The 60948-nt window shown below is 41.6% G+C and overlaps 1 protein-coding gene across 1 annotated transcript; it reads right to left on the bottom strand.

The window, feature by feature from the left end:
* Positions 1 to 2391: 2391 nt before the first annotated feature.
* Positions 2392 to 32802, bottom strand: map1b (microtubule-associated protein 1B). Its single transcript, XM_057819724.1, has 6 exons — positions 32475 to 32802; positions 27883 to 27984; positions 17616 to 17698; positions 17362 to 17502; positions 11974 to 17277; positions 2392 to 7883 (listed from the first exon to the last, which is right to left on the bottom strand). The coding sequence occupies exons 1-6, from the start codon at positions 32674 to 32676 to the stop codon at positions 7728 to 7730; spliced, it is 5988 nt and encodes a 1995-aa protein (XP_057675707.1). The 5' UTR covers positions 32677 to 32802; the 3' UTR covers positions 2392 to 7727.
* Between the last annotated feature and the right edge of the window lie 28146 nt (positions 32803 to 60948).

Below are 60948 nucleotides of genomic sequence, written 5' to 3'. Positions count from 1 at the left end.
CCCACCATTTGTTCTGGACTGTCTGGGAGAACTGAATGCGAGAGTTGGTGCGTCAATCTTGCTCAGTCAGTTGTATGACCCACGCGCTGGGCTTCCGTGATAAGAAGGCGTTGTTTATCTCTTATGCCCTATATTCTGCTTGTTTTCCTTAAGCTATGGTATAAGTGCTATTTATTTTATATTGGATGCGTCAGAGTAATACAAACAGTCAAACAGGGTTAAATACGAGAAACGATTGATTGATTATATTAAGTGTGTTAGAGTAATGAAAGCCATTAGACAGTGCCTACGAAAAAAGGTACTACAGTGGGGCAAATAAGTATAAGTATGAGTATAAGTTCTCCTACTTGAAAAGATTAGAGAGGCCTGTAATTGTCAACATGGGTAAACCTCAACCATGAGAGACAAAATGTGGGAAAAAAACAGAAAATCACATTGTTTGATTTTTAAAGAATTTATTTCCAAATTAGAGTGGAAAATAAGTATTTGGTCACCTACAAACAAGCAAGATTTCTGGCTCTTAAATAGGTCTAATTTCTTCTAACGAGGTCTAACGAGGTCTTACGAGGCTCCACTCGTTACCTGTATTAATGGCACGTTTTAAGTCATTATCGGTATAAAAGACACCTGTCCACAACCTCATTCAGTCACACTCCAAACTCCACTATGCCCAAGACCAAAGAGCTGTCGAAGGACACCAGAGACAAAATTGTAGACTTGCACCAGGATGGGAAGGCTGAATCTGCAATAGGTCAAACACTTGGTGTAAAAAAATCAACTGTGGGAGCAATTATTAGAAAATGGAAGACATACAAGACCACTGATAATCTCCCTCGATCTGGGGCTCCATGCAAGATCTCACCCCGTGGCGTCAAAATGATAACAAGAACGGTGAGCAAAAATCCCAGAACCACACGGGGGGACCTAGTGAATGACCTACAGAGAGCTGGGACCACAGTAACACAATGCGCCGCTACGGACTCAAATCCTGCACTGCCAGATGTGTCCCCCTGCTGAAGCTAGTACACATCCAGGCCCGTCTGTGTTTCACTGGAGAGCATTTGGATAATCCAGAAGAGGTCTGGGAGAATATGTTATGGTCAGAGGAAACCAAAATAGAACTTTTGGTTAGAAACACAGGTTCTCGTGTTTGGAGGAGAAAGAATACTGAATTACATCCGAAGAACACCATACCTACTGTGAAGCATGGGGGTGGAAATATCATGCTTTGAGGCTGTTTTTCTGCAAAGGGACCAGGACGACTGATCTGTGTAAAGGAAAGAATGAATGGGGCCATGTATCGAGAGATTTTGATTGAAAATCTCCTTCCATCAGCAAGGGCATTGAAGATGAGACGTGGCTGGATCTTTCAGCATGACGATGATCCCATACACACAGCCAGGGCAACAAAGGAGTGGCTTCGTAAGAAGCATTTCAAGGTCCTGGAGTGGCCTAGCCAGTCTCCGGATCTCAACCCCATAGAAAATCTGTGGAGGGAGTTGAAAGTCCGTGTTGCCCAATGACAGCCAGCCCCAAAACATCACTGCTCTAGAGGAGATCTGCATGGAGGAATGGGCCAAAATACCAGCAACAGTGTGTGAAAAGCTTGTGAAGAGTTACAGAAAACGTTTGGCCTCCGTTCTTGCCAACAAAGGGTACATAACAAAGTATTGAGATGAACTTTTGGTATTGACCAAATACTTATTTTCCACCATGATTTGCAAATAAATTCTTTAAAAATGAAACAATGTGATTTTCTGTTTTTTTCCCCACATTCTGTCTCTCATGGTTGAGGTTTACCCATGTTGACAATTACAGGCCTCTCTAATATTTTCAAGTGGGAGAACTTGCACAATTAGTGGTTGACTAAATACTTATTTGCCCCACTGTATCTCCTTCAATCCCATATGGCTATGTGGAGGTGAATGATTATCTTGCTTTCACATACACGGGCTACCCGTTTAAATCCCAGGATTTAAACAGTGTTCAGGTGTATGTGAAAGGGGCTTTTCAGTGCCATTGACGGCGACTGACGTCCAATCCATTTGAACTGGGCGGGGCTGGCAGCGCAACCAACGAGCTAGGTCGCCATTTGTCGAACTGCTAATCTTCATAATAACAAAAAACACCCACGCTTTAATTTCCCGAGACAAGCAGCCACATGTTGCCTTATTACATGTTCCCTTTGATTTTATTCCACTGTGAACTTCTCCTTTTTGAAAATGCCCGAGGTGTCCCACAGAGACAAAGCTTCCATTCATCAGCCTGTGTACCACACGCTGAATTTAGCACGTTTGACAAAAGATTAAACGATAAGCGTGCGTGCCAAACCTTTTGAAGTCGACTGCCAACTGAAAAATGACAACAGTGAACACCCGTTTGTGTTTTTCTTTCATTTTTATTCTGGTGTTTTGCATTTGGAATCATTCAGCAGTGGTGGCACACAAACATAAAAGCGCCGACGGATACTTTCACTTGGAGCAAACGGCAAGGGCTCAACTAGGCCTTAAATGTGAGTTTGGAGAGCACAAGACGCATACAGTATACACAAAATGGCCGCTGCGGATTAAATTTGTCGACAGGATGTAAAAGGCAGATTATTAGAATAGAAGAATTTTTGCTGTAATGTCATTCCAAATCGGATTTAAGACATATCAGGTGAGTTTGAATTAGTGCTGGGTGATATGACAATATATATCGGCAAAATAATAATAAATCATGTATCGTCATGAGCCTTCTACTGTCAATTTTTTAATAATAAATCATTGAAATACACTATAAACAAGTACAGTGCTGAAACTTCTGAAATCAATATGCGGAACGGCCACAAGATGTCCCTATGTGTCCCTGATAAATCACCACATAACACAAACATATGGCGCAAAAATAGATACACAGTCATTGACCCCAATAAACGTCACTCCCAGGTGACTTCCTGTTAATTTTCAGTCATTTCCTGTAGTTTCAGGTCAGATTTAATGCCGGTTCAAATTAACTTTTTCTATATCGCCCAGCACTAGTCAGGATAGTCCAGAACAGTCAAACATTTGTAATACAGGTAGTCCCAGGGTTACGAGCGAGTTTCGTTACTACGCTGGCGACATCACCCGAATTTCCACTTAAGTCTTAATTAACCCTTTAAAATTTCAAAATAACTTTGCAAAAAAGTCCAAAAGTATTGCATTTTGTTTAATGGTAAAGGATACATTGCCCTCTGGTGGCAGCGTTGGGACTGGCTGGACTGTTGTACAATAATGCTTCCATAAAGGAGCACTCTGACGTCTCACATGGATAAAGAATAGCTGTAGGGCTGGAATAATTAATTGATTAACTCGAGTAATTTGATTAGAAAAAAACGATTCAAATGAAATTTTGCTGCTTCGAGTTTACGTTAAATTAAAGTGGCGTTGTAATGGTTTGTTTTGAACGTGTTTGCATTTAGTTTTATTGATTTGGGTGGATACACTGCCCTCTAGTGGCAACAGTGAATATGACATAACTCATTTCACATGGCTGAATCCTGCTTCTCCCTGTTAAGACCAACATAAGCTTTTGTTTGAGCTAATGTGTTTAATGCATTCTTAATTTAGTTAATCGGTGTATTTAGCCATTTTTTATGGGAATATGTGTTTGGACAAAAAAAAATAAAAATGTTAGCATTGTATGGCATTTAAGCTAGCGGACCTTTGCTATTTAAGTTAGCCAATTTTTCTTTTGATGTAATTACATAGATCCTCATTTTTTTATACCGTTTGAGGCTCAGCTCAGGTGTTTAAAATTTTTATTTGCCTTATCTGATTGCTTGATTATTCGAACTAACTAGTTCATCGATTAATCGACTAATTGAATAATCAATAGCTACAGCCCTCGATAGCTGCGCTCTGGTTTGGCCTACATAAAGCTGTAAGTTGCTTCAGCTAATATATGTTTGTTCATGTATTTGTAATTAATGTTCGAGCAATTTGTGGAGTTATGTGTGAGCTATTTGCCATGAGAATTGCAAATACGTTAGCATTCCTGGCATTTAAGCTAGCGGACTTTTCATTCGTTAGGCAAATTAGGCTAATTTAATATTCTGAATTTACATATTGATCAGACTAGATGGACGTTGAACACCAATTGTTTTGCGTCAAATGTTTTATTGTTAAAATGCGTGTCGTTTTGAACAGACGTGTACATATGTGTGTTACAGCTTTACAAATTGTCAAAAGTGAAGAAGTCAAAAGCTTAAAAAAGCACAATTGCTTTGTTTACTGTCTGTCAAGCTCAAACTTTTTACGTTTAGTGAGGACAAACCAAGTCATGTTAATAAAGTAAAGTAAAAAGTAACACACTGGGAGGTAAAATTAGGTATTTTTTGTGCGACAAAAATAAATAAATAACTGGAGACAATAGTGGACGAGACTCCATCGTTGTAAAGTCGAAATCGTGTAAGTCGAGTACGTCGTAACCCAGGGACTACTTATAACAAGCAAGTGCCATTTCAGAGTTGAACACCTTTCTAGCAGTACCATGTGCTGCCACAATATGCCAGGCAGCACTGAGCTCTACTGGAGGAAATGTAGCATCAATAACACCAAGAAGAAGAGGCAGAGCAGAACCCCAATTAAGCTTGGGTAGTATTAAATAGAGAGAGCAGTTCCGCCGAAAGCAGTCAAAATTTCGAATGGTGATGTTTGAATTCCATCTAAACATTTTTGATTTTTTTTTTCAAACTGACAACAGAATAAACCCTAACCTGGGAAACTTTCATGTCATCTAAAAAATGTAATTCTAAAGACAGGTCTTGGCATTTTTGTGGATTTTGGTTAGGTGTGTGCAGAGGTGGGTAGAGTAGCCCAAGTTTTTACTCAAGTAAGAGTAGCGTTAATTCAAAATAGTATTACTCAAGTAAAAGTAGTCATTCAAAAAATGTACTGAAGTACAAGTAAAAAATCCAGTGAAAAGAATACTGAAGCAACGAGTACCGTAATTTTCGGACTATAAGCCGCTACTTTTTTCCTTCATTTGTTCATCTGTGGCTTATAGTCCAGTGCGGCTAATTTGTTGATTTTTTTTTAGGTAACACTTTATTTGACAGCGGTATCGTAAGACTGTCTTCATCAAAATTATGACATGACACTATCATGGACATTACTGAATGCTTATGTCATTAGGTGTCATTTGGCAAATAATGTCACTAACTCAATTTTTGTCCAACTTGGATCTTTTGCATCCATTCAAAAGTGAGATCATTTGCCAGATAACGCTTAATGGCATCTGTTATCAGCATTCATGAATGCTCAGGACAGAGACATGTCATAATTATGATTGTGTAATGACAGTCTTATGGCACCACTGTCAAATAAAGTGTTAGAAAATACCATAACTAGCAATTGATGAAACAACTGGAACAGTAACTGAAGAAATATTTAGCACAGAACATGATTTTTGATTGTTATTTAAATCTGTAGCGCTGCAATGCATGCTAAGAGGCATGTTGGATGACAACAGTGTTGACAGCAGATGGCAGCAGAGGTTGATTGTCTCCCCCAGGGGAGCAGTGATGGCCAAATGAAGCTTCTTGAAACAATAAAGCTTTGCAACCAATTGGTTCAAAGCTTCATGGTGCTTCATTTGATCTTTTGATCAAATTTGGTGGGCTGCGGCTTATAGTCAGGTTCGCCTTATAGTGCGAAAATTAGGGTAACTGCTTGTTTATGTTTTGTTTATTTTTTAAACAATGGATTTTTTTTTCTCTCAGCACAAACTTACCTAAATGAACTGTTGTTACAATGATATTGTCCAATAACCCATTACATAACCGTATTAAGCCAAAGAAATACAAAAAAATAAATACAAAATCATTGAATTCTGGCGAGAGAAAAAAAAAAACTGAAATGAAGGATTTTTCTTCCCTCTAGTGGAATAAATAGTTCCTAGTTTGAATAGTGAGTAGTTCCTTAATTGTTAATATTATGAAATTAAGAGGATTATATATTTGGTTTTCCGTGGTCAATTGGCGCCAAATAAAAACTGGGAGAGAGGTTTAAATTCGCGCTTTCGAGTCGTGCTGAGGAAGGCGCTCAATGTAAAATACTTCATATTTTACGGTGCTTCAAAGACGCTACGTAATTTAACAGGCTGGCGTAATCACAGAACGGCAAGCTTGAGTCTGATTGGTGTAATGGAGTCATGTGATTATTGTTGCGATGTTTCATTGGTGAAATTGGTACAGCTACTCTTGGCATCGCTGGAAAAAAATAATGAATCTAATATGAATAAATAGGAAAAATTCTTGTGTAGCCCAAATTAGCAGAGTAAGAGTAGTGTTTTTTTTTTTCAAATCTACTCAAGTAAAAAGTATGGCTTATTAAAACTACTCTTAAAAGTAAATTTTTCTCATAAAGCTACTCAAGTAAATGTAACGGAGAACAATTAACGTGTTATTACCCACCTCTGGGTGTGTGAGACAATATATCGAAATATCACGATACCTTAAATCCTAAAAGGTTATCGATATTTTCCTTCCAAGAATTTATATATCGTTTAAAAAGGTGTCACAGTTTAAAAAAAAAAAAAAAAATCTTAGTGTCTATGTTAGCTCACTGACTGCCATTGACGTTTAGCGCTGCCTTAGCATTAGCATTAGCATTCACAGCCAGTTTTCTCGGTTTTGGGGGCATTTACAGGTCACTTCATGTTCACTTTAGGGAATTTACATGTCTTTTCCTATAGATTTTGAGTCACTGCCTATTTATTTGGGGACATATCTGGGTCACTTCCTGTTCAGTTACTCAAAACCAAATGGAAATGACACGTTAATGCTCCCAAATCAACAGAAAGTGACCCAAAAAAATCAACACAAAATGACCTGTAATGACCCAAAATTCACTCATTGGCTGCTATTGACGTCCAGAAATGTCCAATTCATTTGAAGTGGGAGGGATGGCAGCTAATGAACAATCATTCGTAGAATATCGTAGAAAGATTTCTTGGCCCAGTATCGATACCTGCTTTCTCGCCGTATCGTGAGATAATCGTTATATCGCACATCGTATCATCTTGGCCTTTTCTTGCTCTCACAGCGCTGCCAATTTTCCATTAATGTTTATAAGGAGGGATTGTTACATTTTACGATCTTGAATTTCCTCAAATATGACGGAAGGGAAAATGTGATGTCGCTAATTGAATTTCAAGTATCTTTTTAGTTTTGGAAAGCTCGCCAAAAGCTTGCTGAAAATCTCATTATCCAATTTTTATGTCTGCTTTCAGTGGAACAGCTCACATTGAATATGTTAAGCTTTGATTGTTTGTAAGCAGCAGTCAACGTTTCACACGTACCGTAAACTGCTAATTTAGCGTTTCACATTACATGTTAGCATTAAGGTAGCAGGTTTTTGTTATTATATGATTTGCTTGAAACTTGCCTCAACAGATTTGACCTTCGTGAACTTAGCTTTGTGTCCATTTCAAGACGTTTGTCCATGACGGAGTCATGAGTGTTTAGTTTTTCAGATACATTCATTACTTAACATCCCAGTAAGGCAGAGAACGTGTTTTTTTTCTTCAGCCATCCTCCAAGACTAAAACAGATTGTGTTTAACTTAAAGGATGAGTGGACAGAGTAAAAAATAATAATAATGGTTGTCTCAGAGTGAGTTGTTTGTGAAAGTAGATGTGACTGTTTAGGTTTTTTCAGGCTACATTGTAAGGCGTCAGGCCTCCAAAGTGAAGGAGCAACAGTCTTACATCTCTATCTTACACGCCGGGAAGGACTCATCCTGCATGACCACTGTGCTGCTGCTGGCCAGGACCATGATGTTGAGATCTTGCTGACTGTCGTGGGTCTCCTGGTACCATTCCCTCATCACGTCCGTGTCATGGGTCGGTATCAGGGTGACCTGATGGCAGAAGTGAGTAGAGTAGCCAAAATTTTTACTCAAGTATGAGGCGTGTAATTTCAAAATAATGTTACTCAAATGAATGTAAAAGTAGTCATTTAAAAAAATGTAATCATACTGTACATAAGTGGAAAGAGTATTAGGTAAAAAGAACAAGTAAAATAGCACTAGGGGTTAGAACTAATATAGATGTCCCAAATTAACCAGACAGAAAAAAAAGCTTCTCTTTGCTTTCTTACATGACTTCATAGTATTTTAGGTAGATTGGGAGTTAAATTGAGCGTTTAGATCTGTTTTACTCATCTTCGGTGGACATTTGTCTGCAGTATTCATCGATCCGGCTCGAAGGACCATGTAAAATAGCGCTGGGCTGGTGTGACTTGAGGAATGGAGACCACTGCAGATAGTCTGGTTAGAACGATCATGATACTTGTCTCGAATTAACCAGGCCAAAAAAAAAAATCCTCAACAATTGCTTTTTATTTTTCTTTCTATGTGAACGTAGGTCTTAGCTTTTTGGTGGCCCAAAATATGCCTGATCAGAAAAATAACAAAGTAACTCACGACCAGGGAGATCCAAAAACATATCACGCAAACCACACATATTTTTAACAGAACACTCAAGTCATGAGTGAGGTCTTTCACCTCTGTGAAGTTGCCTCCCCATCAGTCTCGATATATAAAATTATGTCAAACGTTTGTGCTACGTTTGTGCTTGTTTTTGCTGTAAAAAGTTCCATTTGTACTGCGATTATTTTTTAGATATTTACAAAATTTTTATGGGTCAATCTGAGGTCAACCAACTCCCCATTTTAATTAAAAATGGCTGACAATGGTGTCAATCGTTTGTGCTGTAAAAAAATTTCTTTTTTACTGCTATTAGTTTTTTAGATATTGAAATATTACAGGTAGTCCCCGGGTTACGAATGAGTTCCGTTCCTAGGCTGGCGATGTAACCCGAATTTCTGCATAAGTCAGAATTAACCCTTTACGTACCTCTAAATCACAGATGTCAAACCGATTCCAGAAAGGGCCTAGTGGGTGCTGGATTTTCTTCCAACCGATAACGCGCAGAGAGTTTAGCCAATTAACTTCCTGCTGAAACAAGCGGCACCTGACAAAGTTTAACTGATTACACATGTAAAAGATCTAATTGGTGAAAAGGTTTCCTCTTCATTGGTTGGAAAGCAAACCTGCACCCACTAGGCCCTTTCTGGAATCGGTTTGACACCTGTGCTCTAAAGGGTTTAGCGCTAACAGCAGCGGCAGCTTGTGAACAAGGAAGTCGGAAGTCCAAAAAAGGGAAGAACCAGAGGTTGGGGCGAGCGTCAAGCCGAAAAGGGCGCTTCCCCCGGCGGACCCATGAGAACCGCAGATGACAATGGTTGGCTGCTCGAGCCCAGTCCGAAAAAGGCACTTTATCGGCAATTGAATGACGTTCATTTATATATATGTATATATATATATATATATACATATGGATGACAGGTTTTTATGAGATTCAGCATTTCTTAGTCTTTTTTTAAATAAACAAAATAGTCACTTGCCCTACAAACTGCTAAAGACAACTGACTCATCCATGATCAGAATCAAACTTAAGCCCTACAGGTCTCTGTACATCAGTCAAACAACCCGAAAACCAAATGTTTCTTTTGAAACGGGAAATGGCCAAATGATGAGACAAAACAGCTTTCAACTTCAGAGAAAAAAGAAAGCTCTGTCTGTATAATATGTGCCGACAGACACCCAATTGAGGCAATAAAGCCTTGACGGCTCAAAAAAAAAAGCGCTGAATGCTGTGATGTCTCTCATCACAGTCCAGTGACAGCGAACCAAAAGAGATTGCAGAGTAGACTGGAGATGCATGAGACGCTTTGGGTGTCATTGTCTCCCAGAATGCCAAGGTGTGACTATCTCACTGAAGAGAATGACACATGGACCCAACTAATTGACCTTTCACCCACCCCGCCCCCAACAGTGACCAATTATACGTCCTAGCAACCATTTTTAAGTGAGCCTGATCTGTCAAAGTCAGCGTTACCAGACTGCCAACTGTCATTCAACCTTACGGAAGCACCAGAAAGGATCAATAAAGCTGGAGACTCGAACCGGTGTGCCTGTGACGCATGTAACTCGGACACAAGTTACTAAAAAAGTTTATCTAGGAGAGTGTAGTTCTTTCCCTTCCCAAAGCAAAAAAAATGATTGAACAGTCTGGATGTAATCCCTCCCACTCCCAGCTAAATTTCTCGAAAATAAACAAGCAGACATGCATGTTCTCTTAAAGCAAGACTAAGCTAACGTCCGAGGCTGACCTCTTGCAAGGATAAGAACTGTACAAGGTTCAAAATCAGAGCATTAAGCCAGACACACAAACACTATATAGTGTTCCCATAACAAAAAGTGGAGGAGAAGGAGAGAAAAAGATAAAGTGAGACATAACATGCCTTAATAATCAGCGCTGTCACAAGGACAGAACCTCAGTTGTTATACATCTGCTGACATACGCGTACGCTGTCTAGTTGTGATTAATCCTGTACCAATCTTATGCTTCATGGAACTGCTCGATTGGTCTCTAAGTAGCTTGTACAAGATCTTTTCAACAATGCGACCTTCATCGAGCCAACACCCATGTCCCGCCAACACTTTCACGTCTGGATTTACGGAGGATAGCTGGGGGAGATGGAGGCCCATATGTTTGACCCCGCTTGACACTGAGGATGTGGAAGATGTTTACGTGTTCAGCACACTGTTGGTTCTCGTTCTCCAGCTGGGTCTTGGTGCCCTTTGGATGCTCCGTTTCTCGGCGAAAGTGGTGCGACATCATAGAGAAGCAATGGAGCTTGCTCGCAATATCGGCGATGCTATCAAGGCGGGGCGCGCCAGCCTCAACAAGGCCTGTGATGACTTATCACAAGTGAAGATGGACCTAACAGCGTCTAATGCTGCCACAGCTCAAATGGTGACGAAAATCATCACAGAGATTCGGGACCAAGAGAGGCTTGTTCGCGTGAACCAAGCTACGGTTGTCGAGGAGTGAACCACCTGCGCGGGATGCGGCGGAGGAGGGCTTCCGTGTCCCCCTCGGCTGTCCTCCATCAACTGGAAGATTTCCTAACAGATAAATTCTCACTGAATCAATTAGCAAACGAATGATTGAGTAAATAACCCAAGTGCCACGTCTAATCAATGACTACTGGGAAGATAATTCATGTGTAAAAAAAAAATAAAAAATAGCACTTGTATCACAATGTGAAATGTCCACACTATCATGCAAAGATTTGCGTCCTTTGGTTTACTGGGACGGGATTTAATAAGCCCAGGCTTCTCCCGTCAGCCCTTGTCTTTTCTTTGGGTTAATTAATCTTATCACAATGCTATTTTGTAACTGTCAATGATACCGATGATGAAGACAATAAACAATAAACAAATAACTAGCGAGATGTCTTACCTGACTTGAATGTAGAGGCCAGAACATTCAATAAACTGGATATCAAAGTTGTAGTTACTGTTATCGAAATTTATATCTTACTAGGATGTCATCATTATAATATCTAAGTATAGCTATTTCATTGGCTAAAGTTAGTTATCTTCATGTCTTGGTTAACAGTCCGTCCTATGAGTGCGCTAACATTAAAGCGCTGCTTCTTTTTAGGTAAACATAGCATCCTAATAAGCACCTTGAACTTTTTTTTTTTAATGTAACATTTAGTATCTCAACCCTTTGTTGCTGTAAGTGTTGAACCAGTATGCTTTTACCTCCATAGCTTGCTACACTTTCTATACTTTCAATATAACCCTCCTCTGCACATTGTTAACCTTTTTTGCCTAATCCTGGAGGATGTTGCACTGTTATTGCTCCAAAATAAATCACTTGAAACACTACGGTATATGTCTGCCTGCAGTGGCTTGTCCTTTTGGAGTCACAAAGCTTGTTGGCTTAGCAACCATAAGTGGCCTTTACAGAAGATCAATCAGTATTACTACATTAAGTGCAATGGTGAGTTGCATTGCCTGATGTAAAACCAGTTAATAAAGGTGGGGGATGATTGCTGTGATTGAGAATGTAGATAACTTTCATTAAACATACCTGCATATTGTTTTCCCAATGGGATTTCCCTTCCAGCAGAGCATCAAGGACAGCCCTACTGGGCTCCTGAGACGTCTGGTCGTTGCCGCTGACCACGTAGTATGATGAGCGCACCCGCTGAAAGAATTCAGCATCCACGTTCTTAGCGTTGCAGTGATTGGGGATGTAAACCAAATCCAAATACACAGGAGGACAGTTAGACAACGATGCACCATTCATCGCCTTCCCACTGGTACTTCGAGAAGCTGATGTATTGGTTGCATTTTTGGCATCTTTGCCTTCTCCAAGACTCTTCTTAGGAGAGGCAGACTTGGAATCCTTCACCTTTGACAGACCTGTTTTCCGAGCTGGCGACGAGGCCTTTTTGGTCAGCTTTTTCTTCTTGGGTTTTTCTGCGGCCTCTGTGTTAGCATTGTGGCGATTTTCTTCCGCCTTGAGGGCTTCCGGATCGATCATGCAGACATCATGAGGTCCCGCAGATGGAGGTGAGTCCCTGCGCCCCACTGGGAGAGGATCAACGTGCCTGTAGGTGACAGTTCTGTCAGTGGGTAGAGTCTCCGAGTCATCTTCTGAATCAATGTTAGCATCTGCCGTGATAGAGGGGCACTCCTCGGTCCCTGGAGGTACATCAGAATCAGTCTGTGAGGGGGCGGATTCACTCATGGATGTTGGAGGCGTCTCCTCACATTGCTTGGCAGAAAGCTTACCCCCTGGAGGTGGAGGCCCTCCTCCAACAACCTCTAGAGGCTTCTCTTCCTCAAGCGCACTGTCCTCGTTGATGAAATATTCCAGTGGGTTGGGGTTGATGAAAGATGGCGAGAGCTCCGTTTTGGGATGACGGTATTCACACGATGTGACTAAACAGAGGTCGACGTCTGTCTTCGACATGTCAGATGTACTGATCTTGGAGGAATCTGGCTGCCTGAAGCAGCAGGCTGTATCCTGAGAATGTGGAGACAGAGGTAGATATGACGGGGAAGAGACATTGGGGCTCTCATGAGATTTGACTTCAAGTGTTGAACTTTCGCATAGAAATGAGTTGGTCTCCTTTTCTGGCAAAGGTTTCCCTTCATCTGAAAACCATAACGATGAAGGTGATAGGGAGCTTGTTTCGGGAGATTTGTCAGGCTTATCTTGTGTGTCAGACTTGTGCTCTGCAGATGGTGAAGTGAGGCTGATGCGTCTCTCCACGGGACCTTCTAACACTGGGGATGCCTCACTGGAATGGGGTGAATGTGGAGCAGAGTGGGTGAGTGACGCTGTTTTTGAGGTTTTGTCCAGTTCATCACATTTGTGTTCCGCAGCCAGTGAAATCGGGGTGGTATCGACTTCTATGGGACCTTCTGAAGCTGGAGAAGCTTCGCTGAAATGGGGAGAATGGGGGGCTGAATGAGTGACAGAGGCTGCCTTCGGCGTGACTGGGGATTTGTCTGTCTGCTCAACCATCAGGGGCAACTCTGTCATTTGGCATGGGGTTGTAACGGAGGGAGTGGACTGGGATGCGTCCGACGGCGTCACAGAAGTAGCGCGAGCGGAATCGGCGTCTTCAAAAAGCAAAGGCTTCTCGACTGTAGAGGTTTGCTCCTCGGACGCTCTCGCAACAGCCGATGGACTGTCATCAATCTCAGTTGGGCCATTCTCAGTGGCACGGGAGTTGCTTCCAGCCGACAGATGCTCTGGAGATTGTTTGCTAAAGTCAAGGGCTAAGGAGTGGTCAGGAGATTCCTGGCCAAACTCCATTGAGACGGTTGAATGCTCAGGTGACTTTGCGTCATGAGTCTGTGTGCCAATTTTGGTCTTTGGTGAGTTATCTGGAGAAATAGACATGGGCCGAGGGCAGTCTTCCTTGGATGGAGATGCCACTTCTGCCCCGTGGATGGTAGTAGGGGTTTGACCTACCGAAACAGACAAGGAGTCGTCTACTTCTGTCGAGTGAGGAGAGCCGACCTCAGCGTGAAGGGAAGGAGAGTCTGTGGTCGGCTCGGGTAAAGAGCTGGTGGCGAGGGAAGCAGTGGATGCCGAGGCTAGATGTGAAAACACATCCTCAGCCACCACTTCTTCCAGAGGTGTGCCGGACTTGTCTGATGTGCTACCTTCAGAAATGGACATCTTGCTCTCTTCTTTGAAAGCTGGGATGGAATGGGCATCCGATTCTTGTCTCCCATGTGCTGTTGAGGAAAAGACTGATTGGTCAATGTGATCTAGGTCCTTCTTTTTCGGGGAGTCCAGTTCAGTTGAAGTTGGGCTTTTAGGAGAGGAGGCAACATTATCAGTGGGGTAAAAACCCTCTTTATCATCAGGCTCGGGTGTATCCCTGTTGGAAGATTCCTCTTTGTCACTTGTGACCTCCACAATAATCGGGCCATGGTCTTCATTTTCCGACATGGGTGGCAGAGCTCCAGCTTTTTCTTCAACTGGTGATTGGTAATAGGGTGTGTGACCTGAGGACTGAGGAGAGCTTGGCCCTTCCAGTGTTTTGTCTTCTGGGCTGAGGGTAGGATCTGCCATTGCTCTGGTGCACCCTGCTAATGTGGTAGAAAGTTCAACAGGGGTGGCAAACGTTGATGGAGAATCAAAGTTGTATTTTTGGTCACTTGGAGGAGAATGTACAAAAGGTGATGTTGAAGTTGGCCTTGCCAAGTTTGTTTCCTGCTCTTTAAATGTTTCCTGAAATGTAGTAAATCCTTCTGCGTTCCCATTATGAGGAAATTTGTCGTCTTCTGATATCAAAGATGGAGATATTGTCGAGACTGTATGCTTGTGGTCTTGGCCCTCAGATAAAGGTAGTTTGTTCTTTTCATATTCTTCAGATTGCGACATAGCAAATCTGCTAACCTCTGGAGACGGTGACTCGGTGCCATCATCGGCCATTTCATCACTCAAACCATCCCTCGGAGTTAGCATCTTATCCATTGGAGTAGGCACGCTAGAGATCTCCACGGAGGAGTGCGTGAGGCCAGAGGTGACCGTAAACTCCTCGGGCGCTTCGTCCGAGGCAGTCGAGCTCTCGATGGCGGCGGGAATCATTTCATCGTGGATGGATGCAGCGGGAGAAACGGGGGAGGACTCTTTGGGGGACAAGGAAACACTCACTTCCTTTCCCTCTGTTATACTTTCACCCAAGTTGTGATCATCTGCAGGTTCGTGATCACTTAGATCTTCACAGCGCCCTTCTTGATCGCTTGCTGGTCTCTGTGGCTCATAAACCTCTTCGGTTTCCCCTTTCTCTTCGTAATCGGCTCCATCGGACACTTCCTCCATCACGGTTCCTTCGTCTTCAAACTTTTCACCCTTATGAGCTTGTTCATCTGGAGTTGCTCTACTTTGCACTTCAGCTTCGGTTGTGGCGATACCCTCATCGACTGATTCCTCAGGGGGTGACTCAGGGGGGCTTTTTATGGGTTCTTTATAGTGGGCTATGGCAGCAACTGCATCTTCTACCAGATCCTCTGCTCGGAGTTCTTCAAAGTCCTTTGTGAGGTCCTCTGGGGAAGACATAACAGCCCTCTCTGCATCTGGGTTTGCTGTGAAAGCAGCTGCACTTTTGGCAGCACCCGCTTTTGTCACTTTTGGACCTCCTTTGGCTTTCAGTTTTGAAGGGGTGCCTGGTTCTTTCTTTAAGAGTTCTTTTTTCATGGTTTTTGGTTTAGGGGACAGGGCTTTGTCTTCACTGGAAGCAGATACCTTTTTGGTTTCTTTTGACAGCTTTTTAATATCTTTCTTCGGATCCCTTTTTTCGTCTCTTTTCTCCTTCATGGGAGAATCTCTCCTAGCGTCCTTTTTTATGTCCCTTTTCTTTGCGTCCTCTTTTTTCACCTTTTCATCCTTCTTAAGTTCTCTTTTAGGAGTGTCCTCTTTTTTGACTATGTCTTTTTTCACATCTTTTTTCTTCTCTGAAGATATTTTGATGTCTTTCTTGGGAATCTTCTCCTTTTCCAATTTTGCTTTAATTTGAGGCGTCTTTTTTTCTGGCGTTTCTTTCTGGTCCGGTTTTACCTTTGATTCTTTCTCGGGGACCTTTGCTCGTTCTTTCTTCAGAGGGGTCTTTTCCTTTTTCTCAGTTTTTTGCGGTTTTTCATGAGACAGTTCATCGACATATGACTTGGCTTTTTCCGCCACCTCCTCTCTAGATTCCTTCTTGACACCTTTGCTTGGCGACGGCTTTGGGGTCGATCTCAGGCTCTCTTTACTGTCTGTTCGGTTTTTCATCTTGGCTTGCTTAAGTGGTGGAGTTGAAGGTACGTCGACAGACATGGCTTTTTGAGTGACGACTGCCTGTTTCAAGAAGTCCAGGTGCTTTAGCTTATCCAAACCTTCGAAGATGTGCTGCTGGGTAGCATTTCCTGGAAAGAGGACACGCACGACCTTCTCCAAAGGGTTGGCGGGATGCCACACGATCAATGAGGTGATAGAAGTCAAGTAAGATACAGGAAACTCTGACTCTTTCCCGTTTGGTAGCAGGATAGATGTGGTGTCCTTTTCGCTTCCTGTCCATTGCTTCATAAAATGCTGCATCTCCTTGCTGCTTTTTGATGGATTGAGCACATACATCTCAAGCTTCCCTACCCCCATCTTTTGGAAAAGAATAATGGGTTCAATAGTGTTTCCGACAGGTCGGTGCAACGGTTCCATTCTCAGATTCAGCTTAGCGAGGAACTGCTGAGTTGCTGCCGCCTCCTCGAGATTCCTGCGCACTCTATAGTTAGGTTCTAAGTTTTCCAAATTTTCTGGAAGATTCACAAACACGACGCCGATATCCGGTGAGATCATGTTCTTCACCCAGTCGCTGTTTGGCGAGGAATCTTGCGACTGCTCCTCCTCCAGCTCTGCCATCTTTCTTTGCAACATGCTGTTGATGCCCGGCAGGTTGTCATCGCCGATGTGGGTTAGCAGGATAGAGTCCACGCGGTCTAGGTGCCTCACCAGCTTCCAGAAGCAGGACTTTCTGTTGGATCCGCCGTTTATGAGCATGTTAAAGCCGTTCACGGCAAAGAGAGCAGAATCTCCGCGGCCACCGGGGAAGATGTAGCAGCACGGCTTCGACAGCTTGAGGAATCCACCGGAAGCTGGCGGTTCCAGCATGTCAAAAGGTGTAAGGATCTCTACCGATTCGGATAGATACTCTGTGAACTCGGAGAGGCCCTCCATTTCTGGGAGGATGAGGGCCGAGTTTAGCTTCATGTTGATGAAGTCTTGCAGGTTGTGTTTGTCCAGATTGGAGTTTTTCCAGTCGCCTTGATCGGGGCAGGAGAGTGTCAAGTTGGCTTTGTTTTCTGGGTGAATTGTGCTCAGCAGTTCACCGATCTGAGTAACGGAAAATACTTTTGTAATTTCCGGAAACAGCGCGGCATTCGGTCGTTTACAGCAAGGAAAAAACAGTCAACTCACCTCTTGGTCAGTAAATATGTCGATGAATTTGGAGAAAGAAAACGATCCGGACTGAAGTAGGAGCTCACCGGTGCTTTCAGTGCTTTGGCCCGACAGGACCAGAAGCTTGTGTCTGGCAGAGTCGGATATCATCAGTCGAACCTTAGAAAATATAAGTAGAATGAGGCTCAGTAGAATTCCTGGAGATGATAGTGATTACTTGTCAATCTGTTTTGGAATCTAACGTATAGGTGACAAGCGTAGTTTGATCTTACCTCGCTGCTGACGGTGTCATCTGAGGGGTTGATGAGCACCACTGTCTCCAGGACGTTACTTTTATGATGGAGAATTCTCTGCCCTGGAAAAAGAAAATGTGACGTTTTACCGAAATTCTACTTTTCACAATAAAATTCCGACATTTCAGATTTGACGCCTAATTCCATATTTCTTGACACATTGAAACCATGGCAATTCATTAATGCATTCCAATGTGTGTGCTAACTTTTTAAAATCCACCTCAATGACGGTGATAGACGTCCAAAAATTGACTCAACCATCAGTTGACAAGACAGCTCCCACAGAAATTCACGGCTTCCCATTAGGGGGCCGACCCAGGCAGAACGTTGAGTTAGCTTTCACTGTGTTAAACTGAAACACAAGTTGCGTTCTAACGCCGGATTTAGGTGGAAATAGGACAAAGGTTTTACTGCATACAAGCATGCAGGAGTGTCTCGAGTGATTTGGTCGAGGATTCAAGGGAATTATTTTATTAAACGTTGAAACGTTTAAAAAAAAAAAAATCAATGGATAAAATTAGTGTAACTTTGGGTTGAAATATTTATGTAAATTGAATGATAACTGCCCGTCTTTTGCTTTTAACCAATAATCTAGAGTGTCTTACGTTCATATCTAGAGAAATTCCGCGATTTAATAATTTATTTACAAGAATTTTCCACTTAAAAAGCACTTTGTTTCGTGACGGCCGCCATGTTGGATTACACAACACCGTAACTTTTGCTTTAAAGTGCGTACGACAGGAGAAAAAACGTCTTAAATAGCATTATTATGTGAATTAGAATCAGATTTTTAGACGATTCGACTACATGCAACAATTTATCAAAGCGCAGATGACGAGAAATTAGTCTTTTAATCTTCCGGTTAGCCACGCCTACCATTATAGGGCTCTAGCGTCCCCAACAGGTGGATGACGTCAGCGGAGTAACGATTTCATCTGATTTAGTATGCAGCCCATTGAGAGGGAATTATTCAGAACGAGGAAAACGCGACGAAGAGAGCCGCAAAATGTCATTGTTTCAGTCTCTCTACTCCAATATTTTTTACAGGATATTCTTTTTATCCAAGTATTTTTCCCTAATAGCTAAATAAATGGCATGGTCATGACAAATAACAGTCTTGTGCTAAATGGAATATGAATATGGTCAAAACTGCTGACTTCACCTTTACTGTCACACCTCCTGAACGATATTTTATGCCACCTAAATCGGGCTTATGTCATTTCCCTTCCCCGGCTTCGGAGAATGTAAACAAACCAAGAGGCGTGACAGCTAGCCGATAGGCTAACCCGAACCAAGTGATGTTTCAAAGTCTTCGAAGCGGAAAATCACACATAACTAGCCCAGATGATTTCACATGGGGACTGGGTTGTCGATTGTCTTTGCCGATCGGCGGAGAGCAATTTACAGCTCGTTCCCCTGTTACTACGGACAGGAGAGCTCGCCGGGGAAGCAGCTGGACAATGACCGCCGAACAAACCGGCTGACGTCAGAGGAGCGTGTAGCTGCCAAATGGTCAACACAAATATGGCAAAATAATGCTTTACTACACGGCGAAGACATAAACAGCGAGAGTCATACGGAAGCGGCTGCAGTTGTTGTGCGGCGAATGTGTATGAGGAGAGCTTTTTACATGCCATCCATGATCAAACGTACAGTGGGGCAAATAAGTATTTAGTCAACCACTAATTGTGCAAGTTCTCCTTCTTAAAAATATTAGAGAGGCCTGTAATTGTCAACATGGGTAAACCTCAACCATGTGAGACAGAATGTGGAAAAGCTCAGAAAATCACATTGTTTGATTTTTCAGTAATTTATTTGCAAATCATGGTGGAAAATGAGTATTTGGTCAATACCAAAAGTTCATCTCAATACTTTGTTATGTATACTTTGTTGGCAATAACAGAGGCCAAACGTTTTCTGCAACTCTTCACAAGCTATTCACACACTGTTGCTGGTATTTTGGCCCATTCCTCCATGCAGATCTCCTCTAGAACAGTGATGTTATGGGGCTGTCGTTGGGCAACACGGACTTTCAACTTCCTCCTCACCCCGTGGCGTCAAAATGATAACAAGAACGGGGAGCAAAAATCCCAGAACCACACAGGGGGACCTAGTGAATGACCTACAGAGAGCTGGGACCACAGTAACAAAGACTGTTATCAGTAACACAATGCGCCGCCAGGGACTCAAATCCTGCACTGACTGACGTGTCCCCTTGCTGAAGCCAGTACACGTCCAGGCCCGTCTGCGGTTCGCTAGAGAGCATTTGGATGATCCAGAAGAGGACTGGGAGAATGTGTTACGGTCAGATGAAACCAAAATAGAACTTTTTGGTAGAAACACAGGTTCTCGTGTTTGGAGGAGAAAGAATACTGAATTGCATCCGAAGAACACCATACCCACTGTGAAGCATGGGGGTGGAAACATCATGCTTTGGGGCTGTTTTTCTGCAAAGGGACCAGGACAACTGGTCTGTGTAAAGGAAAGAATGAATGGGGCCGTGTATGGAGAGATTTTGAGTGAAAATCTCCTTCCATCAGCAAGGGCATTGAAGATGAGACGTGGCTGGGTCTTTCAGCATGACAATGATCCCAAACACACAGCCAGGGCAACAAAGGAGTGGCTTCGTAAGAAGCATTTCAAGGTCCTGGACTGGCCTAGCCAGTCTCCAGGTCTCAACCCCATAGAAAATCTGTGGAGGGAGTTGAAAGTCCGTGTTGCCCAACGACAGCCCCAAAACATCACTGCTCTAGAGGAGATCTGCATGGAGGAATGGGCCAAAATACCAGCAACAGTGTGTGAAAAGCTTGTGAAGAGTTACAGAAAACATTTGGCCTCCGTTATTGCCAACAAAGGGTACATAACAAAGTATTGAGATGAACTTTTGGTATTGACCAAATACTTGTTTTCCACCATGATTTGCAAATAAATTGTTTAAGAATCAAACAATGTGATTTTCTGGGGGTTTTTCCACATTCTGTCTCTCATGGTTGAGGTTTACCCATGTCAGGGGTCGCGTTAACCGAATATTTTCCGTCGTTGACCGTTTTTTTTAAACGGTGACGGAAAAAACTGAAGTCCAGCCGTCATTTTGACAGGTTGGAATTCACACCCCAGACCACAGGGTGGCGAGTGAGCATATTAATTAGCTATTGTCTCTCTTGATGCGTGATGTCGTTGGCCTTACTCGGAAAAATGTCAAGGCAACTGAGTGTTTGCCTGGCATGGCCAGACTGTTCTCCCTGTATTTTTCAAACACTGAGTGAAAAGTCTGGGACACAGCCTCTTGAGTAGGTACAAAATCAATCGACAAATCAGATTTGTTTATTTGCGTGACGTGTTCTTCACGAGCAACGTCACTCTTGCGCGCCGAAAGTCGTCTCTACAACAACACGGATGGCGAACGGGAGAGCCGAGAATATGTTCCAATCCGCGGTAATTCAGTTTTAAATGAGCTAAAACACATTGACACGAGACATTGAGAACAGTCTGTCTCACGCTAGCCATGTTGAATAAACTCCGTTCTCCTCGTATGTTTACTTCCGCGCGCAAGTCCCTCGTCCTGCCCTCGTCGCTTTGCTAACGGCACGTCTGCTCGTCGCTGATTGGTGCACTCCGCTGTCTGTTTGCCTCTTGTTAAGCTTGTTCGGACAGAATATTAATTAAAAATGAATGAAAACTAAATACTATTGAATATGTCATTATTATCATTTTAAAAATGTAAGTGACGGGTAAAAATAGATTATGACCGGATTTTTATGACACTGTCAGTCAAAATGACAGACAACGAAAAAGTCTAGCGCAACCTCTGACCCATGTTGACAATTACAGGCCTCTCTAATCTTTTCAAGTGGGAGAACTTGCACGATTAGTGGTTGACTAAATACTTATTTGCCCCACTGTATTTGCAAGAATTTTCAACTTAAAAAGCTCTTTGTTTTGCGACGGCCGCCATGTTGAATTTTATATCTCTACACAATAGCGGAATTCAACCGAAATCAGTTGTGATTGTATATAGAAAAAGCAAATATTGCTTTTATTGAGTAATATTAAGATGATTCTGCATGCCTCCCTCAAGTATTAAGTTTCTGATGTGAAAATTGAGTGATTTATTAGCTATTGAAACCTTGAAAAAAAATGAAGTTGCTATTTTGGGCAAAAACGTATATGTTAAATATTGCTATTGATCCTGAAAATATGAAATAAACATGCTTTTTTGCTGTCATACGCACTTTAAAGCAACAGCTCCCAATTCTACGCGCTCCATTTGCTCTTCCTTTGTCTGATGTAGCGCTAAACCTCCTACACCAGCACACCAGACAGGGCTTGACCCGCGCAATTAACCATCGGAACTCCACCCCCCCTCTCAGTCACTAATTTTCACTTCCTGTTGGAGGCACGCAATGAAGCACACGGGAGGAAATCAATGTGGAAGGCACCGGACCAAAAATAGATCAGTGGAACAACTGTAGAGCAGAGCATCCCTCCTTTTGCTTGAAATAAAAAGATGAAACAGCTTATGTAATGACAATCAAATGGTGTGCCACCACATCCTCAGGTTGGTAGCACACCCCTTATTGATCTGACTAGGCACATCAAAATGCATTTCAGCAGTGAATGATTATGTTTCCGTGCCACTGACAGCTAGAGTTGTCCAATCCAATTGGACTGAGAAAGGCTGGCAGGTTTGTGTGGGAATTTGGACATTTTTGTGTGAAAACTACAGCCTATTGAAATTAGGTATGCAGGTAGTCCCCGCGTTAAGAACGAGTTCCGTTTCTACGGTAGTGACGTAACGCGAATTTCCCTTTAAAGGGACCTCGGACTTAAAGACTTGTAGTATCTAAATAAGCCACAATTGTACTCTTTGACGAAATGCCGGCGGGAACCCGGAAATCCGGCCAGAAGGACAAACTCTACGCGTTCACCTTAGTCTTAATCAGTAAATCATAATGACTTAATTTGTAAATCATAAGGTGCCGGAACGCAAAGTACCGTATTGGCCCGAATGTAAGACGGCCCTGATTATAAGACGACCCCCTCTTTTTCAAGACTCAAGTTTGAAAAAAGACTTTTTGAACACCAATTTTTATACAGAAAATAATTACAGTACATCCGAAAAATGATTATAACAATATATTTGAGAGAAAAAGCATGTTATTTTGCCTCATTCAAATCTAAATATCTGAACATTTAAATATGTAAACTAAAGTGCAATCACATTCGTAAATGAATGGGTTCTGGTTTTTGAAATGTAAATAAACCAATCTATTGTGAAAAAACAACAAAATTGCAATCAGTGTTGTTAATAACGGAGTTAGAATATAACGGCGTTACTCACGGCCTGTGTTGGGACTAACGCCGTTATAAATACCGCCGTTACGTAACGGCGTTATTTTTTCAGTAACAGGGTAATCTAACTAATTACATTTTCCGCCGTTACAACGCCGTTACCGTTACTGACGGTCAAAAGCGGTGAGTTACTTACTCTGAATAAGTTGAAGAAACTACCAGCCGTGTCGAGTCGACTCTCTGCTCTGATGATTTGTCATCCAAGACTTGGGGTGCATTCAGGTTCGAGAATAGCGCACGAACTTCTGACTCCAAGCTGTTTGTCCCTGCTCATTCAATTAGACATTGCTTTCCAAAGTTTGGTAACGTTTCTGTGTTTGCTACACCTGATGCTAGCCACGTTCCCATCTCCCACTGTCAGCCAGCAATAATTCTGCTTCCATCTTGAGGACGGCAGACGCTTTGAAGGTGACGTGAATTGTCGGGAAACGAGCCTACCTAAATGCAGCCCCTCGAGAGATGCGATGGAAGTGATTGTGATTGGCTGAGGGTTAGAGTCATGTGTCGTGGTAGGCCAATCAGAGCCGGTGATTTCACAAGCAAACCGGAACAGCGCGTGCGGCAAACACACATACGCAAAACAGATGCACAGGGTCGGGATGGCAAAGCATTCAGATGAAAAATTCTCCTTTAAGAGGTGGAGATATAGACACTATTTCAAGTTTGTCGAAATTAAAGGAAAGAACCTGCATGTAATGTGTAATTTATGTCCCGGGGCAAAGCTTTTGTCGACATCTGTGGTAAGCAACTGAAATCTGCTGAAGCACCTAACAAGTTAACTACCTGTCTGTTCTTCTCTATTCCACTGACTCGAATACTGCTCAGAAAATTTCAAATTCTTTGACATACAACAAGTTCTTTTTAAAGTAACGGAAATAGTTACTTTCCCTGGTAACTAGTTACTTTTACTATAGAGTAATTCAGTTACTAACTCAGTTACTTTTTGGAAGAAGTAATGAGTAATGTAACTAATTACTTTTTTAAAGTAACCAACACTGCTAACGGCGTTATTTTTTTCAGGAGTGAGTAATCTAATTATTTACTTTTCTCATTTTGGCAACGCCGTTACCGTTACTGAGGCAGGAAAGGCGTGCGTTACTCTGCGTTACTATGTTGGTTGACGTGAGAAAAGTCTGAGAGAGACGGACTCACAGAGACGAGAGAGCAGAGCAGGAATGGGGACGCCGTTGCAAACGCGATGCTAGGTAGCTCCAATAATGTAGCCGGTAGCCTACAAGCTACGCCCACATAATGCTACGTTAGAAATCATATATTAGGAAACTAGATGCAAATGACAGACAAGATGGCATTAGCAACATATCTAAAGAAATAGATGCGTTAGTAAACAGCCGCCATCTTAAAGCAGTAGACCTCTTAGGAAAGCTCTGTTGTAGCGAACCTAAGTAACCTTTTATCTAAAATGCTCCTAAATCGGCAAAATCTTGACTTAAATCTATCTTTAAATAAATGATGAAACAGTTTTAAAACTTACACATGTCGAAAGGAGACAGAAGGGAACTAATGCAATAACGGGAGCAATTTTAACAACTTTAACGGTTGATTCACAACATTAAATGACTTCCACACATAGCAAAGGTTACTATCTAGTTATCGCAATATCCGCAATACCCCAGTGTCTAGTTAAGTTTAGGGTAAAGAATTGGGCTCGGGCCAATTGTCCCAAAAACCCTTTAAACTTCGCATTGTGGGACCAGTTTTTTTTTTTTAAAAGTCTAACTGTAACTGTAGCCTTGAAACAAATCTGAATAAGGAAAAACATTGCAATAAAATAATGCAAACTGGTTAAACTTGAGAGTAGCTGAGAACTGTCATGACAGAACATCGCTTCAATGATATCTGGCGCCATCTAATGTAGTGAATGGGTATAATGTCTAGACAGCGAATATAAGACGACCCCCTCTTTTTCAGTGTTATTTCAACGCAAAAAACACCTTCTTATATTTGGGTCAATACGGTACATATGACAGCGAAGGGATGACGACACGGGCACAGGTCCCGGAACATACGCAGAAAATGGTGCTGAAAACAAAATGCAAATGTCCGCTTGCCATGCTGTGGGACTTTTCTTTTTTTCTTTTTCTTTGTGCTTTTCTGACTCATTTTGAACCATCTTGCTTCTTTTTGAAAAAAAAGACAGTAAATGCAGTGTCTTTTTGGCATGTTGAAATACCATTTGATCTTGGCTGTTTTATTTGAAGGCGCCTTCCTGGCACTCAAGGTCACTGTACAGTCATTTAAAAAACAATTAGACAAATTAAAGACTAAAAACTGTAAAAAAATCATTAGGAAATGGAACGTTCAAAACAATAAAAATGCTAATGTTTGAAAATAATTAGCAGAGCATTAAAACACAAAGAAATCAGGGATTATTATGGATATGCGAATCTGAACAGGTGAGTTTTGAGTTTGGATTGAAAAAGGGGGAGTCTGTGTTCCTGTGTTCCTTATGTCAGGGACGTGATTTGTTGGTCCAGCTTTTCAGTGCATCAACAAATCTCTGACTCTATCAAATGACGTTAATTTTTTATAAACAACATGCAATTATTGAGATTTGTTCTGTAAATGAATTTATGCATATTATTATTTTATCTTATACTGTAATGTCCGTAACTATGTGAAATATTCTGATATAATGTTTTCCGAGGCACCCTGAAGTGCACGCAACGTTACCGTTGTTTTGGTCACGTGATGCGGGAGTGAGATAGAGAGGCACAGCCTGCCGAGAGCCCCAAGTTGTGTTCGTGTTGTTAGCTCCATGTGTTAATAAAGAAAGTTGTCAGCACGTCATGTGTTCGATACCTTTGTCAACAAAAAGCTCGGTCCGTTTAAGAGACCCTGGGACTGGAGAGCTGTGAGTAGTAGGAAGCGAGGGGGAGACAGGCGACAAGCAAAAGTTCGCAGTCGAATGTGGCGGCAGTCCGCTGTTATTTTGTTTATTGTTTTCTTATTGTTGCCAAAATAATGTTGAGATAGCCATCTACGACTCCTCTCCTTCTTTTCCCCCAACGTTTTTATATTATTATTAGGGCTGTCAAAATTATCGCGTTAACGGGCGGTAATTATTTTTTAAAATTAATCACGTTAAAATATTTGACGCAATTAGCGCACATGCCCCGCTCAAACAGATTAAAACGACAGCACAGTGCAATGTCAACTTGTTACTTGTGTTTTTTGGAGTTTTGTCGCCCTCTGCTGGCGCTTGGGTGCGACTGATTTTATCGGCTTAAGCACCCATGAGCATTGTGTAATTATTGACATCAACAATGGCAGGCTACTAATTTATTTTTTGACTGAAAATTTTACAAATTTTATTAAAACGAAAACATTAAGAGGGGTTTTAATATAAAATTTCTATAACTTGTACTAACTTTTATCTTTTAAGAACTACAAGTCTTTCTATCCATGGATCGCTTTAACAGAATGTTAATGCCATCTTGTTGATTTATTGTTATAATAAACAAATACAGTACTTATGTACCGTATGTTGAATGTATATATCCGTCTTGTCTTATCTTTCCATTCCTACAATAATTTACAGAAAAATATGGCATATTTTATAGATGGTTTGAATTGCGATTAATTACGATTAATTCATTTTTAAGCTGTAATTAACTCGATTAAAAATTTTAATCATTTGACAGCCCTATGTTATTTCTATGCACGAGAGGTGCCGGATCTGCCCAAATAAATCCCGGAACACAGGGAGGCCAAAATCGAGAGGTGCCGGATCACGTTCCGGCAAGATCCGGCTCAAATTAACCCCTGGTCTTAACCCTTTGTACTGACTCCATTTTGAATGGTTTAAAGAAGGCTCACCAAGAACAAGTTGACAATTTATTCGGGTAGACTGCGTCCAGATTGGCTAGGTGAAACAGAAACACTCAGGCAAGGAGGCAAACTCGTTCCAAGGTCACCATATCAGAAGTCAACAAAAGGTTCTCGAGAAAAAATGACAACGATCAGGTAAACCTTCAGTCTTTTGAAGGCTCTCGCGGGGCGGGCCATGGGCAGGAAGAATGGTGTGCTTGGGATTATTATTATTGGATATCTGTTTGTAGATTGGACAGGAAGATTCGGGAGTTATTGTTGTCCGGTCAACGACAGTTGTGGATTTTGCGTCAGTGTCGAAGGAGCTCTTGTCAGCCGTCTTATCCGTTGGATATCAGGCGTTCTCCTATGTTCCTTATGTTTGAACAGACCGTCCCGCCATTTGTTCTAGACTGTCTGGGAGAACTGAACTTCAACAGAAATCCAGCGTTAGATCGCTGCATGCGTGTTTGTGAATAGCGCCTCTTGATGTGGGCGGCCCCCTACTTTAAGGCGAGGCGCAATGCATGACCGATCCGACCCGTCAATACCATTTTGAAGTTTATGATAAAGTATAAAAACAAAATACGATGAGGTACAATTTGGTACTGTTTACGCGACAAACAATTAAATAAAAAACAAAACAAAAAAAACACTGGAAACAAAATGGCGGACAAGAGTCCGGTGTCGTAATCACATAAATCGGGTACGTCATAACCTGCATATAGATAAAGATTATGACTATGTTGAGTTTATGACTGTAGGATCCCCCCCCAAAAAAGAAGTTATTTTCCCCATTCTATTCCCTAATCTCTTTCAGTTTAAAAAAATGTGACTTTAAAAAAGCAATTTTAAATTAAGTTGATGAAAATGATACTTTTGCCCTAAAGACGGTAAATATTCATTGAACAATATGCAAAAAATAATTGTCATTATTTCAAAATAACAATTTTGTTTGGTTTAAATTTTTTTTTTTAATGCTGTTTTTTTTTTTACTTCAAAATTACAGTGGGTTTTTATCATTGGGATTGTTTTTAATGTATTTTAATGTTTTTTATTTTTTTACCTTTGACGTCTGCGGAGAACCGTGCCGAATGTCGGGAAACGAAGAGTTTGAGTTCCTGGTCCAGGTTGCAGTCCATCAGATTGGCATCCCACGAGCGGATACCTGCAAAAAGTACACCAAAGAAAATGCATTATTTGAATGATCATGAGTGCAATGTTATTGATCATGACTTCTAATTCAAAATTCAGTGAAAAAAAAAAATCTGTCCAGGTTTCTATCTCTTGCGTTATTTATACAGTGGGGCAAATAAGTATTTAGTCAACCACCAATTGTGCAAGTTCTCCTACTTGAATGTGAATGTGGAAAAAAACCCAGAAAATCACATTGTTTGATTTTTAAAGAATTTATTTGCAAATCATGGTGGAAAATAAGTATTTGGTCAATACTAAAAGTTCATCTCAATACTTTGTTAGGTACCCTTTGTTAGCTATAACGGAGGCGAAACGTTTTCTGTAACTCTTCACTCTTTGCTTGGTGTAAAGAAATCAACAGTGGGAGCAATTATTAGAAAATGGAAGACATACAAAACCACTGATAAGCTCCCTCGATCTGGGGCTCCATGCGAGATCTCACCCCCTGGCGTCAAAATGTAACACAATGCGCCGCCAGGGACTCAAATCCTGCACTGCCAGACGCGTCCCCCTGCTGAAGAAAGTACACGTCCAGGCCCGTCTGCGGTTTGCTAGAGAGCATTTGGATGATCTAGAAGAGGACTGTGTTGTGGTCAGATGAAACCAAAATAAAACTTTTTGGTAGAAACACAGGTTCTCGTGTTTGGAGGAGAACGAATACTGAATTGCATCTGAAGAACACCATAACCACTGTGAAGCATGGGGGTGGAAACATCATGCTTTGGGGCTGTTTTTCTGCAAAGGGACCAGGATGACTGATCTGTGTAAAGGAAAGAATGAATGGGGCCATGTATGGAGAGATTTTGAGTGAAAATCTCCTTCCATCAGCAAGGGCATTGAAGATGAGACGTGGCTGTTTCTTTCAGCATGACAATGATTCCAAACACACAGCCAGGGCAACAAAGGAGTGGCTTCCTTAGAAGCATTTCAATGTCCTGGAGTGGCCTAGCCAGTCTCCAGATCTCAACCCCATAGAAAATCTGTGGAGGGAGTTGAAAGTCCATGTTGCCCAACGACAGCCCCAAAAAAATCACTGCTCTAGAGGAGATCTGCATGGAGGAATGGGCCAAAATACCAGCAACAGTGTGTGAAAAGCTTGTGAAGAGTTACAGGAAACGTTTGGCCTCCGTTATTGCCGACAAAGGGTACATAACAAAGTATTGAGATGAACTTTTGGTATTGACCAAATACTTATTTTCCACCATGAGTTGCAAATAAATTCTTTAAAAATCAAACAATGTCATTTTCTGTTTTTTTTCTTCTCATTCTGTCTCTCTTGGTTGAGGTTTACCCATGTTGATTACAGGCCTCTCTAATCTTTTCAAGTGGGAGAACTTGCACAATTAGTGGTTGACTAAATACTTATTTGCCCCGCTGTATGTACACCAAAATATATTAACCGGTAACACTTTATTTGACAGCGGCATCATAAGACCAAATGAACCACCATGAAGCTTTGAACCAATCGGCTGCAAAGCTTCATTGCTTCAAGAAGCTTCATTTGGCCATCACTTCCCTTGGGGAAGACAGCCAACCTCTGCTGCCGTCCTGCTGTCAACACTTTTGTTGTCCAGCATGCCTCCTAGAATGCATTGCAGCGCTACAGGTGTAAATAACAATCAAAATCATCATTTTCTGTGCTAATTATTTCTTCAGTTACCGTTCCAGTTGTTTCACTAATTGCTAGCAATGGTATTTGGTAACACTATTATAATTCTGACATGACACTGCAATGAGCAATAATGAATGCTTATGACAGATGTCATTTTGTGTCATCCGACAAATTATCTCACTTTTGAATGGATGTAAAAGATTTGAGCTAAACATAAATGGAGTTTGTGACATAATTTGTCCTATTAGTCCTGATCGATGTACCAGACTCATCTGCAGCTGCAGGAAGCGTCTGGTTGAAGTTATTGCTGCCAAAGAGGGGAGGGGCACAAAATGTTAAATGTGATGGTTCACTTACTTGTTTTTCCCCCATTCTGTCATTGTTTGCATGCTACCCTCATTAAAATATGAAAACCGATAAATGTTTGGGTGGTTTTAGTTAAGCAGACACTGTATTTTCATCTGTGTGATTTTGACAAAGATCAGATCACATTTGATGGTGATTTAATGTACAAATGTGAGAAATTCCAAAAGGTTCAGATATTTTTTCATATCACTGTAGCTCCAACGTCTTGGTGAGGACAGTACAATGACGTTTAATACATTTTTTGGATTTTTTTTTCATTTAGAGGGTGTCTAGAGGTATTTGAAAGGGTTAATTAACATGGAAATCCAGATAACATCGCCAGCACAGGAACGGAACTCGTTTGTAAATGGAACTCGTTCGTAAACTGGGGACTACCTGTATCACAATTTCGATATATTGTCACATCCATAATAAAAACATGAAAGAATTTTGAGAGCATCCGACCATTGGAATCCTACAACGGTAGAGCCGAGCTGAGTCACAGCTGTGACCGTCGCGGTCACTCGTCATGATTTCTCCTCAAAACAAAGCAGCACTGAGGGTGGGGCACCACACGCGCTTTGTCGCTTTGCTCCCATCCGTGCCGGCACAAAGGGATGAATTTGCTAAAATATTTAGACAATGTGCTCGCTGTGAAATGTCAGACATCCAAAATGGGAAAACTAAAGGCAAGAAAATTAAGTGTAAATGTTCAAACTGACTAGTTTAAAAATATGCTTACATCTTGAAGAAAAATGTGTTCAATTTTTAAATGTTACTTTTTCTTAGATTGTCAAATAAGTGAATTTTACCTCAAATTATGTCACTATTGACCATTTAAAATGAAATTTCTCTCTGCATAAAAGGCTACCATTTTTTGAATATGTATTATTATAATACCTTTTCAGTTAGGAAAAAATAAAAACTGAGCAAAATGTATTTGGCCTAACTTGGCGCGCCCACCCCTGTCAAAATTGATTGGACATCTGGGTTGATGATAGATTAATCCATCTAATCTAATCCAAGACATAGACTTCATAATATACTGACGGGACACTGGGTGTGGGGCCGATTAATAGGGAGCCTATCGCCGTCAAAGCTGACCGAGTGGAAACACAGACAGAGCTTTTATGTTGAAAATTCTTGTGAATTAATGCTTCAAACCCAAATTCTTGATATATATGGACATAAAACAGTCTCGAATCTTGATTAATAGCAAAAAACAGGCAGTTGGCATTTATTTTATGTAAATATGTCAAATGTGCTGCTAGTCTTTAAGCCACTGTGGCGCCGCCTTATCACCACAGAGCTTTTTACATTGAAAATTCTTGTGAATAAATGCTTAAATCCCTGAATTATTTATATATGTGAACGTAAAACAGTCTCGATTCTCGATAAAAGCTTAAAAACCGTTATGTTAGCATTTGTTTTACGTAATGTGTCGAATGTGCTGCTAGTCTTTAAGCCACTGTGGCACTGCGTTATCACCACAAAGAGCTTTTTATGTTGAAAATATTTATTTATCTTTTTAAACTTTTAAACAAATTACGTCACAATGAAAAAAATGGACAATGGCCAAATTGGGGTGTTTCCGCCATATATCCATCTTGCCTCTTCAGTCCTCGAGTGGTTTTGGCTAATCAAAGCAAATGACTGTCTAAGGTGCTAGTCACATGATCTGTTCGAAAAATAATTTTGATCCATTCTAAAAATATCTTTTTTCTCATTTCTTTCATTTTTGTTGTTTTAGTGTTTTACAACTTTTATAGACAGTATTTTTCAGGAAAACTCTTCATTTTAAGAGAAATACATAGGAAAGTCAATCACATGCAATGGCACTTTTCGGCCACCAGGGGGGCCTGACCCACCTGTCCCCCCTTTAACTACGTGTATGTAACTCTGCCAGTCAAAATAATCTAGATGTCGATCGCCGAAAGATGATTATATAGCTGGTACATGGGTTAATGATAATTATGATGCCTCATAATATTGTGATTCAGAATTCATTCCATGGATCAATTTGTCGACTAAATTTGCGATTAATCTAATTTTACCATTCGTCTGTGAATTGTGCTTCAGCCCCGCCCAGTCAAAAATGGAATGGTAGCAAAGGGGTGAGCTTAATTCGTGAAATTAATCTTGTAAAACAACTACGTTTTAAATATATGCAGTATGCATGTGTGTTCCTCGTGGCTTCCCGTAGGGACCGCAGTGCGGCCCGAGCCACGCCCACCGGCCGGTGTGGGATGAGAGCGCTGGATGCAGGAGGAAGAGGTGGAAGATGAGGAAGAGGAGACGGAGGGATGCTCCCACGGGACAGAGGGTCAATCAGTTTATTTCATCAAAGTGTGCACTGAGGCTATTAATAATAAACATGAATGCGTTCAATACGTCTATGTGTCCGTCGATGAAATTGAAAAATAATAATAATAAAAAAAGAAAGAAGAGACAGAACAAGAGCGAGAGAGACCTCCGCCCTGTTGCTGTCTCGCTGGCTGACTTACCCTTCTCGATGTCGGCCACGGCGCACTTGAGGTTCCCCTCCGTCACCACCTCACCCAGGACCACCAGCAGGTAAAATTTGGAGTCGACGAAGTGCCGCGCGGGGCTGGCCGGAGTTCCCGCGGCCGATCCGGGCGTCACCGATACCGGCTCGGTCGCGAGCATAGCTTCGGCCGCTGCGCTCTGCACCTGCAGGGCGGACATCTTCGGAGCTTTCACCCGCCCGCTTCTTCTTTCTTGAGATGCTGCTGGCTGGCGCTGCGGTCGGACGAGGAGTGGCTCGGGCTGCCTGCAAGACCAGCGGCTTTTTTTTTCTGCACACTCACCGCACAGCTGATGTCACTGGCATCGAATCAAACGCACCCTCCCGGAAGAGACCATGCATGATGACGACGACGAATATTCCAGCTATTTTATCACCCTAACCTTTTTCCCCATTAAGGTGTCTCTTAGAGAAAAGGCTTTTATCTATCTTTATTTTGGCGAAATATCAGCATTCTAACAAGAAATGAAATTACATTATAGATTAACACAGTGAAATAAAGATGAAAATGTAGTATTGCATCAAATTATGGAACTTCCAAAGTAATTTCTTCAAGAGAAAATTCCCTTTTGTGTTTTTACTCCTTATGTGCAGGCAATGACAGCAATACAGGTCAAATCCATTTGAACAGGGAGGGGCTGCCAGCAATCATTCGAAATGGGCTGACAGATTATTCTATCAAAGAAGAAAAATCAACCTCAAATTTCACAGAAAAGCTTGGAGTGTAATGGGTTAAAAGGTTTGAATATTGTTCTTTTGGAGAAAAAACAAAAACATTGTTGCTGCAATATTCTCCCTCTCTAGTTATTATCTTATACACAGTATATATATATATATATATATAAGTATTTGAACACCCAGCTCTTTTTTGTGAGTTCTCCAACTTAGAAATCATGGAGGAGTCTAACATATTCATCATCAATGGCTGCCAGCCGGGGCCGGTTTGGGGGCTGCGGCTGTGGCTCGTTGGGCGGGCAGAGGTGAGGGTGGGCATAGGGTTGGTGGTGCGTCCCCTCTTCTCATCCCTGAAGGCCGGTTTCTAGGGTGGCCCGGGGGACCACCCTAGATCCCTGGGAGGTGACAATGGCCCCTTTGCTGGGCTGCAGGAGGAGGGATGGGCTGCGCAGGCTCCCCCACCCGGCCGCCCTGCCTCCCTCACTCCCTCCCTGGGCTGGCTGGGTGGGGGCAGTGGTCCTGGGATGGGGTCGAAGCGGCATCTCCGCTCGTCTGCGTGGCTGTCGCATATTTGGTGGGGCTCACGCATGGCTGAATGTGATTGGGCACGCCCAGGTGGGGGGCCTCGGTGGCGGGATTGGCGATGGGGCAGCGTAGAGTTGGTTGCCAACAGGCTTACACTCACAAGGGATTCACACGATTACTGGTTTCTGGATTACAGAGCTGATTTGTGTACACTCCATCCCTCCCAAACATTTATCTTACGGACCCCCCCCCCCCCCCCCCTTCTTTCCCTGGTCAACAGGGCCCCCACATGGTGTCAATCAGAAATACATCTAGCTAACGATAGCACCAACATTTTCATAGTTAGTGATGGCGTTTAATGTCTAATGTATCAAATACTTGTTCTCCCCACTGTATACTGTATATGTATATGGCGGAAAACACTCAGGTGACTTGAAGTTCCGCTCTGAGATCCCCAATTTGGCCAAATTTCAAAATTGTCCGGAATGCATTTGTGATACATCATTGGAAAGCTTTAAATCTCAATTTTCTGGGGGAAGAAAAATTTTGAACGGGAGGGCATTTTTAAAAAATAAAATAAAATTTAAACAGCAAAACCCTATATCTGGAGGTGAGAGCACACGAGAGCAGAATTACAGACGCCATGATTTTAACGAGATATTATCGCATACTTACCTTGTTTCGATCCAAAAACTCCATGTAGCATGTATCACCAGGTGTAAAGACACAGCTGTGAATTGCCACAGCTGGATTTTTTGGGTGAAACATGGTTATATAACAAGGGTCGCGATGCAGAAATCGCAGACATCAAGGAGTGGTCGAGATTTTCTTTTTCATATTCCCTTTTAAACGTTATTTTTCAATTTTTCGCTGTTTGGATCCATTATTTATCATCTAACATATTGGGGAAAATGCGACAGTAACAAAAATAAATACAATTAATCGGTAGTTACTGTATGAGGTAGATATCCGTGACTTTTTTACAGATGCCATTTTTTTCATTGTGACGTCATTTGTTTAAAAGTTTTAAATATGCAAGTGAATAAATTTTTAAAGTCCTTTTTTTTTTTATGAAATATTAGACCTCGTATAATGATTCTAAGCTAAAAATGACAGACATTTTGAATTATAAATATAATTTTTTACCTTCTTTTTATGGCTGGGTTGAAACAAAAGCGGTTGCGCGACGTCTGTAAACGGGAGTTTCCAGGGTAAAAGGGACATATTAAAAAAAATAGTTCGGGGGCTTAATGTGCCATGAATCTGCTATCTGTCGTGTGATTGTCCATTGAGTTCACCTGTTGTGGCCTGCTCCTTGAGTCTTGACCAATCTGCTGCCTCTTGTATCAACCACCTGCATCCAATTGTCTCGTTACCCCATGTCTGTTTTTAAGTTCCACATGTGCTGTCTGTTCTTGTTGGGTCACTGTTTATTCAAGTGTCTACCCAGCGTCTAGTTCTCCGTCGAAGCCCTTGTTTCTCTTTAAGTAATGTTGATGTTTTTTGTAGATATCAAGAAATCAATTTTTGAGTTCACCGCCACCCTGCCTCGTCTCGCTGTCTTTGTTCCCGTGCATTTGGGTCCTCCATGCCCCCGCCATATGACATAGACATCTAATGGTTTAAGAAAATAATTTAAAACTAGGCCTGCAAGCAGGACTGAACGGGCCCTCGCGATCTAGCGCAACTCGGACGTCACGCAACTCGGACTGTGTGCAGGTCAGGGCGGTGGCAGATCCTCCTCTCTAATCATCTCATTAGAACCTAACATGCTCGAAAGTCGCCTATTTACATTCCCACACCCAAGAGACAAAAACCCCTATTGGAGAGAGTACTACAAAAAAGGAGCCACTACTGAGCTGTGCAGCCAAGCCCTAATTCAAAACTAAAATTAATCTTCTAACTGCGCCAATTCGACCAAGTGTGCCAACTATTGTGGCTCTATAAGCTGCCTGAGTCTCTGACAAAAAATATTTCCTTTAAATGGCGAACAAAGGGTCGTCACGGCAACAGACAGAGACACGTGGACATGGGCCGTAAATAAGTATTTTAATAGGTCTTGAAACTACAATGACCAACCTGAAAAGAACTGGACATGTATTGGAAAAACGAGTGACTTTCTATTGCCACTAGTTGGCGCTGTAGGGTTGATGCAAATGACCCCTACAACGCCCTTCAGGGTATGACTCTCAACAAGCACGGGAAGTTTGGCGCAGATATGTTGTATATCTGCCGAGTTATGACTGTTCAAAGTTTTTGGAGAGAAAAATTGTTGACAGTCATTTTCACTTTCCTGTTTGGACCCCTCCGCTTCAACGAAACTTCAATATTTTTCATCAGGCACCTGAAGACAGGTCTTAAGGCTTCCCTTTTGCAGGTTTGAGGTAGATTGATTTTTTCCCTTTAGAGGAGGAGTGTGTCCCGTAAAAAAGGGCATTTCCTGTTCCCACTAGGAGGCGCCAGGCACAAATGGTAAATTTTCAATCCAGTCCTGCTCAGGCTAGTATACCTCACACACATGCCAGATTTAAAATAGATTGAACGTTGTATGAGGGAGTTATCAGTCATTTTCCGAATTCGGTGTTTTGACGAAAAAATGGCCGACTTTGGCACCCCGCCCAAGTCAGGCCCGTGAACGAAAACACACCATTTTGATAACTTAAGATTTCATATGCCTCATGAACAGTCTCGCCAATTTTGAGGATGATCAAACTAATTCCCCAGGTGCCAAGGTCTTAAATGTGCACACTGTAAATCGATAAAAATTGCACATTCAATCCAAAATACCCGATTTCCTGTTGGGTTTTGAATACGCATGCAAGAGACTTTTTGGAGCAGTTTTGTACAAGGTATCGACCCTCTGAATTTCATCCCTCTACGTTGAAAAAACCTAAATGGAGAGGCCTTTTTGAAAAATTCAAGGGGGCGCCACTGAGCCATTTTGTTACATTTTTTCGTAACATTGCAAGATTATCAAACGTTATTCAAAGCCGCATGTATGTGCAAATTTTGGTGAGTTTTTGTGCATATCCAAGCCTCCAAATGTAAACTCTTACTGTGAACCCATGAAAATTTCACATTCGATCCAAAATACCCGATTTCCTGTTGGATTTGGAATACGGGTGCAAGAGACCTTTTGGAGCAGTTTTGCATAAGGTATCTACTCCCCAAATTTCCCAGCTCTATGTTGAAAAAACCCAATAGGAAAGGCCTTTTTTAAAACTTCTTTTTGTCGCCACTAGTTGGCACTGTAGAGTTGATGCAAATGACCCCTACAAGAACCTTCAGGGTAGGATTCTCAACAAACACGGGAAGTTTAGCGCAGATATGTTGTATATCTGCCGAGTTATGACTGTTCAAAGCTTTTGGCGAGACAAATTGTTGACGGTCATTTTCACTTCCAGTTTGGACCTCTCCGCTTCAACGAAACCTCAATATTTTTCATTAGGAACCTGAACACATGTCTTGGGGCTCCCCTGAAATAGGTTTGAGGTCAATAGATTTTTTTCCCTTAGAGGAGGAGCCTGTCTCGTAAAGAAGGCCATTTCCTGTTTCCACTAGGGGGCGCCAGGCCTAATGGTAATATTTCAATGCAGTCGTGTTCAGGCTGGGATATCTCATATACTTGCTAGAAATGAAAAAGATTGAACTTTGTATCACGGAGTTTTTAATCATTTTCTGAATTTGGTGTTTTGCCCAAAAATGGCCAACTTTGGGACCACGCCCAAGCCAGACCCTTGGATGAAAACTCACCATTTTGAAAACTTAAGATCTCATATGTGTCCTGAACAGTCTGACCAATTTTGAAGATGATCCAACTATTCCCCTCGGCGAAAAGGTCTCAAATGTAAATCGATAAAATTTTACATTTGATCCAAAATTTCCGACTTCCTGTTGGATTTGGAATATAGGTGCAAGAGACTTTTTGGAGTAGTTTTACACAATGTATCGCCTCACCAAATTTCATTGTTCTACGTTGAAAAAACCTAATAGGAGAGGCCTTTTTGAAAATTTCAAGGGGGCGCCACTGAGCCATTTTGTTAAATTTTTTTGTAGATTATCAAAATTTACGCAAAGTTGAATGTATGTGCAAATTTTGGTGAGTTTTCGTGCATGTTCAAGCCTCCAAACGTAAACTCCAACTGTGAACCGAAAAAATTTCACATTCGATCCAAAATACCCGATTTCCTGTTGGATTTGGAATATGGGTGCAAGAGGCTTTTTTGAACAGTTAGGCATAAGGTATTTACTCCCCAAATTTCATTGCTCTACGTTGAAAACCTGAGAGGAGAGGCCTTTTTGAAAATTTTAAGGGTCAAGGGGGCGCCACTGAGCCATTTTTTGAAATTTTTTCAAAACGACGCAAGATTATCGAAATTTACGTGAAGCCGCACGTATGTGCAAATTTTGGTGACTTTTCGTGCATGTTCAGGCCTCCAAATTGGCCATTTTCATTTGCCCTGAAAAAAGAAGAATAATAATAACTAGGCCTGCAAGCAGGACTGAACGGGCCCTCGCAATCTAGCGCAACTCGGACGTCACGCAACTCGGACTGTGTGCAGGTCAGGGTGGTGGCAGATCCTCCTCTCTAATCATCTCATTAGAACCTAACATGCTCGAAAGTCGCCTATTTACATTCCCACACCCAAGAGATAAAAACCCCTATTGGAGAGAGTACTACAAAAAAGGAGCCACTACTGAGCTGTGCAGCCAAGCCCTTATTCAAAACCAAAATTAATCTTCTAACTGGGCCAATTCGACCAAGTGTGCCAACTATTGTGGCTCTATAAGCTCCCTGAGTCTCTGAAAAAAAATATTTCCTTTAAATGGCGAACAAAGGGTCGTCACGGCAACAGACAGAGACACGTGGACATGGGCCGTAAAAAAGTATTTTAATAGGTCTTGAAACTACAATGACCAACATGAAAAGAACTGGACATGTTTTGGAAAAACGAGTGACTTTCTATCGCCACTAGTTGGCGCTGTAGGGTTGATGCAAATGACCCCTACAAGGCCCTTCAGGGTATGACTCTCAACAAGCACGGGAAGTTTGGCGCAGATATCTTGTATATCTGCCGAGTTATGACTGTTCAAAGTTTTTGGAGAGAAAAATTGTTGACAGTCATTTTCACTTTCCTGTTTGGACCCCTCCGCTTCAACGAAACTTCAATATTTTTCATCAGGCACCTGAAGACAGGTCTTAAGGTTTCCCTTATGCAGGTTTGAAGTAGATTGATTTTTTCCCTTTAGAGGAGGAGTGTGTCCCGTAAAAAAGGGCATTTCCTGTTCCCACTAGGAGGCGCCAGGCACAAATGGTAAATTTTCAATCCAGTCCTGCTCAGGCTGGTATACCTCACACACATGCCAGATTTAAAATAGATTGAACGTTGTATGAGGGAGTTATCAGTCATTTTCCGAATTCGGTGTTTTGGCGAAAAAACGGAAGAATTTGGCGCCCTGCCCAGGTCAGGCCCGTGAATGAAAACACACCATTTTTATAACTTAAGATTTCATATGCCTCATGAACAGTCTCACCAATTTTGAGAATGATCAAACTAATTCCCTAGGTGCCAAGGTGTAAAATGTGCACACTGTAAATCGATAAAAAGTTCACATTCAATCCAAAATAACCGATTTCCTGTAGGATTTGGAATGTGTGTGCAAGAGACTTTTTGGAGCAGTTTTGCATAAGGTATCTACTCCCCAAATTTCCTTGCTCTATGTTGAAAAAACCCAATAGGAAAGGCCTTTTTTAAAACTTCTTTCTGTCGCCACTAGTTGGCACTGTAGAGTTGATGCAAATGACCCCTACAAGACCCTTCAGGGTATGACTCTCAACAAACACGGAAAGTTTGGCGCAGATATGTTGCATATCTGCCGAGTTATGACTGTTCAAAATTTTTGGCGAGACAAATTGTTGACGGTCATTTTCACTTCCAGTTTGGACCTCTCCGCTTCAACGAAACCTCAATATTTTTCATCAGGGACCTGAACACATGTCTTGAGGCTCCCCTGAAACAGGTTTGAGGTCAATAGATTTTTTTCCCTTGGAGGAGGAGCCTGTCTCGTAAAGAAGGCCATTTCCTGTTCCCACTAGGGGGCGCCAGGCCTAATGGGTAATATTTCAATGCAGTCGTGTTCAGGCTGGGATATCTCATATACATGCTAGAAATGAAAAAGATTGAACGTTGTATCACGGAGTTTTTAATCATTTTCTGAATTTGGTATTTTGCCCAAAAATGGCCGACTTTGGGACCACGCCCAGGTCAGACCCTTGAGTGAAAACTCACCATTTTGAAAACTTAAGATCTCATATGTCTCCTGAATAGTCTGACCAATTTTGAAGACGATCCAACTATTTTCTTCAGCGACAAGGTCTCAAATGTAAATCGATAAAATTTCACATTTGATCCAAAATTTCCGGCTTCCTGTTGGGTTTGGAATACGGGTGCAAGAGACTTTTTGGAGCAGTTTTGCACAAGGTATCGACTCCCCAAATTTCATCACTCTCTGTTAAAAAAACCTAATAGGAAACGCCTTTTTGAAAAATTCAAGGGGGCGCCACTGAGGCATTTTGCTACATTTTTTCGTAACATTGCAAGATTATCGAACGTTATCTAAAGCCGCATGTATGTGCAAATTTGTACAAGTTTTTGTGCATATTCAAGCCTCCAAATGTAAACTCCTACTGTGAACCCATGAAAATTTCACATTCGATCCAAAATACCCGATTTCCTGTTGGATTTGGAATATGGGTGCATGAGACTTTTTGGAGCAGTTTTGCATAAGGTATCTACTCCCCAAATTTCCTTGCTCTATGTTGAAAAAACCCAATAGGAAAGGCCTTTTTTAAAACTTCTTTCTGTCGCCACTAGTTGGCACTGTAGAGTTGATGCAAATGACCCCTACAAGAACCTTCAGGGTATGACTCTCAACAAACACGGGAAGTTTGGCGCAGATATGTTGTATATCTGCCGAGTTATGACTGTTCAAAGTTTTTTGCGTGACAAATTGTTGACGTTCATTTTCACTTTCCTGTTTGGACCCCTCCGCCTCAACGAAACCTCAATATTTTTCATCAGGCACCTGAACACAGGTCTTAAGGCTCCCCTGATGCAGGTTTGAGGTCAACAGATTTTTTTCCCTTGGAGGAGGAACCTGTCTCGTAAAAAAAGGCATTTCCTGTTCTCACTAGGGGGCGCTAGACCTAATGGGTAATATTTCAATGCACTCGTGTTAAGGGTGGGATACCACACATACATGCCAAATATGAAAAAGATTGAACGTTGTGTCAAGGAACTATAAGTCATTTACTGAATTTGTCATTTTGCCGAAAAAATGGTCGACTTTGGCACCACGCCCAGGTCAGACCCGTGAATGAAAACGCACCATTTTCAAAACTTAAGATTTCATATGTCTCCTGAACAGTCTCACCAATTTTGAAGATGATCCAACTAACTCCCTCGGCGAAAAGGTCTCAAATGTGCACCCTGTAAATCGATAAAAATTTCATATTTGATCCAAAATAACCGATTTCCTGTTGGGTTTGGAATATGCGTGTAAATGCTTTTTTGGAGCGGTTTTGGACAAGGTATAGACCCGCCAAATTTCATTGCTCTACGCTGACAGACCCTAATGTTATAGGCCAATTTTAAAATTTCAAGGGGGCGCCACTGAGCCATTTTGTTATATTTTTTTGCAACGTTGCAAAATTATCGAAATTTACAATTTTCCGGACGTATGTGCAAATTTTGGTGACTTTTCGTGCATGTTCAGGCCTCCAAATTGGCCGTTTTCATTTGCCCTGAAAAAAAAAAAAAAAATAAAAAATAAAAAAAAAAATAATCCTTTGCAAAACAATAGGGCCTTCGCACGCTTAGTGCTCGGGCCCTAACTAGGCCTGCAAGCAGGACTGAACGGGCCCTCGCAATCTAGCGCAACTCGGACGTCACGCAACTCGGACTGTGTGCAGGTCAGGGTGGTGGCAGATCCTCCTCTCTAATCATCTCATTAGAACCTAACATGCTCGAAAGTCGCCTATTTACATTCCCACACCCAAGAGATAAAAACCCCTATTGGAGAGAGTACTACAAAAAAGGAGCCACTACTGAGCTGTGCAGCCAAGCCCTTATTCAAAACCAAAATTAATCTTCTAACTGGGCCAATTCGACCAAGTGTGCCAACTATTGTGGCTCTATAAGCTCCCTGAGTCTCTGAAAAAAAATATTTCCTTTAAATGGCGAACAAAGGGTCGTCACGGCAACAGACAGAGACACGTGGACATTGGCCGTAAAAAAGTATTTTAATAGGTCTTGAAACTACAATGACCAACATGAAAAGAACTGGACATGTTTTGGAAAAACGAGTGACTTTCTATCGCCACTAGTTGGCGCTGTAGGGTTGATGCAAATGACCCCTACAAGGCCCTTCAGGGTATGACTCTCAACAAGCACGGGAAGTTTGGCGCAGATATCTTGTATATCTGCCGAGTTATGACTGTTCAAAGTTTTTGTAGAGAAAAATTGTTGACAGTCATTTTCACTTTCCTGTTTGGACCCCTCCGCTTCAACGAAACCTCAATATTTTTCATCAGGCACCTGAAGACAGGTCTTAAGGTTTCCCTTATGCAGGTTTGAGGTAGATTGATTTTTTCCCTTTAGAGGAGGAGTGTGTCCCGTAAAAAAGGGCATTTCCTGTTCCCACTAGGAGGCGCCAGGCACAAATGGTAAATTTTCAATCCAGTCCTGCTCAGGCTGGTATACCTCACACACATGGCAGATTTAAAATAGATTGAACGTTGTATGAGGGAGTTATCAGTCATTTTCCGAATTCGGTGTTTTGGCGAAAAAATGGAAGAATTTGGCGCCCCGCCCAGGTCAGGCCCGTGAATGAAAACACACCATTTTTATAACTTAAGATTTCATATGCCTCATGAACAGTCTCACCAATTTTGAGAATGATCAAACTAATTCCCTAGGTGCCAAGGTGTAAAATGTGCACACTGTAAATCGATAAAAAGTTCACATTCAATCCAAAATACCCGATTTCCTGTAGGATTTGGAATGTGTGTGCAAGAGACTTTTTGGAGCAGTTTTGCACAAAGTTTTGACTCTCCAAATTTCATCACTCTATGTTAGAAAAACCTAAATGGAGAGGCCTTTTTGAAAATTTCAAGGGGGCGCCACTGAGCCATTTTGTTAAATTGTTTCGTAACGTTGCAAGATTATCGAACGTTATCCAAAGCCGCATGTATGTGCAAATTTTGGTGAGTTTTTATGCATATTCAAGCCTCCAAATGTAAACTCTTACTGTGAACCCATGAAAATTTCACATTCGATCCAAAATACACGATTTCCTGTTGGATTTGGAATATGGGTGCAAGAGACTTTTTGGAGCAGTTTTGCATAAGGTATCTACTCCCCAAATTTCATTGCTCTACGTTGAAAAAACCCAACAGGAAAGGCCTTTTTTAAAACTTCTTTCTGTCGCCACTAGTTGGCACTGTAGAGTTGATGCAAATGACCCCTACAAGAACCTTCAGGGTATGACTCTCAACAAACACGGAAAGTTTGGCGCACATATGTTGCATATCTGCCGAGTTATGACTGTTCAAAATTTTTGGCGAGACAAATTGTTGACGGTCATTTTCACTTCCAGTTTGGACCTCTCCGCTTCAACGAAACCTCAATATTTTTCATCAGGGACCTGAACACATGTCTTGAGGCTCCCCTGAAACAGGTTTGAGGTCAATAGATTTTTTTCCCTTGGAGGAGGAGCCTGTCTCGTAAAGAAGGCCATTTCCTGTTCCCACTAGGGGGCGCCAGGCCTAATGGGTAATATTTCAATGCAGTCGTGTTCAGGCTGGGATATCTCATATACATGCTAGAAATGAAAAAGATTGAACGTTGTATCACGGAGTTTTTAATCATTTTCTGAATTTGGTATTTTGCCCAAAAATGGCCGACTTTGGGACCACGCCCAGGTCAGACCCTTGAGTGAAAACTCACCATTTTGAAAACTTAAGATCTCATATGTCTCCTGAATAGTCTGACCAATTTTGAAGACGATCCAACTATTTTCTTCAGCGACAAGGTCTCAAATGTAAATCGATAAAATTTCACATTTGATCCAAAATTTCCGGCTTCCTGTTGGGTTTGGAATATGGGTGCAAGAGACTTTTTGGAGCAGTTTTGCACAATGTATCGACTCGCCAAATTTCATTGTTCTACGTTGAAAAAACCTAATAGGAAAGGCCTTTTTGAAAATTTCAAGGGGGCGCCACTGAGCCATTTTGTTAAATTTTTTTGTAGATTATCAAAATTTACGCAAAGTTGCATGTATGTGCAAATTTTGGTGAGTTTTCGTGCATGTTCAGGCCTCCAAATGTAAACTCCAACTGTGAACCGATAAAAATTTCACATTTGATCCAAAATATCTGATTTCCTGTTGGATTTGGAATATGGGTGCAAGAGGCTTTTTTGAACAGTTAGGCATAAGGTATCTACTCCCCAAATTTCATTGCTCTACGTTGAAAACCTGAGAGGAGAGGCCTTTTTGAAAATTTTAAGGGTCAAGGGGGCGCCACTGAGCCATTTTTTGACATTTTTTCAAAACGACACAAGATTATCGAATTTTACGCAAAGCCGCACGTATGTGCAAATTTTGGTGACTTTTCGTGCATGTTCAGGCCTCCAAATTGGCCATTTTCATTTGCCCTGAAAAAAGAAGAATAATAATAATAACTAGGCCTGCAAGCAGGACTGAACGGGCCCTCGCAATCTAGCGCAACTCGGACGTCACGCAACTCGGACTGTGTGCAGGTCAGGGTGTTGGCAGATGCTCCTCTCTAATCATCTCATTAGAACATAACATGCTCGAAAGTCGCCTATTTACATTCCCACACCCAAGAGATAAAAACCCCTATTGGAGAGAGTACTACAAAAAAGGAGCCACTACTGAGCTGTGCAGCCAAGCCCTTATTCAAAACCAAAATTAATCTTCTAACTGGGCCAATTCGACGAAGTGTGCCAAATATTGTGGCTATATAAGCTGCCTGAGTCTTTGAAAAAAAATATTTCCTTTAAATGGCGAATAAAGGGTCGTCACGGCAACAGACAGAGACACGTGGACATGGGCTGTAAATAAGTATTACAATAGGTCTTCAAATTACAATGACCAACCTGAAAAGAACTGGACATGTATTGGAAAAACGAGTGACTTTCTATTGCCACTAGTTGGCGCTGTAGGGTTGATGCAAATGATCTCTACAAGGCCCTTCAGGGTATGACTCTCAACAAGCACGGGAAGTTTGGCGCAGATATGTTGTATATCTGCCGAGTTATGACTGTTCAAAGTTTTTGGAGAGAAAAATTGTTGACAGTCATTTTCACTTTCCTGTTTGGACCCCTCCGCTTCAACGAAACTTCAATATTTTTCATCAGGCACCTGAAGACAGGTCTTAAGCCTTCCCTTATGCAGGTTTGAGGTCGATTAATTTTTTCCCTTGGAGGAGGAGTGTGTCACCGTAAAAAAGGGCATTTCCTGTTCCCACTAGGAGGCGCCAGGCACAAATGGTAAATTTTCAATCCAGTCGTGCTCAGGCTGGTATACCTCACACACATGGCAGATTTAAAATAGATTGAACGTTGTATGAGGGAGTTATCAGTCATTTTCCGAATTCGGTGTTTTGGCGAAAAAATGGCCGACTTTGGCACCCTGCCAGGTCAGGCCCGTGAATGAAAACACACCATTTTGATAACTTAAGATTTCATATGCCTCATGAACAGTCTCGCCAATTTTGAGAATGATCAAACTAATTCCCTAGGTGCCAAGGTGTAAAATGTGCACACTGTAAATCGATAAAAAATTCACATTCAATCCAAAATACCCGATTTCCTGTTGGGTTTGGAATACGCATGCAAGAGACTTTTTGGAGCAGTTTTGTACAAGGTATTGACTCTCCGAATTTCATCCATCTACGTTGAAAAAACCTAAATGGAGAGGCCTTTTTGAAAATTTCAAGGGGGCGCCACTGAGCCATTTTGTTACATTTTTTCGTAACGTTGCAAGATTATTGAACGTTATGCAAAGCCGCATGTATGTCGAAATTTTTGTGAGTTTTCGTGCATGTTCAAGCCTCCAAATGTAAACTCCTACTGTTAACCGATAAAAATTTCACATTTGATCCAAAATACCCGATTTCCTGTTGGATTTGGAAAATGGGTGCAAGAGACTTTTTGGAGCAGTTTTGCACAAGGTATCAACTCCCCAAATTTCCTCACTCTATGTTGGAAAAACCCAATAGGAAAGGCCTTTTTTAAAACTTCTTTCTGTCGCCACTAGTTGGCACTGTAGAGTTGATGCAAATGACCCCTACACGAACCTTCAGGGTATGACTCTCAACAAACACGGGAAGTTTGGCGCAGATATGTTGTATATCTGCCGAGTTATGACTGTTCAAAGTTTTTGGCGAGACAAATTGTTGACGGTTATTTTCACTTCCAGTTTGTACCTCTCCGCTTCTACAAAACCTCAATATTTTTCATTAGGCACCTGAACACATGTCTTGAGGCTCCCCTGAAACAGGTTTGAGGTCAATAGATTTTTTTCCCTTGGAGGAGGAGCCTGTCTCGTAAAGAAGGCCATTTCCTGTTCCCACTAGGGGGCGCCAAGCCTAATGGGTAAAATTTAAATGCAGTCGTGTTCAGGCTGGGATATCTCATATACTTGCTAGAAATGAAAAAGATTGAACGTTGTATCACGGAGTTTTTAATCATTTTCTGAATTTGGTGTTTTGCCCAAAAATGGCCGACTTTGGGACTACGCCCAGGCCAGACCCTTGGATGAAAACTCACCATTTTGAAAACTTAAGATCTCATATGTCTCCTGTATAGTCTGACCAATTTTGAAGACGATCCAACTATTTTCTTCAGCGACAAGGTCTCAAATGTAAATCGATAAAATTTCGCATTTGATCCAAAATTTCCGACTTCCTGTTGGATTTGGAATATAGGTGCAAGAGACTTTTTGGAGCAGTTTTACGCAATGTATCGACTCACCAAATTTCATCATTCTACGTTGAAAAAACCTAATAGGAAAGGCCTTTTTGAAAATTTCAAGGGGGCGCCACTGAGCGATTTTGTTAAATTTTTTTGTAGATTATCAAAATTTACGCAAAGTTGCATGTATGTGCAAATTTTGGTGAGTTTTCGTGCATGTTCAGGCCTCCAAACGTAAACTCCAACTGTGAACCGAAAAAATTTCACATTTGATCCAAAATATCCGATTTCCTGTCGGATTTGGAATATGGGTGCAAGAGGCTTTTTTGAACAGTTAGGCATAAGGTATCTACTCCCCAAATTTCATCGCTCTACGTTGAAAACCTGAGAGGAGAGGCCTTTTTGAAAATTTTAAGGGTCAAGGGGGCGCCACTGAGCCATTTTTTGACATTTTTTCAAAACGACGCAAGATTATCAAATTTTACGCGAATCTGCACGTATGTGCAAATTTTGGTGACTTTTCGTGCATGTTCAGGCCTCCAAATTGGCCATTTTCATTTGCCATGAAGAAAGAAGAATAATAACTAGGCCTGCAAGCAGGACTGAACGGGCCCTCGCAATCTAGCGCAACTCGGACGTCACGCAACTCGGACTGTGTGCAGGTCAGGGTGGTGGGAGATCCTCCTCTCTAATCATCTCATTAGAACCCAACATGCTCGAAAGTCGCCTATTTACATTCCCACACCCAAGAGATAAAAACCCCTATTGGAGAGAGTACTACAAAAAAGGAGCCACTACTGAGCTGTGCAGCCAAGCCCTTATTCAAAACCAAAATTAATCTTCTAACTGGGCCAATTCGACCAAGTGTGCCAACTATTGTGGCTCTATAAGCTCCCTGAGTCTCTGAAAAAAAATATTTCCTTTAAATGGCGAACAAAGGGTCGTCACGGCAACAGACAGAGACACGTGGACATGGGCCGTAAAAAAGTATTGTAATAGGTCTTGAAACTACAATGACCAACATGAAAAGAACTGGACATGTTTTGGAAAAACGAGTGACTTTCTATCGCCACTAGTTGGCGCTGTAGGGTTGATGCAAATGACCCCTACAAGGCCCTTCAGGGTATGACTCTTAACAAGCACGGGAAGTTTGGCGCAGATATCTTGTATATCTGCCGAGTTATGACTGTTCAAAGTTTTTGGAGAGAAAAATTGTTGACAGTCATTTTCACTTTCCTGTTTGGACCCCTCCGCTTCAACGAAACTTCAATATTTTTCATCAGGCACCTGAAGACAGGTCTTAAGGTTTCCCTTATGCAGGTTCGAGGTAGATTGATTTTTTCCCTTTAGAGGAGGAGTGTGTCCCGTAAAAAAGGGCATTTCCTGTTCCCACTAGGAGGCGCCAGGCACAAATGGTAAATTTTCAATCCAGTCCTGCTCAGGCTGGTATACCTCACACACATGCCAGATTTAAAATAGATTGAACGTTGTATGAGGGAGTTATCAGTCATTTTCCGAATTCGGTGTTTTGGCGAAAAAATGGAAGAATTTGGCGCCCCGCCCAGGTCAGGCCCGTGAATGAAAACACACCATTTTTATAACTTAAGATTTCATATGCCTCATGAACAGTCTCACCAATTTTGAGAATGATCAAACTAATTCCCTAGGTGCCAAGGTGTAAAATGTGCACACTGTAAATCGATAAAAATTTCACATTCAATCCAAAATACCCGATTTCCTGTAGGATTTGGAATGTGTGTGCAAGAGACTTTTTGGAGCAGTTTTGCACAAAGTTTTGACTCTCCAAATTTCATCACTCTATGTTAGAAAAACCTAAATGGAGAGGCCTTTTTGAAAATTTCAAGGGGGCGCCACTGAGCCATTTTGTTAAATTGTTTCGTAACGTTGCAAGATTATCGAACGTTATCCAAAGCCGCATGAATGTGCAAATTTTGGTGAGTTTTTATGCATATTCAAGCCTCCAAATGTAAACTCTTACTGTGAACCCATGAAAATTTCACATTCGATCCAAAATACCCGATTTCCTGTTGGATTTGGAATATGGGTGCAAGAGACTTTTTGGAGCAGTTTTGCATAAGGTATCTACTCCCCAAATTTCCTTGCTCTATGTTGAAAAAACCCAATAGGAAAGGCCTTTTTTAAAACTTCTTTCTGTCGCCACTAGTTGGCACTGTAGAGTTGATGCAAATGACCCCTACAAGAACCTTCAGGGTATGACTCTCAACAAACACGGAAAGTTTGGCGCAGATATGTTGCATATCTGCTGAGTTATGACTGTTCAAAATTTTTGGCGAGACAAATTGTTGACGGTCATTTTCACTTCCAGTTTGGACCTCTCCGCTTCAACGAAACCTCAATATTTTTCATCAGGGACCTGAACACATGTCTTGAGGCTCCCCTGAAACAGGTTTGAGGTCAATAGATTTTTTTCCCTTGGAGGAGGAGCCTGTCTCGTAAAGAAGGCCATTTCCTGTTCCCACTAGGGGGCGCCAGGCCTAATGGGTAATATTTCAATGCAGTCGTGTTCAGGCTGGGATATCTCATATACATGCTAGAAATGAAAAAGATTGAAAGTTGTATCACGGAGTTTTTAATCATTTTCTGAATTTGGTATTTTGCCCAAAAATGGCCGACTTTGGGACCACGCCCAGGTCAGACCCTTGAGTGAAAACTCACCATTTTGAAAACTTAAGATCTCATATGTCTCCTGAATAGTCTGACCAATTTTGAAGACGATCCAACTATTTTCTTCAGCGACAAGGTCTCAAATGTAAATCGATAAAATTTCACATTTGATCCAAAATTTCCGGCTTCCTGTTGGGTTTGGAATATGGGTGCAAGAGACTTTTTGGAGCAGTTTTGCACAATGTATCGACTCGCCAAATTTCATCGTTCTACGTTGAAAAAACCTAATAGGAAAGGCCTTTTTGAAAATTTCAAGGGGGCGCCACTGAGCCATTTTGTTAAATTTTTGTGTAGATTATCAAAATTTACGCAAAGTTGCATGTATGTGCAAATTTTGGTGAGTTTTCGTGCATGTTCAGGCCTCCAAATGTAGACTCCAACTGTGAACCGATAAAAATTTCACATTTGATCCAAAATATCCGATTTCCTGTTGGATTTGGAATATGGGTGCAAGAGGCTTTTTTGAACAGTTAGGCATAAGGTATCTACTCCCCAAATTTCATTGCTCTACGTTGAAAACCTGAGAGGAGAGGCCTTTTTGAAAATTTTAAGGGTCAAGGGGGCGCCACTGAGCCATTTTTTGACATTTTTTCAAAACGACACAAGATTATCGAATTTTACGCAAAGCCGCACGTATGTGCAAATTTTGGTGACTTTTCGTGCATGTTCAGGCCTCCAAATTGGCCATTTTCATTTGCCCTGAAAAAAGAAGAATAATAATAATAACTAGGCCTGCAAGCAGGACTGAACGGGCCCTCGCAATCTAGCGCAACTCGGACGTCACGCAACTCGGACTGTGTGCAGGTCAGGGTGGTGGCAGATCCTCCTCTCTAATCATCTCATTAGAACCTAACATGCTCGAAAGTCGCCTATTTACATTCCCACACCCAAGAGATAAAAACCCCTATTGGAGAGAGTACTACAAAAAAGGAGCCACTACTGAGCTGTGCAGCCAAGCCCTTATTCAAAACCAAAATTAATCTTCTAACTGGGCCAATTCGACCAAGTGTGCCAACTATTGTGGCTCTATAAGCTCCCTGAGTCTCTGAAAAAAAATATTTCCTTTAAATGGCGAACAAAGGGTCGTCACGGCAACAGACAGAGACACGTGGACATGGGCCGTAAAAAAGTATTTTAATAGGTCTTGAAACTACAATGACCAACATGAAAAGAACTGGACATGTTTTGTAAAAACGAGTGACTTTATATCGCCACTAGTTGGCGCTGTAGGGTTGATGCAAATGACCCCTACAAGGCCCTTCAGGGTATGACTCTCAACAAGCACGGGAAGTTTGGCGCAGATATCTTGTATATCTGCCGAGTTATGACTGTTCAAAGTTTTTGGAGAGAAAAATTGTTGACAGTCATTTTCACTTTCCTGTTTGGACCCCTCCGCTTCAACGAAACTTCAATATTTTTCATCAGGCACCTGAAGACAGGTCTTAAGGTTTCCCTTATGCAGGTTTGAAGTAGATTGATTTTTTCCCTTTAGAGGAGGAGTGTGTCCCGTAAAAAAGGGCATTTCCTGTTCCCACTAGGAGGCGCCAGGCACAAATGGTAAATTTTCAATCCAGTCCTGCTCAGGCTGGTATACCTCACACACATGCCAGATTTAAAATAGATTGAACGTTGTATGAGGGAGTTATCAGTCATTTTCCGAATTCGGTGTTTTGGCGAAAAAATGGAAGAATTTGGCGCCCCGCCCAGGTCAGGCCCGTGAATGAAAACACACCATTTTTATAACTTAAGATTTCATATGCCTCATGAACAGTCTCACCAATTTTGAGAATGATCAAACTAATTCCCTAGGTGCCAAGGTGTAAAATGTGCACACTGTAAATCGATAAAAAGTTCACATTCAATCCAAAATACCCGATTTCCTGTAGGATTTGGAATGTGTGTGCAAGAGACTTTTTGGAGCAGTTTTGTACAAAGTTTTGACTCTCCAAATTTCATCACTCTATGTTAGAAAAACCTAAATGGAGAGGCCTTTTTGAAAATTTCAAGGGGGCGCCACTGAGCCATTTTGTTAAATTGTTTCGTAACGTTGCAAGATTATCGAACGTTATCCAAAGCCGCATGTATGTGCAAATTTTGGTGAGTTTTTATGCATATTCAAGCCTCCAAATGTAAACTCTTACTGTGAACCCATGAAAATTTCACATTCGACCCAAAATACCCGATTTCCTGTTGGATTTGGAATATGGGTGCAAGAGACTTTTTGGAGCAGTTTTGCATAAGGTATCTACTCCCCAAATTTCCTTGCTCTATGTTGAAAAAACCCAATAGGAAAGGCCTTTTTTAAAACTTCTTTCTGTCGCCACTAGTTGGCACTGTAGAGTTGATGCAAATGACCCCTACAAGAACCTTCAGGGTATGACTCTCAACAAACACGGAAAGTTTGGCGCAGATATGTTGCATATCTGCCGAGTTATGACTGTTCAAAATTTTTGGCGAGACAAATTGTTGACGGTCATTTTCACTTCCAGTTTGGACCTCTCCGCTTCAACGAAACCTCAATATTTTTCATCAGGGACCTGAACACATGTCTTGAGGCTCCCCTGAAACAGGTTTGAGGTCAATAGATTTTTTTCCCTTGGAGGAGGAGCCTGTCTCGTAAAGAAGGCCATTTCCTGTTCCCACTAGGGGGCGCCAGGCCTAATGGGTAATATTTCAATGCAGTCGTGTTCAGGCTGGGATATCTCATATACATGCTAGAAATGAAAAAGATTGAACGTTGTATCACGGAGTTTTTAATCATTTTCTGAATTTGGTATTTTGCCCAAAAATGGCCGACTTTGGGACCACGCCCAGGTCAGACCCTTGAGTGAAAACTCACCATTTTGAAAACTTAAGATCTCATATGTCTCCTGAATAGTCTGACCAATTTTGAAGACGATCCAACTATTTTCTTCAGCGACAAGGTCTCAAATGTAAATCGATAAAATTTCACATTTGATCCAAAATTTCTGGCTTCCAGTTGGGTTTGGAATATGGGTGCAAGAGACTTTTTGGAGCAGTTTTGCACAATGTATCGACTCGCCAAATTTCATCGTTCTACGTTGAAAAAACCTAATAGGAAAGGCCTTTTTTAAAATTTCAAGGGGGCGCCACTGAGCCATTTTGTTAAATTTTTTTGTAGATTATCAAAATTTATGCAAAGTTGCATGTATGTGCAAATTTTGGTGAGTTTTCGTGCATGTTCAGGCCTCCAAATGTAAACTCAAACTGTGAACCGATAAAAATTTCACATTTGATCCAAAATATCCGATTTCCTGTTGGATTTGGAATATGGGTGCAAGAGGCTTTTTTGAACAGTTAGGCATAAGGTATCTACTCCCCAAATTTCATTGCTCTACGTTGAAAACCTGAGAGGAGAGGCCTTTTTGAAAATTTTAAGGGTCAAGGGGGCGCCACTGAGCCATTTTTTGACATTTTTTCAAAACGACACAAGATTATCGAAATTTACGCAAAGCCGCACGTTTGTGCAAATTTTGGTGACTTTTCGTGCATGTTCAGGCCTCCAAATTGGCCATTTTCATTTGCCCTGAAAAAAGAAGAATAATAATAATAACTAGGCCTGCAAGCAGGACTGAACGGGCCCTCGCAATCTAGCGCAACTCGGACGTCACGCAACTCGGACTGTGTGCAGGTCAGGGTGGTGGCAGATCCTCCTCTCTAATCATCTCATTAGAACCTAACATGCTCGAAAGTCGCCTATTTACATTCCCACACCCAAGAGATAAAAACCCCTATTGGAGAGAGTACTACAAAAAAGGAGCCACTACTGAGCTGTGCAGCCAAGCCCTTATTCAAAACCAAAATTAATCTTCTAACTTGGCCAATTTGACCAAGTGTGCCAACTATTGTGGCTCTATAAGCTCCCTGAGTCTCTGAAAAAAAATATTTCCTTTAAATGGCGAACAAAGGGTCGTCACGGCAACAGACAGAGACACGTGGACATGGGCCGTAAATAAGTATTTTAATAGGTCTTGAAACTACAATGACCAACCTGAAAAGAACTGGACATGTATTGGAAAAACGAGTGACTTTCTATTGCCACTAGTTGGCGCTGTAGGGTTGATGCAAATGACCCCTACAAGGCCCTTCAGGGTATGACTCTCAACAAGCACGGGAAGTTTGTCGCAGATATGTTGTATATCTGCCGAGTTATGACTGTTCAAAGTTTTTAGCGAGACAAATTGTTGACGGTCATTTTCACTTTCCTGTTTGGACCCCTCCGCTTCAACGAAACCTCAATATTTTTCATCAGGCACCTGAAGACAGGTCTTAAGGCTTCCCTTATGCAGGTTTGAGGTAGATTGATTTTTTCCCTTTAGAGGAGGAGTGTGTCCAGTAAAAAAGGGCATTTCCTGTTCCCACTAGGAGGCGCCAGGCACAAATGGTAAATTTTCAATCCAGTCCTGCTCAGGCTGGTATACCTCACACACATGCCAGATTTAAAATAGATTGAAGGTTGTATGAGGGAGTTATCAGTCATTTTCCGAATTCAGTGTTTTGGCGAAAAAATGGCCGACTTTGGCACCCCGCCCAGCTCAGGCCCGTGAATGAAAACACACCATTTTGATAACTTAAGATTTCATATGCCTCATGAACAGTCTCGCCAATTTTGAGAATGATCAAACTAATTCCCTAGGTGCCAAGGTGTCAAATGTGCACACTGTAAATCGATAAAAATTTCACATTCAATCCAAAATACCCGATTTCCTGTTGGGTTTGGAATACGCATGCAAGAGACTTTTTGGAGCAGTTTTGTACAAGGTATCGACTCTCCGAATTTCATCCCTCTACGTTGAAAAAACCTAAATGGAGAGGCCTTTTTGAAAATTTCAAGGGGGCGCCACTGAGCCATTTTGTTACATGTTTTCGTAACGTTGCAAGATTATTGAACGTTATGCAAAGCCACATGTATGTCCAAATTTTTGTGAGTTTTCGTGCATGTTCAAGCCTCCAAATGTAAACTCCAACTGTGAACCGATAAAAATTTCACATTCGATCCAAAATACCCGATTTCCTGTTGGATTTGGAATACGGGTGCAAGAGACTTTTTGGAGCAGTTTTGCATAAGGTATCTACCCCCCAAATTTCCTTGCTCTATGTTGAAAAAACCTAATAGGAAAGGCCTTTTTTAAAACTTCTTTCTGTCGCCACTAGTTGGCACTGTAGAGTTGATGCAAATGACCCCTACAAGAACCTTCAGGGTATGACTCTCAACAAACACGGAAAGTTTGGCGCAGATATGTTGCATATCTGCCGAGTTATGATTGTTCAAAGTTTTTGGCGAGACAAATTGTTGACGGTCATTTTCACTTCCAGTTTGGACCTCTCCGCTTCAACGAAACCTCAATATTTTTCATCAGGCACCTGAACACATGTCTTGAGGCTCCCCTGAAACAGGTTTGAGGTCAATAGATTTTTTTCCCTTGGAGGAGGAGCCTGTCTCGTAAAGAAGGCCATTTCCTGTTTCCACTAGGGGCGCCAAGCCTAATGGGTAATATTTCAATGCAGTCGTGTTCAGGCTGGGATATCTCATAAACATGCTAGAAATGAAAAAGATTGAACGTTGGATCACGGAATTTTTAATCATTGTCTGAATTTGGTATTTTGCCTAAAAATGGCCGACTTTGGGACCACGCCCAGGCCAGACCCTTGGATGGAAACTCACCATTTTGAAAACTTAAGATCTCATATGTCTCCTGAATAGTCTGACCAATTTTGAAGACGATCCAACTATTTTCTTCAGCGACAAGGTCTCAAATGTAAATCGATAAAATTTCACATTTGATCCAAAATTTCCGGCTTCCTGTTGGGTTTGGAATATTGGTGCAAGAGACTTTTTGGAGCAGTTTTACACAATGTATCGACTCACCAAATTTCATCATTCTACGTTGAAAAAACCTAATAGGACAGGCCTTTTTGAAAATTTCAAGGGGGCGCCACTGAGCGATTTTGTTAAATTTTTTTGTAGATTATCAAAATTTACGCAAAGTTGCATGTATGTGCAAATTTTGGTGAGTTTTCGTGCATGTTCAGGCCTCCAAACGTAAACTCCAACTGTGAACCGAAAAAATTTCACATTTGATCCAAAATATCCGATTTCCTGTCAGATTTGGAATATGGGTGCAAGAGGCTTTTTTGAACAGTTAGGCATAAGGTATCTACTCCCCAAATTTCATCGCTCTACGTTGAAAACCTGAGAGGAAAGGCCTTTTTGAAAATTTTAAGGGTCAAGGGGGCGCCACTGAGCCATTTTTTGAAATTTTTTCAAAACGACGCTAGATTATCAAATTTTACGCGAATCTGCACGTATGTGCAAATTTTGGTGACTTTTCGTGCATGTTCAGGCCTCCAAATTGGCCATTTTCATTTGCCATGAAGAAAGAAGAATAATAATAATAATAATAATAATAATCCTTTGCATTACAATAGGGCCTTCGCACGCCTAGTGCTCGGGCCCTAATAATAACTAGGCCTGCAAGCAGGACTGAACGGGCCCTCGCAATCTAGCGCAACTCGGACGTCACGCAACTCGGACTGTGTGCAGGTCAGGCTGGTGGCAGATCCTCCTCTCTAATTATCTCATTAGAACCTAACATGCTCGAAAGTCGCCTATTTACATTCCCACACCCAAGAGATAAAAACCCCTATTGGAGAGAGTACTACAAAAAAGGAGCCACTACTGAGCTGTGCAGCCAAGCCCTTATTCAAAACCCAAAATTAATCTTCTAACTCGGCCAATTCGACCAAGTGTGCCAAATACTGTGGCTCTATAAGCTGCCTGAGTCTCTGAAAAAAAATATTTCCTTTAAATGGCGAACAAAGGGTCGTCACGGCAACAGACAGAGACACGTGGACATGGGCCGTAAATAAGTATTTTAATAGGTCTTGAAACTACAATGACCAACCTGAAAAGAACTGAACATGTATTGGAAAAACGAGTGACTTTCTATTGCCACTAGTTGGCGCTGTAGGTTTGATGCAAATGACCCCTACAAGGCCCTTCAGGGTATGACTCTCAACAAGCACGGGAAGTTTGCCGCAGATATGTTGTATATCTGCCGAGTTATGACTGTTCAAAATTTTTGGAGAGAAAAATTATTGACAGTCATTTTCACTTTCCTGTTTGGACCCCTCCGCTTCAACGAAACTTCAATATTTTTCATCAGGCACCTGAAGACAGGTCTTAAGGCTTCCCTTATGCAGGTTTGAGGTCGATTAATTTTTTCCCTTGGAGGAGGAGTGTGTCACCGTAAAAAAGGGCATTTCCTGTTCCCACTAGGAGGCGCCAGGCACAAATGGTAAATTTTCAATCCAGTCGTGCTCAGGCTGGTATACCTCACACACATGGCAGATTTAAAATAGATTGAACGTTGTATGAGGGAGTTATCAGTCATTTTCCGAATTCGGTGTTTTGGCGAAAAAATGGCCGACTTTGGCACCCCGCCCAGGTCAGGCCCGTGAATGAAAACACACCATTTTGATAACTTAAGATTTCATATGCCTCATGAACAGTCTCGCCAATTTTGAGAATGATCAAACTAATTCCCTAGGTGCCAAGGTGTAAAATGTGCACACTGTAAATCGATAAAAAATTCACATTCAATCCAAAATACCCGATTTCCTGTTGGGTTTGGAATACGCATGCAAGAGACTTTTTGGAGCAGTTTTGTACAAGGTATTGACTCTCCGAATTTCATCCATCTACGTTGAAAAAACCTAAATGGAGAGGCCTTTTTGAAAATTTCAAGGGGGCGCCACTGAGCCATTTTGTTACATTTTTTCGTAACGTTGCAAGATTATTGAACGTTATGCAAAGCCGCATGTATGTCGAAATTTTTGTGAGTTTTCGTGCATGTTCAAGCCTCCAAATGTAAACTCCTACTGTTAACCGATAAAAATTTCACATTTGATCCAAAATACCCGATTTCCTGTTGGATTTGGAAAATGGGTGCAAGAGACTTTTTGGAGCAGTTTTGCACAAGGTATCAACTCCCCAAATTTCCTCACTCTATGTTGGAAAAACCCAATAGGAAAGGCCTTTTTTAAAACTTCTTTCTGTCGCCACTAGTTGGCACTGTAGAGTTGATGCAAATGACCCCTACACGAACCTTCAGGGTATGACTCTCAACAAACACGGGAAGTTTGGCGCAGATATGTTGTATATCTGCCGAGTTATGACTGTTCAAAGTTTTTGGCGAGACAAATTGTTGACGGTCATTTTCACTTCCAGTTTGTACCTCTCCGCTTCTACAAAACCTCAATATTTTTCATTAGGCACCTGAACACATGTCTTGAGGCTCCCCTGAAACAGGTTTGAGGTCAATAGATTTTTTTCCCTTGGAGGAGGAGCCTGTCTCGTAAAGAAGGCCATTTCCTGTTCCCACTAGGGGGCGCCAAGCCTAATGGGTAAAATTTAAATGCAGTCGTGTTCAGGCTGGGATATCTCATATACTTGCTAGAAATGAAAAAGATTGAACGTTGTATCACGGAGTTTTTAATCATTTTCTGAATTTGGTGTTTTGCCCAAAAATGGCCAACTTTGGGACTACGCCCAGGCCAGACCCTTGGATGAAAACTCACCATTTTGAAAACTTAAGATCTCATATGTCTCCTGTATAGTCTGACCAATTTTGAAGACGATCCAACTATTTTCTTCAGCGACAAGGTCTCAAATGTAAATCGATAAAATTTCGCATTTGATCCAAAATTTCCGACTTCCTGTTGGATTTGGAATATAGGTGCAAGAGACTTTTTGGAGCAGTTTTACGCAATGTATCGACTCACCAAATTTCATCATTCTACGTTGAAAAAACCTAATAGGAAAGGCCTTTTTGAAAATTTCAAGGGGGCGCCACTGAGCGATTTTGTTAAATTTTTTTGTAGATTATCAAAATTTACGCAAAGTTGCGTGTATGTGCAAATTTTGGTGAGTTTTCGTGCATGTTCAGGCCTCCAAACGTAAACTCCAACTGTGAACCGAAAAAATTTCACATTTGATCCAAAATATCCGATTTCCTGTCGGATTTGGAATATGGGTGCAAGAGGCTTTTTTGAACAGTTAGGCATAAGGTATCTACTCCCCAAATTTCATCGCTCTACGTTGAAAACCTGAGAGGAGAGGCCTTTTTGAAAATTTTAAGGGTCAAGGGGGCGCCACTGAGCCATTTTAAAAAATTTTTTCAAAACGACGCAAGATTATCAAATTTTACGCGAATCTGCACGTATGTGCAAATTTTGGTGACTTTTCGTGCATGTTCAGGCCTCCAAATTGGCCATTTTCATTTGCCATGAAGAAAGAAGAATAATAATAATAATAATAATAATAATAATAATCCTTTGCATTACAATAGGGCCTTCGCACGCCTAGTGCTCGGGCCCTAATAATCCTTTGCAAAACAATAGGGCCTTCGCACGCTCAGTGCTCGGGCCCTAACTAGGCCTGCAAGCAGGACTGAACGGGCCCTCGCAATCTAGCGCAACTCGGACGTCACGCAACTCGGACTGTGTGCAGGTCAGGGTGGTGGCAGATCCTCCTCTCTAATCATCTCATTAGAACCTAACATGCACGAAAGTCGCCTATTTACATTACCACACCCAAGAGATAAAAAACCCTATTGGAGAGAGTACTACAAAAAAGGAGCAACTACTGAGCTGTGCAGCCAAGCCCTTATTCAAAACCAAATTAATCTTCTAACTGGGCCAATTCGACCAAGTGTGCCAAATATTGTGGCTCTATAAGCTGCCTGAGTCTCTGAAAAAAAATATTTCCTTTAAATGGCGAACAAAGGGTCGTCACGGCAACAGATAGAGACACGTGGACATGTGCCGTAAATAAGTATTTTAATAGGTCTTGAAATTACAATGACCAACCTGAAAAGAACTGGACATGTATTGGAAAAACGAGTGACTTTCTATTGCCACTAGTTGGCGCTGTAGCGTTGATGCAAATGACCCCTACAAGGCCCTTCAGGGTATGACTCTCAACAAGCACGGGAAGTTTGGCGCAGATATGTTGTATATCTGCCGAGTTATGACTGTTCAAAGTTTTTGGAGAGAAAAATTGATGACAGTCATTTTCACTTTGCTGTTTGGACCCCTCCGCTTCAACGAAACTTCAATATTCTTCATCAGGCACCTGAAGACAGGTCTTAAGGCTTCCCTTATGCAGGTTTGAGGTAGATTGATTTTTTTCCCTTTAGAGGAGGAGTGTGTCCAGTAAAAAAGGGCATTTCCTGTTCCCACTAGGAGGCGCCAGGCACAAACGGTAAATTTTCAATCCAGTCCTGCTCAGGCTGGTATACCTCACACACATGCCAGATTTAAAATAGATTGAAGGTTGTATGATGGAGTTATCAGTCATTTTCCGAATTCGGTGTTTTGGCGAAAAAATGGCCAACTTTGGCACCCCGCCCATGTCAGGCCCGTGAATGAAAACACACCATTTTGATAACTTAAGATTTCATGTGCCTCATGAACAGTCTCGCCAATTTTGAGAATGATCAAACTAATTCCCTAGGTGCCAAGGTGTAAAATGTGCACACTGTAAATCGATACAATTTTCATATTCAATCCAAAATACCTGATTTCCTGTTGGGTTTGGAATACGCATGCAAGAGACTTTTTGGAGCAGTTTTGTACAAGGTATCGACTCTCCGAATTTCATCCTTCTACGTTGAAAAAACCTAAATAGAGAGGCCTTTTTGAAAATTTCAAGGGGGCGCCACTGAGCCATTTTGTTACATGTTTTCGTAACGTTGCAAGATTATTGAACGTTATGCAAAGCCGCATGTATGTCCAAATTTTTGTGAGTTTTCGTGCATGTTCAAGCCTCCAAATGTAAACTCCTACTGTGAACCGATAAAAATTTCACATTCGATCTAAAATACCCGATTTCCTGTTGGATTTGGAATACGGGTGCAAGAGACTTTTTGGAGCAGTTTTGCACAAGGTATCGACTCCCCAAATTTCATCACTCTATGTTAAAAAAACCTAATAGGAAACGCCTTTTTGAAAAATTCAAGGGGGCGCCACTGAGGCATTTTGTTACATTTTTTCGTAACATTGCAAGATTATCGAACGTTATCCAAAGCCGCATGTATGTGCAAATTTTTACGAGTTTTTGTGCATATTCAAGCCTCCAAATGTAAACTCCTACTGTGAACCCATGAAAATTTCACATTCGATCCAAAATACCCGATTTCCTGTTGGATTTGGAATACGGGTGCAAGAGACTTTTTGGAGCAGTTTTGCATAAGGTATCTACTCCCCAAATTTCCTTGCTCTATGTTGAAAAAACCCAATAGGAAAGGCCTTTTTTAAAACTTCTTTCTGTCGCCACTAGTTGGCACTGTAGAGTTGATGCAAATGACCCCTACAAGAACCTTCAGGGTATGACTCTCAACAAACACGGGAAGTTTGGCGCAGATATGTTGTATATCTGCCGAGTTATGACTGTTCAAAGTTTTTTGCGTGACAAATTGTTGACGTTCATTTTCACTTTCCTGTTTG

Source organism: Corythoichthys intestinalis, chromosome 17 (assembly GCF_030265065.1).
Source record: "Corythoichthys intestinalis isolate RoL2023-P3 chromosome 17, ASM3026506v1, whole genome shotgun sequence".
Lineage (NCBI taxonomy): Eukaryota > Metazoa > Chordata > Actinopteri > Syngnathiformes > Syngnathidae > Corythoichthys > Corythoichthys intestinalis.
This window is presented reverse-complemented; position numbering and strand designations above follow the sequence as displayed.

Excerpts from the sequence above, each read along its gene's own strand:
- map1b (XM_057819724.1), bottom strand. The coding sequence starts at position 32,676 with ATGTCCGCCCTGCAGGTGCAGAGCGCAGCGGCCGAAGCTATGCTCGCG. Across the intron at positions 17,503-17,615 it reads ATGACACCGTCAGCAGCGAG|GTTCGACTGATGATATCCGA; the intron begins GTAAGATCAAAC and ends ATATTTTCTAAG. Across the intron at positions 17,278-17,361 it reads ACATATTTACTGACCAAGAG|ATCGGTGAACTGCTGAGCAC; the intron begins GTGAGTTGACTG and ends TCCGTTACTCAG.